General features: G+C 40.6%; 1 protein-coding gene and 1 non-coding gene across 5 annotated transcripts; both read left to right on the top strand.

The window, feature by feature from the left end:
* The first annotated feature begins 3,848 nt into the window (after window positions 1–3,848).
* Window positions 3,849–47,669, top strand: Kdr (kinase insert domain receptor). 4 transcript variants are annotated; one of them, XM_020183418.2, is made up of 30 exons: window positions 3,849–4,217; window positions 7,978–8,071; window positions 10,176–10,372; window positions 13,102–13,232; window positions 13,480–13,648; window positions 14,277–14,416; window positions 15,032–15,209; window positions 16,451–16,565; window positions 16,648–16,811; window positions 18,753–18,909; window positions 19,992–20,115; window positions 20,632–20,740; window positions 21,540–21,881; window positions 23,870–24,016; window positions 24,356–24,487; window positions 27,071–27,177; window positions 27,601–27,736; window positions 28,097–28,201; window positions 29,630–29,743; window positions 30,589–30,677; window positions 31,235–31,388; window positions 33,330–33,427; window positions 35,653–35,775; window positions 35,923–36,034; window positions 36,265–36,364; window positions 36,790–36,895; window positions 38,050–38,201; window positions 43,367–43,466; window positions 43,945–44,030; window positions 46,025–47,669. In XM_020183418.2, exons 1-30 carry the CDS (start codon window positions 4,151–4,153, stop codon window positions 46,245–46,247), a joined length of 4,071 nt encoding a protein of 1,356 aa, XP_020039007.1. In that variant the 5' UTR covers window positions 3,849–4,150; the 3' UTR covers window positions 46,248–47,669. The 4 variants fall into 4 exon arrangements, with proteins under 4 accessions (XP_020039007.1, XP_073898321.1, XP_073898322.1 ...); XM_074042219.1 differs by lacking the exon at window positions 3,849–4,217 and adding an exon at window positions 4,711–4,729; XM_074042220.1 differs by lacking the exon at window positions 43,945–44,030 and having other exon boundaries at window positions 46,025–46,184.
* An 18,375-nt stretch (window positions 47,670–66,044) lies between these two features.
* Window positions 66,045–66,146, top strand: LOC141411149 (U6 spliceosomal RNA). Its single transcript, XR_012435990.1, has one exon. It is a non-coding gene; the product is annotated as a U6 spliceosomal RNA (small nuclear RNA).
* Window positions 66,147–72,089: the final 5,943 nt, after the last annotated feature.

The following is a 72,089-nucleotide window of genomic DNA, read 5'->3' on the forward strand; positions in this document are numbered from 1 at the left end:
CTACCTGCCTCTATGCTTCACCCATTTCTCAGAGCTAGGTATTTATTTGTTGTTTTTCTTCTAGCTACTTTGCATAATTTTCTATTGTGCATATAGAAAATTACACATTTCTCTATCTTCATACCTATTTCTATGTCAAAAAAATAGGGGATACTGTTGAACAGTTGACATTCTTAATGTTCAAAACAGTTTCCAGGTGATGAGGTGTGTGTAGTTCATCTCAGCTAGTTAATACAAGATCTTCTAAGTACTTACCATATACTTCTAGGACAGAGACTTCTAGAACATCTACTGAGAAAATCTTTATCACTACCACCACCATGTGTATAAAACAATTTACCATTTATGGAGTACTTTCATGAGATTATCTCATTTGAGTCCTGCAATCCCTGTGGTAGACTAGGTAAGAATTATTATTCTTACTTGAAAATGACAAAACAGATGCCTGAAATGGTGAAAAGATATGTTTGGTTTCTCCAAATCCTTGTCACCGTGTCAAGACACTGACCTTGAGAAAGTCAGTGGTGTTTTACCGGACCAGGCACCACTTTGAGTATAGCTACTGAAAAGAGAAGTTTGTTTTTATCATGAAAAATTTCAGACATGTAAAAGTGGAGAAAATAGTGAAATGAATCTTTATGTGCTCATTATCCAACACAACTATTAACCTTTTGCCAATCTTCACATTTACTTGTTAAGATATGAAGTTCCACATTTGGAAAGAAGAAGGGGTCCAGCAAGGGGTGGATGGGATATCAAGGATGATGGGGTTGAAAATGATCAAAGTATATTATATACATGTATGAAATGTCACAATGCAACCCATTATTTTGTACAATTAATATACTCATTAATTTCTTTGTGGTTCTGGTGTTTGAACTCAGGGCCTTGTGGTTGCTAGGCAGATGGTCTACCACTTGAGGCACAATTCAGCCTTTTTTGCTTTAGTTATTATTATTATTATTATTTTTGATTAGGGTCTTCAATTTGTGGTCAGGCTGGCCCGTGCCTTAATCCTACTATTTACTCTTCCCATGTGGCTGGGATGATAGGAGCATGCCACCATACCTAGCTTTTATTGGTTGAGATAGGGGTCTGGTGAACTTTTTGCTTGGGCTGTCTTTGGAACTCAATCCTCCTGATCTCCACTTCCTGAGTAGCTAGCATTACAGGTATGAGCCACTGAGCCTGGCCTCTTAATAAAACTTAAAAAAAAAAAAAGATATGCAGTCCAAATTGGTGGTGATGGAGCCAAATTTGGGGATCATGGAGTATACTTTATGCAGTGCTTTTTGGATATGAACAATGTATATTCTATGTACATGGACTCAAAGAAATATCAAGGGACACACAGTATTCAGTGATTAAATTTTTTTCCTTGGATGGAACTGTTGTGATGACATCTGCTCAAATTGCCATCATTTTCACCACTGTAACCCCAGTGTGTGGTTCAGGGGTTGTGGAATGAATGAGCCTTCTCTGCAGTTTAATCTCTGCAATAGGGAGAAGCCCCATGCTTTGTAGTGTAACTAACCTTGGCATGTTTCTTAAGGTGTACTTTGTGCATCCCGTGCCCGGGATCCTGTGAGTGCTAGTGATCAAGTCCTATTCTGCATGTTTTACAGGCAGCAACTCATTTAATTCTTGTAAGAAGCCTGGAAGATACTAGAATCTTTTGCCTGTTGTATAGATAAGGAAGTAGCAAGTTGGTTAAGATCACACAGATAGTAAGTGATGGATCTGGGAGTCAAATCCAGGCAGTGTGTTTCCAGAGCCCTAAGCCAGTACTCTGTGGCTGCTCCAGGAAATGTGTCTGAATACCATCTATGGTATGGGGAATGCACTTGGGACACTTTGCTAGGCGATGGCCAGCCACTCTGAACCACTGGATCATTCATAAAAGTCACTCCTTTTGCATTGCCAGATAATGGGAGACCTTTGCACATGAAGCATGCTTTAAAAAAAAAACCAAAAAACAGACTTTGCCATTTTTCACAAACTCAAGGCACTTCTAAGTGCTGTGTAGGAGGGTATGGAGCAGACTGATTTCACTGAGCTCCTGCCAAATTCTGGTCCTGTGGCCATCAAAGACGCATCATTTCCTCCAAGACTTGTAAATGGGCTATTATCACAGGCTGGCACGTTCTGGTTTGCATTCAGAGAGACACTATCTTCTTAAGTAAGACATGGAAGAGGAAGTGTCATGACTTGTAAATAAGGCTGTGAGAGAATTGTTTGAAGATGGAGATGAAGAAATGCTGCCTTCTCTAAGCCAGGATCACTTTCCTTCCCTTGTATCCAACTCTCGTGGTTTATTTGCTGAGTTTCCTAGAGGGAAGAGAAGCCTATTTCAGAGTAAAAGAAGTAGAAGCACTAAACAGCATCTATATCAAGCTCGCATCCGTGGAAAGAAGAGGGGAACAGTCCTCAACCTATAGGTGCATGGAAGTTGCTTGAAGGAAACAAAGCATAGAAAGTCTCTGCACACTAAGTAGGATCATATTTTTTTTTCCAAAAAATCAATCGCATACATTTATTATGTTTTAGATAGTGTTAAAATATTTCAATTTTCAATCTGGTGAAGTATAAGAATAAATATAGTAAGTATTTTTAAATACCGCAAGAAAAGCAACATGCTACATTAATTAGTTAACCTAGTTTGGATTAGATGTCAAAATAATGTCCTTCATTGAAAGATGGTCCTTAAAGCTATCATTGTAAAACCATCTGGATATACCTGAGAAGTAAAAGACTAATGAAACTGGGGGACATTTGATGTCACCCTCCAGGTGTGGGAAGAAATGGAGAGTAAGCCAGGAGGGACAAATGTGGTCGAGAAGGAATCTGAGTTCCTTCTAAACACCTATATAAAACCCACTCAGAGAAAGTTGTGAGGTTTGGTCACTGAGTGTGTTGGGTGTCCAGAGCTTCATGGCTCCTGTAACAAAGCAGAGGGGTCGGGTGTGGTTGAGGGCTGAGGGTCTCTAATCTGAAGAGGGGTCTGGTCACAATGTCATACTAGGGGGTCCTTGCTCCTTGTCCCGGGAACATCGTAGACAAAAGCACTCTAACAGTCTCTCCTAAAGGACCAGTGATCTTCATGCCGCCTCTACGCTGGAGCCCCCTGAAGCCCGGCTGTGGTGTTTTGGTTTTTTTTTGCCAGAGTCAGGAGTCTGAAACTGAAATGCCTTCTAGGAATAGGAAGGTAACTTCAAAATATTTGAAACTGCCAGCTGGAAAGAAGAGGAAACAGTGGAAAAGATGGCCAACGAGACAAGTGTATTTTCCAATTAAAGGCATTCTGATAAGGATTATAAAATTACAACTGTGCTGGCCAAACAAGGCACTATAAAACAAAACGCAAAACTACTGGCCAAGTCACTGCTAGTGCGCAACCTCACATACAGGCTCGGTATTCGCGCCTCCCTGCTTGCTCCAACCTGCTGCGGGTCCTTGGTCTTTGGGACGCGCTCCATAGCGAAGAGGGTCCCACACTTTGACGCGCCTGGCGAGGGCGCAGCGTTCCGCGCTGCCCTTCTGATGCTGATGCTCTCCAGATCTCGGGGACCAGCAACACGCTGAACCTTGGAGGGGCTCAGAGACCGTTACGGGCTACATTTTTTTTCCACCAGGAACTCAGCGCTGCGCCGGTACACTCTCCCGGTACGACTCGCGGTCTGGCACAGCTGCCGGCAGGTGGGGAGATTCCGAGATGTAGTGGGCGTGGGAAGTAGAGGATCTCGGCCGGCTACCCGGGAGGGGCGTGGCTGCTCGCAGGGAAACCCCGCCCCCGCCCATATGGCCACGCCCCCGCGCTCTAGAGTTTGGCCCGTGCTCGCACCCGGCACTGAGTCCCGGACCGTGGGAGAGCAGTCCGTGTGTAGCTGCTGCGTTTCCTCTGCCTGCACGGGACACTACTTGCGTAGTACAGAAAGCCCAGTTCCTGCCCCTCAGCCACGACAAACTCTCCTACCCGCACCCATAGACGCCCCTGCAGCCGCGTCCCGAGCCCAGGGCGCCTTCGCTCTGCGCGCCCTGGAAACCTGCGCTGCGGTGCGCATTCCACGTCCGCGTTTTCTTTGCGGGACAGGCGCGGAGAGAAAGAGCCTGCGCCCGAGTTCTGGGCACTGTGCCCAGCGCGAGGTGCAGGATGGAGAGCAAGGCGCTGCTGGCTATTGCTGTGTGGCTCTGCGTGGAGACCCGGGCCGCCTCTGTGGGTAAGGAGTGCAGTTAGTGGGAGCAAGGAGGAGAGGTCGGGTGCGGGCGGCGAGGGCGTGGGGGCGGGGTGCGGGAGGATCTAACTCGGAACTCGGAGAGTTGGAAGAGACTTTGTGTTCTTTCACTTACGAATGGAGAAACTGAGGCTCAGAGACCGATCCCAGACTATTCAGCGAGTTGGTGGTCTCCTGAGCTCCAGCCCAGTTGTTTTGAGATCTCAGCTGGAGCGTGTCCTGCGGAGCCCCCACGGCCTCGGGCTCTGGGCAGGCGGGAGTGGGACGGCGCCCTGGGCTAGCGGGCAGGAGATGCTCCCGCAGGCAAGAACAGGCTGTGGAACGTTGTGTGTCTGCGCACCACATCCTACTCCTGCGCGGGGACGGCAACCTTGAAGGAGCGCAGCCTGGTCTCCTGGACCGCATCGTGCGCTGCGCTCTGGGCCTGCGGGATGGGAGTGGGGAACAGCTTGAGGCTTCTTTTTAGCTCCCACACAACCGCACGCCTACTCTGAGAGGTAGGATCTGGCTGGAGGGGGATCCCTGCTTTCCTTCCTTGGTGCAGGACACCGCTCTCCTCATAGAGAAAAGAGGGGGAACTTTGGAGATAGTGTTCAATTCAGTGACAGCTTCTCCAAGTAACTATCAACATTCTGTCCAAAACAACTTAACATTTTTCAAAACTTGACATGTTTTGGCTCTGGGGTGAATGCATAGTCAAAAATTCAAGCTCCATATACCTCTGCGGGCTTGCTATCTAACTCTAATGTTACTTTCCTTTGTCAACCAAAAATTTCCCTGTCTTTCAAGATTAGGAACACACATGCTGTTAATGCAAAAGCATAGTTTCTCTACTCTCCTCTTTCTCTTCCTTTTCTTCTCCCCCACTCCTCTCTTCCTTCCCTGATTCTCTGTTCTTCTCTCTCTCTCTCCCCATCCTCCCTTCTCCCTCTCCCTCCCCTTCTCATTTCTTGTCTGTAAGCTACAGTTTGCTGATTTCCAGAGTTCCATTCTTTGAAGGGTGAGAAGGGGGAAAAAGTCAATTCCACGAAAACATTCCTTGTATCAAAAGAAAAGAATCACGTGTCTTAAAAGACACTGACACTCACATACAGTACCAAGATCATCTGTCTGCAGTTATTGAATTTTCTTAATAATGACTTGGTTCATCAGGGTCAGCTCCATCAGGGACACTCATTTGTCCCTGACAAGACCTCCCACTCCCCCTCTCTGGAAGAGAATGAAAGTCTGGAACATGCAGTTGTTCTGTATTCCACAAAGAAGTGAGTTGCTTCTAAGCCTGAGTGTTTGGTAGTGAAGCAGTGTAACGGTAATCCGGCTGTCTGAATATAATGGTGAGGTTGCCCTTTTGGAGTGTGTGACTTGCTTAATTGGATTGGGCTGTAATTGGTGCCATCAAATTCTAGAGACAGAGCCACTGTTGTTTTTCCTTCTCGTCTTTGAGTTGGAAGGGTAACAGTGCACAAATTAATTAATGTTGGTTATGAGATTTGAACATAAAAAGGCTTTTTATTGAGTCATAGCATATGTACCTCTTACAGTCATTTTATTTAGAACTTTCTGAAGCATGGGACTCAAACTTGCCAATGAAAACGAATGAAGCTTAATGGAGCAAAAAAACAAACTTTAATGTTGGTCTCAAATCATTGGTAGCCTTATTGAATAGATTTTTGTTGTAGACATGTTTTTACAATACTGTGGTGTTGTCTTGGCTTCCTATGAATGGAGAATGTATCTTTAAAAAGCTTCCATAGCTAAAGTGTCTAGAGTGTGAGATGATGTGTGACAATACTTTATGAGAGACTTTAGAAAAGTCTCTTCCAGGCTGTAGGTGTAGCTCCGTGGTAGAGCCCTTGCTTAGCATCCATGAGGCCCTGAGTTTGATCCCCTCACTGAAAAAAAAAGAAAGAAGGAAAAAAAGAAAGAAAAAAGAAAAGTCTCCTATGTTGGTGGCAAGGTGGACATAGCTTATTGAACAGGTAGTCATTTTACTATCATTTTTCCTTACATAAATACACCCAACTAATGGTTTCTTTCTTATTTGCATAATTGCACAAATTGTATTAAGTTACTATTTTCATTGTTATGTTTCTCAGTCAAGTTTCAAGTCTGTTCATTCAAATGAACTCTTCTTAGACAAAGTGGGATTCCACTTTTGGAAGACTTGCCTGCTTTTAAACATTTTTGCTTTGTTGTTTGCTTATGTTGGGGAAAAATTCCTTCATGTTGAAAAGTGTTATAGACAAGTAGCTGTCTACAACATTAAAGTTTAAGAACCACTGGCCAAACACAAGTCACTACCAATGTCATTTAGTGTCTGAGATCTATTGATGCAATGTAATTTCCAGGGCTTTTAAAACTGTGCAATTGATCAGTGCATCTACAGTTATGTAAGCACCATATTTGCATATCTGTGTGATGTATGAGAATATGTGCAATCAGTGGCTGGTGTGCTTGCAGTCGTTCACCTTGGGAGACACAGATTCAGTGCACTGGATACTTGCCCTGGTTATTTGCTTATACTCTTCTTTATTCATACGGCCTCATATTTGCTTGTATTCATTCAAATTCACTTATTTGCCTAACAGTGTATATGCCAGCTTAGGCTAGGAAATCATTTGTTCTTAATTGATGTGCAGTAGAAAGTTTGGGTGCTTGCCCAGCATCAATCACTTGGTTATTATTTATTCTTTTGAGGTAGGTTCTCACTATGTAGCCTAGGCTGGCCTTGAACTCTCTATCTTCCTGCCTCAATCTCCTGAGAACTAGGATTACAGGGATGCATTACCACTTCTGGCTGGTCAATTACTTTTTAGGCCAGCTCTTGATAGCTGTTGAGGCCCCTAGGATAATGGATGGACAGCTTTTCTTTCTGTCATACTTTTTCAATACCTGGTAGCTCTCAGTTTAGTTGACAGATAACTCAGCTATCTTTCTGTGAACTGACCCAGGGTGAAGAATATATTCCATGGTATTTTTCTGCCTTTTAAGCCTTTAGGTAAAGACAGGTTTCTTGTGTTCCAAGCTTGGTGTCAGTATGAGCTCAGAGTTTGATTAATATGTTGAAACTTCCCGATTGTAGTTGATTAGCAATATACTATTTTTAGTACTGCTCTCTGAGGAAAAGCATGTTAATATGCATGTATGCATGAAATTGGGAAACGTTTTCTCTTCCTCAATTCTTTCCCCCACATTTTAATGTACTGTCTTTATGAGCCATTGTTTCTACCTTTGCAGCTCAGTTACCAGAGGAAATGCACTAGAAAATTGATAAAGGACAATGGGACAAGGTCATAGTTACTCTCCCCCTCTTCAGGGAACATAGATGAGCTATATAGAAATCTCTCTAAGCAGTATTCATTAATCAGCAATTTAGTCAGATGTGTACATCCTATGTTTTATAAGAAATGTCACTCGGTCCTTTCCCAAGGGACTGAGATCATCAGGTGAAGGTTCACTTGGATTCAATGTCCCATATCCTTTTGTAAGACCTTGAAGTTGGCAATGCAGGAAAACAGGAACTCCACCCTAGCGCCATGAATTGCAGAACTGTTGTGTTGGTTTCTGACCATCTGCCCATTCTTCCTGTTATGACACAGTTTGTGAACTTTTACTGGGAATGGAGAAAAGTAAATCCCAGTTTTATACAATGAATTGCTGAAGAGGCCTTTTAAAGATTGTAGTATGCATTTATGGAAGGTGTTTCCTACTGGGTCTAACTTGAACTTATTTAATTTGTTTCTAGGTTTGCCTAGTGATTCCCTCCATCCACCCTGGCTCAGCATACAAAAAGACATACTTACAATTATGGCTAATACAACTCTTCAAATTACTTGCAGGTAAGGATTCATTTTAGATTCAGATTTCCTGTGTTAAAGAACTCATTGTTTATTCAGGGAAAAATGATTTCCATTACAGAAGGATTATAAGAGTGTTGTAGTAACTGTTTATAAGTAGTGAGGTTTCTAAGAACTCATGTGATAACCAATCAGTGAGAAAGGTTTTGTCTCAAAAATTGCATACTATTTTGCTGATATTTTTCTACTACTCTTTCAATGTGTACACACCATATACACTTATGTGCACACACACACACACAGCACAACACCTAGCATATAATAGATAGTAAATATTAAATAAATAAATGAAACTGAGGCATACCCTTATAGAATAGAGTTGAGGAAGTTTTGAGCCATATTTATTTTACTCAGAATGTCTTTTGGGTATCTTTTTTAGCCCTTCATAAGAACTTTATTTCATGATGAAATTCTGAGTGTGGTAGCAATTTAATTTTTAGCCAGTAATATCACTGAGTGCATATCCTCTACAATCATGAAACCATGCTCTAGCCTAATGTTCTGGATGGCTCTTTTCCTTTCCCAGAAAGCGGCCATGCTGTTCATTTTTGATAACTGGGAAAGCAGGACCTCTTTGACAAGAGAGGTCTTTAAATTTTGCTTTCCATCCAGGAGGCAAGAAAGAATAGGTAGAAAACCTTGGAGTTGAACATGGTGGTCGTTCATGAAAGACCCAGAGACTTCTAAGGACCAGTGTGTTTTTGTCAGAGACTGTGATGGGTCAAGGCAATTTTGTCCTCTGGGAATTGTGCTGGGGGTCCCCAGAAAACTCTGGAAGCTTATTGCCATTGCTTCATACCTGAAGAATATCAAGTGACCAACTGAATGACACAGATCTATTTTAGACTGTGGAGTGTGAAGGGTATGCTGGTCACCAATTCTCAGCCCTTGTTGAAAACCAGAGTAGCTGTCTCTCTGGTTTTGCTAGTTCAAGATTATTTCCCAGTAGGTTTTCCTCTTACCCACAGAAACCAGAGTTGTTTAAAATCACAAAGATTTTATACTCTCTTTTGAGACTGTACAAATATTCCTTAGGTTCTGAACAAGCCATGAAATGTGTTCAAAGTAACTTTACTCTTACAGCTGCAACTTCATGAAGATTTCAAGCTCTTTGAAGGATGGGTCAATAGTGTTACAGTTTTCTTGGTGTTGATCATCTTTGGGGCCTTGTAGAAGAAGCTACAGTAAAAGTAATTCATGTCTTAATGTTTCCTTACAAAGTTCTGCCAGGCTTTTAGTTCCACCACTTTGCTTCCTAAGCTCCTCCTGACTTACTCCCTTGCCCACTTTGATTTGGCTTTTCTGGCTTCTTTGCTAGTCCCCCAATACTCCAACTGTGCACCTACCCTAGCCTTTGTCTTTGTGGTTCTCCCTTCCAGGAACACTGTTCCTACCAATATCCATATGCCCAACTTCACCAAGCCCCTCCTTCCATAGTAGAAATCTTTGTATCTTTTATACTTTTGCCCATAGCACAAATCGCCACTTTTTCTTTCTTTCTTTCTTTCTTTTTTCTATTTTTTCCTTTTTTTTTTTCCCGGTGCTGGGGACCGAACTCAGGGCCTTGCACTTGCCAGGCAAGCACTCTTCCACTGAGCTAAATCCCCAACCCCAAATCGCCACTTTTTATACAATAAACTTTACTTACTTTTTAATTTCATACCTTCTCCAGTTGCACTGAGATTCCATAAAGACATTGAATTTTTTTCCTCTCTTTTGGTGCTGGAGGTTGAACCCAGGGCCTGTGCATGATAGGTGTTTTACCACTGAGCTACACCCCCAGCACTTAAGGCATCAATTTTTACCTGATTCATTTGCTACTCTATCATTAGTTCTTGATAATGCTTGGTGCATAATAGATGCTTAATATTTGTTGAAGGAATGAATGTGTGAATTAACAGAAAACTCAGGACTGTGTAGGTGACTTCTGATGCTGATTCTATGGCTTTTTGTCATCTGTTGATATCAACCAGGGGTAGGAGCGTGAAGAGTTTATATAAGTTTGAGAACCAGACCTTCTGTTGTCTTAGAAGCAACCTCATGGCATGCAGTTCACTTTAATACCTTCCTGGAATTAATTTTTCAGGGGACAGAGGGACTTGGACTGGCTTTGGCCCAACACTCAGAGCGGTTCTGAGGAAAGGGTGGAGGTGACTGAGTGCAGTGACAGCGTCTTCTGTAAGACACTCACAATTCCAAAAGTGGTTGGAAATGATACTGGAGCCTACAAGTGCTTCTACCGGGACACTGACGTGGCAGCTGTCATTTATGTCTATGTTCAAGGTGAGTGAGGGAATAGACTTCATTTCCCATGTCCATTTACTGGTTATAAAACACAATAGGTACAAAGAGGAATTGAGTCCAACAAAGGGCTTGCTCAGAAGGCTGTTTGCCAAATGGAACATACAAAATTATTCTCCCTCCAGGCTTCCTCTGAGATATGACTCACTGCTGGATGATTTTGAGGTTTGGAGATGCCTCATTGCTCTTGCCCAATTAGTCGGCCCTGATCTTTTTTCTATGATAAATCTGTGATCCTCATTGGCTATGGAGACTCATAAAAACCTTCTGGAGTTTGAGAAAAAACCTGAAATCTTTGAAATCAAGGAAGATTGGGAAGTGAATTATAGAGAGGTTTCCGTGGTGAGATATGTTATCTACAACAGGGTGAGAGATTTTCACAAGAATGTATAGGGAAATAGCCAAGGACTCTGGAGTTACTTTGTATATCGTATCTTTCCTATTCCTACTTATGTTTTATAAAAAAGCATTTGCGTATTTGTGTGCAAAGACTTCCTCAAAGGGATCCTGGGAGGACAGCATTTTTTTCTTTGCTTGAGTGATCTGATAGGATTTACAATTTGGAGTTGAAACCAGGGGGACCAATGTAGTATTCATATCATGTAAATTATAATGCTACATGTATTCAGTATTTATAATATGAATTGTGCTTTTCTTTATGTTTTTAAAATCTTCCAACCCTTTTTCTTGTGACAAACCTGTCTTAACCAGTGAGCTACCTATATGCTCTATAGTTGTGAGGAATGTAAGGCTTGTGTCATATCTTATTTTGCTTTTAAGCCAAGGGAGAATTTTTAAACACATTTTATTAACCCACTTCTATGCAACTTTACATCCTTTGGCATTTGATACAGGTGAAAATGACATTTTTCAGAAGCAACATGACAGGGATTTTTGTCAGCTTTGGAAGTACACTTGCACATCTCTACTTAACGTTTCTGTGTTATGATATGCTCAGTGTCATGGAAAAGTGGAGAGCACATCGAAATAACCTATGTTGCTCTTGCATTGCACAATGAGAATGATTTTTGCTCAGGGCAAGCACAATCCAAGATAGAATTCCATGCCCTCCTCCTCCCCTCTGTGGGATTTGAAAGAGACAAGGCTCAGATCTTGGAGAATTTCTGGCTCCTTTTGATCTGGCAGTCTTGGGAGATGAGGCTGTCTCAGAAGATTGCAAGGATTTCCTGCTTTCAGCCTGTCTGGAAATACTACAAGATGAACCTCTCCCACAATATTTCCTTATTTCCTTCTCCCCAAGTCAGGAAACCTGAAGACATGTGAAAATTCATTTCAAGAGTTACAGTAAATATTTTATTTTGAGAGGATGGGTGGTTGTTTGGGTTTCTTTTGTTTACTTCCCTTTTTAGGGCTACTGAAGTAGAATTGATTTACTGTATAACTTTAGTATTATGTAAAGGGTTAATTTAGCTTCCAAAAGGCTTTCTCTGTAAACAAGTTATATAAAGCTTCCGAATATGTAGATGAAAGGTAGGCAGTGTTAAGAAATGATGGTCCTTAGCATAATTTATTTGAATATACCATTAAATTCTGCTTCCTATCTAAGCTTAGTATTCTAAGTTGAGCTATCCAAGATTTTGGTCATGAAGTTTAACAATGGGAAAAAAAAATTGGATGTAGTATTCCCTATGGGCAGGTCTTTAATGTCCCTTCAGGTCCCCACCTTAATTCCTTAGTCTTTTGACCCTGTTCTCTCCAGCAATGGATGGAGCTGGGAAGTGGGCCCTGGGCTCCTAAGGTAATGTGGAGGGCTGGATTGGCTGCTTTTCTGTGCTTTCCAGCTGGGAAGGAAATCAAACTTTTGCTGCTGCAGGGAATTAGCTGCTTTTCTCACCTTTGGTTTAATTAACTTTTTTACCTCTGAATATGCTTGATCAGATGTGTTGGGAAAATCAAGATGAAATGTTATCTCTGAGATTTCAAGCATGACTCCACACCACACCATCTCTTTTTCTGAGGAATTGAGTAGATTCCCTGCATTGTATGAATAATGTTAGAGTGACATTAAATCTCGTTTTTGTCTCAGTCTTTGGCATTGTGGCTTTTCAAATATTTGTTAATGGTGATAGTAATAACTTCCAAATATTAAACTAATGTAGTGACTTTTAAACATTACTTTCAACTTTATTTAAACTCTTATCTGTAAGCTTTACAGTCTTTCCATATAATGTATTTTTTTGGATAATTGAATTAAGAAATTGTTAGTTGTTTTCTTTTAATTGAAAGATCTTAATTTGTTTTCATGACATTTACATTATTTTCCCAAAGACAGAGAAAATAATTTTTTAACATTGTAGAACTCACAGGTTATTGTATAGACTTGACTTTAAAATTTAAAGTTAATATGTTTCTTCATTTTCAAAAAAATTATAATATCCTGTTAAAAAGGTAGAACTTACAAAAATATACTCTGCTTGCTGATGCTCCTTGTGAAAGAAGTCAGTCTCATTCTGGGAGTTTTCTTTCAAAGTTTCTTTCTCTCTCTGATACCCCCCCCCACACACACCCACACACACCCACCCACACATACACTGTGTTGGAGCAAATGCCCTGCAGACTAACCTGTGGATGCCTTTGCCCGTGCAAGGCATCCATTCCAATCATTTACTGCTTTGGTTTGAGTTTGTGAACCTGAAAAATGACTGACTTTTCTGTCAGTAGCTCATTGATGGAATTAACTCTTCTTCTAGATTATAGATCACCATTCATTGCTTCTGTCAGTGACCAACACGGAGTTGTATACATCACTGAGAACAAAAACAAAACCGTGGTGATTCCATGTCGTGGGTCTACTTCTAACCTCAATGTATCACTTTGTGCAGTAAGTAACATCTTTTTCAACCATCTCTAATTTGCATAATTTTGAGCTAATGTGAAGATGGGTAGCCTGTTTCCAATATCATACCCATAATGAATTGTAAAAGTCCTTTAGGAAGGGTCAGAATGACAATGAATAAAGCCAACTTGTATTGTTAAAAATAAGATGAGTCCTTTAGTGATCATCACCCATAGCTTTCACTTTTGAATAGCATTGGATTAAGCATTTGATATTTCTTTTTATTACCCAGAGATACCCAGAGAAGAGGTTTGTTCCTGATGGAAACAGAATTTTCTGGGATAGTGAAAAAGGCTTTACTATTCCCAGTTACATGATCAGCTATGCCGGCATGGTCTTCTGTGAAGCAAAAATCAATGATGGCAGTTACCAGTCTATTATGTACATAGTTGTGGTTGTAGGTAAGAGGGCATTTCCTTTCTGTATCATTAATACCAGGCAACACAGAGTAGTGGCTTTCCACAAGAAGATCCTGGAGATGAAGGAAGAAGGTGAAGATCTTCATATTGTGATATTTCAGTGTTCTCTAAAGCCCTTGATCTGTTTTCCTTGTAAGAGAATTTCTCTTTAAGAGATGGCTTGAGAAACATTTCTCCTTAAACAGTGAGCCATTCATTATATCTACTCTTTATCAAATAAACTAATGTGCAATTGAGTTTTTCTCCTTTCTTGTCAAGACCAAGGATGAAAAAGAATGCTATTACAGGTGCTCATTTAATGAAAAATCGAATATTCAGAGCATTGCTTGGCATTAGTTCTTTTAAATTTTGTGCCTGGAAAGTTTAGCAGTTTACTAAATCTGTCCCTGTTGGCCTAGGCTTTTCTGTTCACTGGGTTATAACATCTTTGAGAACCCTGAAGGTAGTGGTAATGTAAATCTTTGTAAGTCATGTTCCTGAAAGCTACCAAGTATTGGTGTGGTTCTCAGACACAAATACATCACTTTCAAAAAATAAATTGTGCCAAGTTATAGGTTTTTTTTCTCCTCTAACTTTCTTCTTTTTTTTAAAAAAAATTTACTTTCTCTAGGGTACAGGATTTATGATGTGGTTCTGAGCCCCCCTCATAAAGTTGAGCTATCTGTTGGAGAGAAGCTTGTCTTAAATTGTACAGCAAGAACTGAGCTAAATGTGGGGCTTGACTTCAACTGGGAATGTCCTTCTTTGAAGGTAACACTAACAATTCAAAGCCAGACCTCTAAATGCTTTGATAGTAAGCCCCAACAAAGTTTGCTTAAGAGATAGGGCTGTCTCTGGCCAGATAAAATATAAAGGCTTTTACACATACACACACCTGATTCTGATATATTTTAAAGGTACACATTTAGAAGAACTGTAGAACACTCTGTAACCTGCCCTCTCTGTCCCACTGTGTTGCAGTAGGGCTGTGAATATTGGTTTTCTCTAGGTGACTACATCTTTTCATATTGTGTTATTTCAGTGTTCTCTAAAGCCCTTGATCTGTTCTTCTTGTAAGAGAATTTCTCTTTAAGAGATGGCTTGAGACACATTTCTCCTTAAACAGTGGTCATACTTGCTTGTGTTCCTGCAGTCCTTATCTACCTTATTCTCACTGAAGTTTTTAAAATCCTATCTCAGTTGTTTCTACTTTTTCCTGAATCCAAATATATTTACTGTTTACATGAGGTTAAAATAAAAGTTCCTATTTTTAAGATTAGTGCTCACCAAGGGACAAGACTTGATTTTTTGTGGTTATCTAGAAATGATTGGATGTTCTGGCAGGCTCTGGAAAGAAGTTCAGTAAACATTTTTTTTTTTTTTTAGCATCAGCATAAGAGAGTTGTAAATCGCGACCTGAAGCCCCCACCTGGGACTGTAATGAAGAAGTTTTTGAGCACCTTGACTATAGATGCTGTAACCCGGAGTGACCAAGGGTTGTACACTTGTGTAGCGTCCAGTGGGCTGATGACCAAGAAGAACAGCACATTTGTCCAAGTCCACGGTAAGCTATAGTCTCCTTGGGAACTATGCTCTTCCTAGATGAGTGACATGATGTAAATAACTTAGGTCACCTTGTTCATTCAGAAGATAGTTTTGAGCTCTTGCTAGGGAGGACACATGACCTAGAGCTTAAGAGCATAGGTTTGGAGTCATGGACTTAGGTTAACATTCTATCTTTAATATACTCAGTACTTACTAAACATTAGTTGTAGCTGTTTCTGCAATTGCAATTAAGACTATATTAAGCAGAGTGTTAGTATCTAAGGTGGTTTTGAAAATTTCATTACATTGTAAGGCTGAGAGGCCTACTTGAATAAGCACAAGCTTTGTAAATTGGGGAAACTCAAATTCAGTTACTTCCTTTGGGGTTTTAGACAAATCACCTTAATTTTTCACTCATTCTCTTTCATTCACATAAATGTCTCAGTTAAGTAATTTGTATGGATCACTTCTTATAAGCTTTGGTAAAGATTTTGGATTTCACGTACGAGAATGAGTCAGAGAGATATGGGCTTTTGCTTACGTTTTTATAGAATCACTCTGTAGATTGTATGGTTTACTTTAAAGAAGTAAGGACAGAAGAAGGGAGACCAGTTAGAAGGCTAATTGCAAGAATTCAGGGGAGACATGTTGAACAATTCAGAGCAGGATAGTCAAGGTGGATGTGGTGAGGCGTGATCAGGTCTGAATGTATTTTGAAGGGGTGGTCAGCAGGACCTTCTGATTTACTCTTTGGCTGTGGGGAGTCAGAGAAAAATTGTAGAAAACAACTTGAGCTTTAGGTGGTGTTGTTGACTGAGGTAGAGAAGATTGAGGAGGGCACGGGATTTTAGAAGAGTGTTGTGTATGTCCATTTGGAGGAACTTAGGAGGTATAGAAACAGAACTTTACTCCTGCAGCTAGAGGAGAGTAGCAATAAGCAGAGGGTGTCTGAGGACTGAGGACTGGGCACATCAGCGTATGGAAGATATTGTGGGAAGGAGCAACCACATATCCCAGAGGATCTTAGAGGAAGCTGGCTAGAAGTGCTTTAGGCTTGTGGGAGCACATGTTGGGGACAGATATGCCAGCCCAAAGGCTAGAAAAAGGCTGGAATGTGGCCTATAGACAAATAGTACAGGGTCTCTCAGAGCTGCAGTACTCAGAACCCCATGGTCTATGACTTTTCATTTGAAACTAAACTAAAAAATCATTTAAGATAACTTGACATTTACAAGTGTCCTTGCTTTTATTTTCTTCTAGAAAAACCTTTTGTTGCTTTTGATAGCAGTATGGAATCTTTGGTGGAAGCCACAGTGGGAGATCGTGTCAGAATCCCTGTGAAGTACCTCAGCTACCCGACCCCAGAAATCAAATGGTAACTATGACAAGTAAAAAGAAAGCGTTGTCACATGAGAACAAGTCCTTTGGTTACATTGATTCTTGGGATTTTCCCCTAGGTATAAAAATGGAAGACCTATTGAGTCCAATTACACAATTAAAGTGGGCCATGTACTGACAATTATGGAAGTGAGTGAAAAAGACACAGGAAATTACACTATCATCCTTACCAATCCCATCTCAAAGGAGAAGCAGAGCCACGTGGTATCTCTGGTTGTGAATGGTGAGTCCATTCATTTTTCCCCTCTGCCCTAGATTTATTAAGAATAGTATGATTAAGTCTTCTTAATCTGCCAGGCTATCATTCCTTTGCCTCCTGCTGCCTCACCCACATAGTGACTGGACCAACTCATAAAAACGAAAAAATGATGCAAGGAGGCGGAGTTGAAATGAGATGTGGGCAGTGTTGTGGCCATGTTTCCTTAAGAAGGCTTGTAAATGAATTGTTTGATGGTCAAATGTCACAAAGTAGATGGCACTTGATGACTAATACCTGGCAGGAATAATGCCTGCTGGATTAGTTGCCAAGCCTAGGGTGCTATCCCTTTGCTTCTGTTGCATGGAATTGCACACCTGCTATGCAGATGTGGGAGACTCTTCTTGCATGTGTGAGAAGCTTTAATTCGATGTTGTGGTATCAACAGCTAGGGATTCCTAGGTAGATCCCAACTCAGAAGGCCTTTGCAGGTTGACACTGTTGTGTTGCTTGGAGTCTAGGAACTGCCTCTGAATCTGTAAAGGAAAGACAGTAATTTTTGATTTAAGGATCAGTTGAACCTTGTTTTCCCAAAGTGAAAGATATAAGTATTTGGCATGGGGGAAGAAGAGTTCCATGGTCAAGGGAGTTTCTTTATTGCAGGACTTCTCAAGGCCTTTACTCTAATGAATATTGTCATTCTCCAGGAAAGACAGAGTATTCAGAGTTTTAGCAAATTTATCTGATCAGAGAACCTTTTCTTCTGAGTAAATCCATTAATATCTTGCTACAAACACAGTTTGAAAAATGCTTCTCTGTTTAAATTCTTTGTGCTCCCTACTGGCAGGGACATTAAAACTTCAAGATATTGTCTTATGACATTTAGCTGTTCCCCACATGTCCTGATACTCCTCTGTACGTCTGCTGGGCTTGGCTTCATTTCTTTCTTCAGGGAGTTTTTTAAAGATAACAGGTTCTGGAAGGGTTGCTTAAAAGCAGCGTGGGTGTAGGAGTTGGGGAAGAAAATGGAAATCTAATAAGTAGGATGGAAGAAGGAAATGATGAAGCAACAAAGACAGAAAAACGGACTGCGAGTAACCCCATTTCATCAATTCATAAAGCCACCAAACATCTAATTCACCCTAGCGTTTGCCCTGCTGTATGAAATAAGAGCAAGGGAGAAGTCGAGTTTTGAAAGTATAAAGGAATGTAGATCTTTGTAGAATATGTCCGTGTGGCCATCAGCCTTGGTATTCATAGTTTTTCTCTCTCTCTCTTTCTGAGAAAGGCTTTAGGTTGACAGTGGTAAGGTAGTAGTTTTGTGTTAATGACTTTGGGACCAAAAGAGAAAAGAGAGAAAGGAAAGAGGGAGGAAAGAAAGAGGAAAGGAAGGAGGGAGCAAGGAGTAAAGGAGGAGACAGAGAGAGGGAGAGGAAGACAGTGAGCGAGAGCATTCTGTAAGGACTCACACCTTCCTTTACAATGCAGTGGTTAAGTAGTGCTTGGGTTCAGAAGTTAGAGTATCTGGGGTTGTCCTAGGTTATGCCACATATTAGGTGCCCTTTAACTTTTCTGTTTTATTTTTCTCACGTGTAAAATGGGAGACAGTAACAATGGTTATGAGGATTAAATGGATTAATCCATATAAACCACTTAGAACAATGCTTGGCATACAATAAATGTATTTACTATGTTGTTCCAACTCTTTTCGTTCTGTAGCTTCACCCCTTTCTTGTGAGGTTGGAGGACAGGGAGAATGACCTCTGTGATGCAGATCAGAAAGATTGAGGCGGGGAGGGGGAGGGGTGTGAGGCTTGCATAAAGTCACCCAGCTTAAATTTTTTTTAATTACTGTTAGCTTGTTGTTATTATGAGTACCACTAGGACTCATCTCTCCAAAAGTCAGCTGTGGTTGCAGAAATCCACAAGGATGATGGACAATTCAGAAGTTGTGTTTCCTCTTTCCAGTGCCACCCCAGATTGGCGAGAAAGCTCTGATTTCCCCCATGGATTCTTATCAGTATGGTACCACACAAACTCTGACATGCACGGTCTATGCCAGCCCTCCTCCACATCACATCTACTGGTATTGGCAGCTAGAGAAAGAGTGCTCCTACAAGGCCAGGTGAGGAAGCCCACATGCTCTTTTGTCCTGCTGCCATTTTGCTATACCATAACTCCACTCTAAACCAAAAAGGCCATAGAAAGTTAGTTTCAAGTGTTGTTCGGAATCCTCTTCTGTTTTCAGTTTTACCAGATGTCTTTACTTGGGGCATCCCAGTGTGTCATCTTCTAGCTCTCTTTTCTTGGGTTAGCCCTAGCCTGTCCTTCTCCAGAGACAAGCTATTCACTTAGTTTGCTAATTGCCAATCTTTGGGTTTTCTTCTTTTACCACTCAGCTAGAGACTACCACATTGCTCCTTATCAGTTAGAGGTCCATCTCTCAGAGGAAGTGCTGATGGATGGGAGGCAGTGATAAACCTAGCCCAGCACTCAAGAGTCTCAGGCCTGGCTTATCAAGTTCTAACACGAGTCCAGACATCCTTAGGGAAAACAACAACAACCACCACCAACCCACCACCACCCCAAGCAGTCCACTTCCTGTTGTTGTTTTTGAAATGGTCATTACTAGCTTCTTCCTCAGCTGCTGGCCATTTCCCACACAAAGGCCACAGTTCCCAAGAAATTACTTTAAGAAGCCCAGTGGCTTCTAAGTTTCCTTACCTTCCTTTGAACTAAATTAACTTGAATTGTCTTGTCGATCCAATTTATGAATGGAGGTTTGTTCCCAAAATAACTGCTTCCCTCCGGTATCCTGAATGAATCTACCTAGGACCTTTTCCCTCATTGCTGAGACCTATTTTTAATTGGCGCCAAGTCTTCTAAAATGGTAGGCAGCATTGGAAGTTATTTCTAAGAATGTAACAAACAAAGTCTGATCCTTTCCTTACTATTGATTTGAATTAAAGAAAAGTTAAGCTGGGTGCCGGTGGCTCACGCCTGTAATCCTAGCTACTCAGGAGGCAGAGATCAGGAGGATTGCAGTTCGAAGCCAGCCCAGGCAGATAGATTCTATCTCAAAAAAAACCCATCACAAAAAGGGGCTGGTAGAGTGGCTCAATGTGTAGGCCCTGGGTTTAAACTCCAGTACTGAAAAAGAAAAAAAAAGTTAAATCATAACATGATCTGTTATCTTCTCTCTTGAAGCCAAGCTGTCTTGACAACAAACTCATATACTTGTAAAGAATGGAGAAATGTGGAAGATTACCAGGGAGGAAATAAAGTTGAAGTTAACAAAAATCAATATGCCCTAATTGAAGGAAAAAACAAAGTGAGTGTGAAGTTCTTTCATTTGAATGTCTTTCCCAGTATTTTTGTCTTTAATGGAAGGATAGCACAGTAATATGTGAGGCATACTAGAGATTAATAATCAAATATACTAGATGATAAAATATTTGCACTTGAGTCAGTTTGAAAACACCATTGACTTTTAGCAGTACTGTTAGCTTATCAGTAGCCTATTGAAGAAAAATGAAAAATGTATGCATTTAATCTGTGCATTTGTTGTAAGGTGACTATAATTTTACAAGCATGAGAATGAGAAAATGTGTATAATGTTATATTAAATCACATCGTTAATCACGATTTCCAAAGCACTTCTTGTATGCAATGTGAGATACACACCAGCTCAATTATAACTGTAAATGTGAGGGGGTCCCTGTGGTAGTGTGAATGGAGTAGGCAGGGCATAGCAATTGGGGGACTGTTTGATTTTAATTTTGACTGAGTACCAATACCCAAACACAGTCTGCTTCTTTTTATGGCCTGGGATTTTTTTTTTTTTCAGACTGTAAGTACTCTTGTTATCCAAGCTGCAAATGTGTCAGCTTTGTACAAATGTGAAGCCATCAACAAAGCTGGGAGAAGAGAGTGGGTGATCCCCTTCCATGTGACCAGTGAGTACTCTTCTCTGGAGGGTTGACTGGATCCCTGACAAGTGGATACTAAGCTGTGAAGTTCTCTGCTGGCCTTGCCATTCATGCAAGTGGCAGGGCATGTAAGAAAAGGACTTGGATCGATCACTGATGATTTCGTTCATGAATTAAAACTGCTCATGTAGCTCTTGGGCTTACATGCAGTCAGTTCATGTGCCTTTGCTGGTGAGGGAATGGATAAGGTCTGAGTCATACTTATCTCTGTCCTGTTCTTCTGAGTCTAGCACAATGTGTGGCTTGCTGAGGTTCAATAAATGTCAGTCGGCTTGCTGAACAGTCGACTTGATGAGGTGGAGGTTTCTGGAAGCAATCAGAATGACATAGGAACAATGCCTTCCAATGTTGCTGATTTTACCTATGTGTCTTAGTTTTATGAATAAATTTTACCTGACTGTATTGGGTAAAATATTTGGTTCTGGGTTAATTCACTGTAATAAATATAGTGTTAATACCATTGAGTGTTATATGTTAATGAGAAATTGATTTTTAAAAAATTCCTTTATGATTAAGACCCTGATTTGGATTTTTCTGTTTTAATCTCAAATTAGAGATGTGGTAGATATCTGGCAATTAATTTATATTTTCAGATGATATGCTTGGGGATCTGAATCATTCAATTTGGCTGTCTCCTTGTAGTGAATGATTTGGGGCTGTTAGAATTTCTCTTTCTACTTCTTAGCACTCTGAAGGCAAAAAGAAGATGATCGTTTCCTGAACCATGTGAAATTGCCATCCTCTAACTGTGGGCTTTACATTTCAGCGGGTCATGAAATTACTTTGCAACCTGCCACACAGCCAACCGAGCAGGAAAGTGTGTCTCTGAGGTGCATGGCAGATAGAAGTACATTTGAGAACCTTACGTGGTACAAGCTGGACCCACAAGCTCCATCAAGCCACAGGGGAGAGCTGCTCGCACCTGTTTGCAAGAACTTGAATGCTCTTTGGAGACTGAATGCCACCATGTTGTCCAATGGCACAAATGATATTTTGATCATGGAGTTCCAGAATGCATCCTTGCAGGATCAAGGAGACTATGTCTGCTCTGCTCAATACAGGAAAACCAAGAAAAGACATTGTGTGGTCAGGCAGCTCACCATCCTAGGTAAGGAGGCAGCTCTGGATCATGCAGGTGGAATACCATAAGTGTAGCATGTTCAGGTGCTGTAAGCTCATGAAGTAGGCTGGCAGAATGAGGCCAATACTGGTGAAGTGATATATTCAAAACAGAAACTAACATGGTTCTTTCCAACCTGTATGATGAGGTTACTCACTGGTATCTGTAAGGGGCTTAGCTTGAATCAGGGAACTTTCTGTCTTATTCTTGGACATTCATTGATTTGAATCTACACATTTGTGGAATACCTACTACGAGCAAAGAGAGTTCCGGAAGTTCACAGTGGTGACACAGTTGGACAAGATATCATAAGTACTTATTGACAGTGAGGTCTGTATGTCCATGAGGACAGGGAATGGTCTCTGTTTTGCTTCCTGCTATAGCTCTAAGTCATGGAACGTAGTGGCATTTGCTAGGTGCTCAGTGAGATACCTTCTAAATGAAAAGTGTGATTAAGGACTGAGCTTAGGGCATAGGATCACAGCTTGTGCCTGTGTGGTCCAGAGTAGCTCAAGGTCAATGGGATGATAACTTTGTGATCAGAAAACTGACGCATTGCTGTCTATGTCTTATCTGAATTTATGCCTTGCACCAAATCTGGGTAGCCACTGCTCTGTGGGGAAGTCAAATGAATTTGGGGAGTTTCTCTTTGTACCACTTTATTCCATTTTCCTTTCCTTTTAGTGTTCCTTCCAGGTGCCTATTATGCATGCATCCTCTACTTTGTCCTCTTAGGAGGGGAAACTGCCCAGGTGAACTTACCCATACCAAAGTTTTAGATGAATAGCGTTTCACTCAGGGCTTTGGCATATTTTAGGAAGCACCTGCAGATAAACACTTGCATAAGGTTTGATGCTTTAGAGACTCAGGTGACAGAAGAAGAGATATTTGGGGACCATGCCATCCCCAGGACCCTCGAGATCACATCACCTACATAACCACGTGTGATACTTGACATTGTCTGATTTCAAGCTAATGGAAGAATTTAGAAAGGGATATGAAGGAGGCTCTTGACTTTGCCATGTCCAGGAAATACGTGTCCACAGTTTGCTGGTTTGCTTCTCTAAGGACACCTAAGCTGTTTTCCTAAAATCTGTTCTTAGAAATAGACTAAGACTAGTACATCTGTTCAAATCCCTAAGTAGTACACTGTGGAGAAACTCTCACTTTGCTAAGTGTTGAAGTGGATTCTTTCAACATGAGTCCTTTTGATGTTCATTTGGTCTGGACATGATATTTCCATAGAATTTTGATGATTTACAGGAAAGGGTAAATCTAGTGTTTTGCTGTACATTTAAACAAATACCCACAGACTTCACGCTCTTTAAATCTTTGACATTCCTTAGGAGATTGTTGTTTTGTTGCCTTTGTGTTAGTGGAGATAGCACTGGACTTTTAGGCTTACCAGATTCTATTATTAGTTCAACTGTTTACTTAGTTATAAGGACTTTTGCACAAGTTGCTTAATCTCCATGAACTGCACTTACTTCATCTAAAAATAAGGTCAGTAGCCTTACCCACTCATTACATACAATTGATAGTAGCAGAAATAGTATAAGTGAGTTTTGTAGAAGGTACCACATAAATAGAAGGCATTCTTTACAGAATTACACTGATGTTTGGTCCTTCCCAAGAGAAAACATGGCAGACGAGTCTTATTGGCTAGGACTTTTAGATAGGATAGTTTCTTCTTGGGGAAAGCCATGTCTGGTTAGAAGAAAAATCCATAAAGGTGACCCTGAGCCGTTCCTTTGCAGTTTTTCAGCTAGGATCACTAATGTGAATGCTCAAAGATGTGTGACTGTCCTTGTTTAGTGGCCAGTGCTGCTGTAATCAGCTTCTGAGCATTTTCAGCGTAGTGAATCAATCCACAGGTTGCTGTTTAGTACGTTTAAACTGTTTCACAGTTTACTGATACTAAAGCCATTCTAATAATTATAACTGTCATTTCTGTGATTTTCTTTTTACCTGCATAGAACGCATGGCACCCGTGATCACAGGAAACCTAGAGAATAAGACAACGAGCATCGGAGAGACCATTGAAGTTGCCTGCACGGCGTCTGGGAACCCCCCTCCACAGATAACATGGTTTAAAGACAATGAAACGCTGGTAGAAGATTCAGGTGACTAGAACTTGCCCATCTCTTTGGTTGTAGAATTTTCTCAGGGGTGTTGTGCAAAACCCACATTATTTCTGGATTTGATTTTAAGGTAGACCAAAAGCACTGTGGGTGTACTTGCTCTTCTGGCTCTTTTCATAGAAGTACAAGTGGAGTACTTCGAGCTTTCTGAACTCTTATGGAGGCCTCATGGGAGATCAGTAAATAGTTGATCATACATGCTCTTCAGAGTTACGTAATAGCCCAAGGTGAAGAGCAGTGTTTATATTTTAAATTTTTTTCCTGAAAAACTCCACAGACCACATATTGGAAATAAGAATAACCACTTTCTCCCTCTTTTAGGCATTGTATTGAAAGATGGGAACCAAAACCTGACTATCCGCAGAGTGAGGAAGGAGGATGAAGGCCTCTATACCTGCCAGGCCTGCAATGTTCTGGGGTGTGTGAGAGTGGAGACATTTTTCATAATAGAAGGTCAGTATGACATCATAGACACCCTGGATGGTTTCTAAAGACTAGCTTGTGTCTTACACATACTCATACACTTTGGGTGGGATGACTAGTGGGTGATTTTTAAAGTTTTTTGTACAGCTGAGTATCTTTTTTCCAAAATGTTTGGAATCAGAAGTGTTTCAGATTTTGCATTTTTGTAAATTTTTGAATATTTGCACATGTATAGTAGGTATCTACTAGGGTGTTAAATCTAAACAAAAATTCATTTATATCTCATGTGAGCCTCATACACATAGCCTAAAAGTAATTTTATTTTTAGTGTGCCTACATTTGCCTGCAAGCCATTACATGAGGTCAGGTGTGGAATTTTCCACTTGTGGCATTGTGTCAATGCTCAAAAAGTTTCAGATTTTGATCATTTTGGATTTTGGATTTTTGGATTTGGGATGTTCTATCTGTACTTTGTAAATTTTCTCTAATAAGTATAAAGTCTTTTAACCAGACAGTATAACATGTTGTTTTAATTCTGCTTGTATCTCATTTCCTACATGTGCAATTTGCATTGTGGAAAAATTCTTAGCCAGGCAGGACAAATACCCTCCTGTCTTAGATTCTGTCTTGGTTTGAATGGCCTGATTAACCTGTAGAGATGATGTTTCAGTATTTATTTGGAATTGCTGCCTAATCATGAAGGTCAGTGATACCCAGTTAGTCACAAAGGTTCAGAATTTTCACTGGACTAGAGATAATTAATATTCACTTGTAAACAATACCCCATTGCTTTTCTGTAATGGAAAACTTTAGGTTTCTATATAAATATGAAAGGACGTGTGTGTGTGTGTGTGTGTGTGTGTGTGTGTATGTGCACGCAGGAATGATGTGGCATTTTCTTGGATAGAAGTAATTTGTGACAGACCATTTTACCTGAAGAAGTATATTTCTGTGTCTTTTTTTGTAACCCATCAGGAGAACAATGACACTGAATCTTGTGGGTGATGGGATGAATGCAAGGGGAAGAAAGAGGAAGGTGATATAAAGGGTGGAGTTGATGGAGTTCTATGAACTCTTCTTAACTTACCTCTCAAACACTAGAAGTTGGTCTCTTCAATGTGTCAAATCTATGTTGTTGAGTATTACATGTAGACACATTGACATGTTTTTAATCTATAGGTTTGTTATTATTATTTCATATACTGCAGTTGCAGTTTATCAAAGAACATGGTGGTTTTATCATTTACAAAGGGATTCATGTCCTAGGTGAAGCCTAGGGAGGATTTTTGGATCCTCTCTGCTGCTGTGCCTCCCTCCCTCAGCTGTCTGCAGCTAGTTATGCCAGTGCCTAACAGGGCCATTGGCACAGAGATTACAGGGACTTCTTACCTGCAAAAGGTAGCAAGAAAGGGAGATGTAGACATTTACATATTCCAGGCTCCCAAATGTTCATATGGGAATATTAATGTACAAAATTGTATAGACAATTGAATCTTAGTACAATGGATTTTTAAATTCCGACTTATAGATAGAGAATTACTTCCCGTGACCCAGCAGAGAAATAAAATCTACTTTAGACATGACTTGGAGCTTGTCTTCCAACTGTTAGCTCTAATTTTGCCAACTAATTAATTGCTTGTCTTCTGCCTTCTTAAAGTTACTGTGGCTATTCTCACAGCTTGTGGCCTGAGTTGATTCATGCTGCACAGTGTGATGGAGAGATGCGAGACACTAAGTGATAATTGCTTCCTCATCACCCCTGTGCTAATTAGTAATCACTCGGGGTTGAAAGCTTTTCGTTTCCCCACCTGGAGGTGTCCACTGGAGCCTTGAGAGTCTTCAACTTTCCTTGCCCACCTTGAGTTTTTCCTTTTCTCTTTCATATGTGATTTTCAACTCCCGGTACTGGGCCATGTATGAAGTACTCCTCTCATTTTTCACTGTTGCTCACTCAGGTTCCTGCCACACACAGGCAGTGTGTGTTAGACACACCTTATGTCTAACCCTTGTTGGGTACATTGACTGTCTGGGTGCCCCAGTCCAGTAGCTTAACCTCTCTGATCTATTTCTTTACCTGAAATCTGAAGGTTGTTGAGAAGGTAAGTCAGATGACATATTTAAAGCAATGAGTATCTAATAGGTATGTGATCAAAAGTAGCTCTCTGGACAGTGGGCTTCCATTTTATTTCCTTTTGTAGTTTCTCAACCAATCCTTTTTCAAACCCCACACAGATCAAGACATTGACTATCAGCATAAGTATAGCCAGGCTTTATTTATCGCAAATAGGAATACTTTTCTTCCCTATAGAACATCGTGTTTTCTTTCCATGCTTTCTTTCCAAACACGTTCTATGTGTGTCTTTTAAGACATTCATGTATCTGTTCTAATTACTTCAGAATTTTATTGCTGGTAGTTTGTCTGAGCAATGTTTTGCAAGCTTTAAGTTTTCCATGAAGGATGCTGTGAACGCCATTCACCTTAAGGGTGTGGCCTATCAGTCTTTAAGGTTCTTCACAGTAGGTAAAAGCCTTGCCTTTTACGTGCTCTTTGTCATCTTATATCAAAGGCTATGAGATTCCACCTCTCCATGCACTCTCACTTGTGTCCTCCAGGTGCCCAGGAAAAGACCAACTTGGAAGTCATTATTCTGGTAGGCACTGCAGTGATTGCCATGTTCTTCTGGCTGCTGCTTGTCATCGTTCTACGGACCGTTAAGCGGGTAACAAAATAATGTTCCTTCTGTCTCTTGCATGTTGGTTTTCATGATTAATGAAAGATGACTGAGGTCCTTTGAGTTGTTTCTTCTAATTGTTATTGGCTGAATGGGCACATTTTTATTTCAACACAATAACATTCTTGCCCATTTTCTTTGGCTGGACCGTGGGGCATTAATTGGTAGAAGCCACTAGAGGGGAAAAAGGGTTAGACTGTTTAGTGTAATTAAGATTTTTTAAATTCTGTACTTACTTGGGGGCAAGGGGACACTGGGAGCTGGATTATAATAGGATCACTCTCAAACTCTGTGAGCTTTATTAGAAAATGAGATGTCAGGAATGAGGTTTTTATGAACAACATTAATAAATACACAAAACAACAGCCAAACAACAGGGTGTGTGTGACTGGAAGGATTGATGCTTTCCAGGCCAATGGAGGGGAGCTGAAGACAGGCTACTTGTCCATTGTCATGGATCCAGATGAACTGCCCTTGGACGAGCATTGTGAACGCTTGCCGTATGATGCCAGCAAATGGGAATTCCCCAGAGACCGGCTGAAACTAGGTGTGTTTTCAATTGATATGAATTCCATGTTGGGTTTACCAGGCCAACTCTTCCTCCTCTAGGATGATGATAAGTGTGGTCCAGTCAGATGTTGTATTCTGGTTCAGAAGTAGTAATTCTGTCTCTTCAATCTGGGTAATCACCCACTTAGCCTCTTAGAAGTAGGATTCTTGAATGATCACCCAGAACAGGACATTTGAAGAGTGAAGGGGAGTTGTTAAATTATGAAAGCAGGACAAGGGGGTGGATTATCATGTTAAACTGAGATATAAGGTTGCCCTAGCCAGTTGGAATCATTGCATATCACTTTGGTGGTGTGATAATCCATGTCCATTTTGTTGTCATTATTGTCAATTCTAGGTAAACCTCTTGGCCGGGGTGCCTTTGGCCAAGTGATAGAGGCAGATGCCTTTGGAATTGACAAGACAGCAACTTGCAAGACAGTGGCCGTCAAAATGTTGAAAGGTATATTCAAAATTATACAGTGGTGTCTCTTCCTTTGTTTCCTCTGACCATTAAACATGGTGTAAAGCTTGTATCAGTGGCTCTGTGCTTAGGAGGGCCAGCCAGTCAAGCATGCAGCTCACCTATATTTGCCTCTTTGCAAATCAGTGAAAGATTTCCTCCTTTGCAGCCTCATGCCACTGTGCATGGTCTGGCCAGCAAAGTTGGGGATGAATCTCACCTACCTTGCGTAGGAGTCCTGTGCAGGGTTCAGCTTGTGCAATTATATTTAGTGGTCCTGGTTATAGGAAAAAAAGTATCTGGTTATACTAAAATTGTGTCTTAATATATTATGTGTAAGAAAATTATAGACCTTATAGAAGCATGGAAAGGAATCAGATATAAGTACTGTATAATAGAACTAAAAAATATCATGTTATCTACAATTGGAATATGTAGAAGAACTTCACATACAAAAAATATTTTGGAAGAAAAGATTGGGTACACTAAGAATAAGGGATTATAAGTTATTCTTTTAAAAATTAAAAGCTTCATAGTAATTGTAATCCTAATAGTAAAGGAATCTGGTCTTCCATTTCAATATGGAGAGGTGATGCACATAAAGTCTTGGCTCCAGTCATGATGTGCTTTCATTGGTGGAGACAATGGGACTTGCCCTTTGCCAATAGGTCTTGTGTATTTCACAGCCATTGCTCTCCTTTTGCCGTTTCTTTCTAGTGACCAAGGGGGTATATAATTTTGAGGTGGCTCATCAGACCCCAAGGTGGGGACTGAGCCTGTGAGGTAGAGGGAAATGCAGCAGTCCACCCAGGACCAGGTGCATTCTCAGCTCCCTAGCCTTTCATGCCAGCTGATCTTGCTGATAGCTGTTAAGTTGCCTGCGTGGCACACATTGTTTGTAATGTCAATATACTCATGAGGATATTTAATACATGGCATTGCTAAAATGATCAGGCCCTATGAAGCATAGTAAACCTGAAATATAAAACTCCAGGTTTGTACAAGAAGAGAATCTGGGGATGATTCATTGCAGATATGGTCTCTACTTTGTAGAAGACTTGACAGTGAGCTGAGTGTGGTGGTGCATGCCTGTAATCCCAGAACTTGGGAGAGTGAGGCAGGACCATCACTAGTTAGTAGCCAGCCTGGCTATAGGGAGACCTTGTCTTAAAAAACTGAAAAATAAAAGAATTCACAATGAATGTATTCAAATGTCAAACATTCTAGGTTCATTAATGAGTTTGATGTAGAATTTGAAAATAGATTTTGCACTTGATTTTTCAGAAAATGCACCTGACCTGCAAATTAGGTGACATTTATATTGCAGTGGAAGATTAGTTGTGCAGTTGCACACAGTGGCTAGAGGGGCCTCAGTTGTACTAAGGTCATACCCATATTTATGATTTTCCTCTGTACCCTGAATTTTAGAAGGCGCAACACACAGTGAACACCGAGCCCTCATGTCTGAACTCAAGATCCTCATTCATATTGGTCACCATCTCAATGTGGTCAACCTTCTAGGTGCTTGTACCAAGCCAGGAGGTGAGTACCTGTGGGTGGTTCTGATGGCCTGATTTTGATGCATGCTTCTCTGCTAGCATCTGTGGGAAACAGTGCAGCTCCCATGGCTGTGACTTCCTTAGCTTAGACTACTTTGCAGATTCCTAGATATACAGCTATTTCATGTTTTAATATCATTTATTTAATAGGCACTATAATTAAGTTATTTTAAAGTTCCCTGTGAATTAAGGAATGTCACATCACTATGGTACAACTTGTTACTTATGTAATAAATGTTCACATGAGAAAAATAAACTTTCCTACAAACTTGAAAGCAAAAGTCCTTAAGAGTTTCACTTGGGTAGGGCATAGTGGTTCATGTCTGTAATCCTAGCTACTCAGGAGGCAGAGGTAGGAGAATCACATTCTAAAGCCCATGAGCCTAAGTGCAATATTATATCTAAAAACAAATTAAAATAAAAAGGATGGGGAAATAGCTGAAGTGCTAAACTGCTTGTCTAGCAAGCATGAGGCCCTGAGTTTAAACTCCATTACCACCAGAACAGAGAGAGAGAAGAAAGAAAGAAAGACAGACAGAAAGAAAGAAAGAAAAGAGAAAGAAAAAGACTATCCTTAGGTGATTGCATTGAAATGCAAGTGGCTAGGTTTTCTTCTGACATTTTGGTTAATCTCATGGAATTGCCTTTTGGAAAAAGAACAGCTACAATATAAAAGGTTTGAGATCAACTGATTTTTACAATCCTATTCCAACAGGTTACAGGTAGCTGTCTTCTCAGAGACTTAGGAGTTTATCAGTATATTAAGCACTTAGTGAGAAACACAAAGGATACATGTTTTCTGTTCTTGACATGCTGTGCTGTCTGCAGGACCTCTCATGGTGATTGTGGAGTTCTGCAAGTTCGGAAACCTGTCAACTTACTTACGGGGCAAAAGGAATGAATTTATTCCCTACAAGGTATGCCCTTCCTAACTCAGCTTTGTCTGTGTTGTGAAGTGGAGGAAAATGCAAAGTGGTCTGCATTCGTGTTTTACTTGCAATGCTGTGAGGAATGTTCTCACATCAGCTCTTGTTGTTTTACCTTCTGGGTTTTATTCTTGTGATTCTAATCTCTTGCCCTATTATAAACGGTGCCAGAGTTGGAAAGAAGGTAGAAAAGACAAGGGAAAGAGTAAGGGCAGGGAAAGAATAGCCAGGATTATACTTGCTCCTCTGGCTGTATTTGTCTCCATGGTGGGAGTGTGTGTTCCTCTGTACAGGACACGTTAATGGAAGAATATCTGAGTGCATCATAAAATGAGGCATTTATCACTTTAAGCTAAAGAAGGAGCTTGGATTTATGGTAAAAATATTATTACATATTAATCTTGCTCCCAACTTCAGCCCAGAGACTGTAAAAATCCTGAAATGGCTATCTTTCTTGTCTGCTTTCTAATAGTCTAATGGTCTCTGCAGTCTACTACATTTTGGAGACCTTTTGTGTGCGACAGATTTGTTCATTTGCTTCTTTATAGACCAAAGGGGCACGGTTCCGTCAAGGGAAAGACTATGTTGGGGAAATCTCTGTGGACCTCAAACGCCGCTTGGACAGTATCACCAGCAGCCAGAGCTCAGCCAGCTCTGGGTTTGTGGAGGAGAAATCCCTAAGCGATGTGGAGGAAGAAGAAGGTACCTGCCATTTCTGCCTCTGTGCCTAGTGAATGCATTCATAGGAATGGGAAAGGTGGCAAGTGCAACAAGGATTTGATCATGGGAAAAACTTATGGTTGAAGGAGATCAGAATTCCTGGGCAGCTACTAGTCAGTCTCCCCAGAAGTGAAGTGTGACAGCCCTAAGTAATAGCGGGCTAGGATGGGAAGCAAGGCAGGGCTGTCCTGAGAAATCTAGGTAGTCCAGTGGGCAGAGCAGTGGTTAATAGTCAAGCCAATATTCTTCAAATACTGGCCCAGCATTTATGGGCAGGGGAAGGTCAAGTCTGTGTTCTGGAAAGGAACAGGGCTGCCTGGTGCTTGGTTAGCCTCCCTTTGTCCTAACTGGTTTATTCTTGCGCTGAGTACTTCACCAGCATAACAGGACTCATACAGTTCCTTCGCCAACTTCCACTGAAGCAGATTAGGGGCCATCTATTGTCTCTACTCCACACCACGTGGCCTTTCCCATCTTCCCTCCAGTCATCCTTCCTCACTGGAATCTTGGTGAATATATTTGTCTTATTCAGTTGTATTTTAGTGCTATTTTAGTGCTCTTTAGGGTAGGGCTATGCCCTGAGCCTGACTCCTAGGACTTCATTCAGCTCCAGGATGCCCTGTACGTCTGCCTTCCTCAGAATGAGCAGAAACAGCTCCATGGATATAATGATGGGGCTTCCTGACATCTGGAGGTGTGAGTTTAGAAGAATCCAATCATGAAACAGTGGAAGAAACCCAATTCCTATTTCCCTCATGCGAGTGTACAGGTAGAACTTAAATCTGACTTCTTTCCCTTAGAAGCTGAGATAGCAGTGTGAGGGTGAAACCAGGTCTATAAGAGCATGGGGAGGTTGTCTCAGCCTCATGTAATAGGGCTCATAACCCAGGGGAGCTGTCCTGCCCAGCTCCTTCTCTCACATAAAATGGTGACCAGTGAGTTGGAAACCCAAGGGATTGAGATGCTATATTAGAGTAGAAATGGATTGGAATCATTAGACTGGAATTTTGTCTCCATTTTTCATTTGTAAAATGATGAAGATTTCACTAATTATTCCCAAAGAGCCTTGTAGCCCTAAGTATAAGAAATCATTGAGTAAAAGTCTTGTGGACTTTTTAATGCTCATAGCGTTATTATTATAACTAAGTTTGTGTTTATTCTGGTATTTGTGTCCAGAAAAGAGGCCATGTATCTTACCTTATCTGACCAAAGTAAGGAGACCATTTTTGAAACACCCATGAATATCTTAGCGTTTGTTTGAAACAGTTGCACTGAAATAAATACTACTCATTTACATAAATTCATCTTTCTCTCATGTTCCTGTTATCTCTCATTCATATTGTTGGAGAAAAAAAGCATCCTCACAGGCCGGATTTAATGTATTTAGAGCATTGTTTAAGTCTGAAAGTGAGAGAAATAAATCCCTTTCTGGTATTTTTAGTTATCTGTTTGACCTTTGGTCTTTGTCCCAGGACAAAGCCTGGAGAGAGAAGATTTGATGACCCTGAATATTGTTTTATTTTTAGAGTTCTTGATATGAAACTATTGTTTATCCCTCTGGGTACATGACAAAAAAAAAAAAAAAAAACAAACAAACCCGCAGCAACAGCTTAAAACAGCAAATTTGGAAAAGTCCTCTTTCTCTCTCTGCTGTCAATTGCTAATTTTACCTCTATTCTCTCTCCTGACTTACTGGTTCAATTTGACTAAAATGGAAGAGCCAGTGTTTCTCCTAAGAGGTCTGGTGAAGGCTAATAATACTGGGGGTCAGCAAGTCAACAGAAGATTGAGGCATCTTCTCTCTGCTTCTCGTTCCTGAAATTCACCTTCCATGTCTTAAGATCATTAACTCTAGCAGACTTAGAAGCAAAGTGTACCGACTGGAGGGAATGCTCATTCCTGTCCTCCTACCTCTTCTGACAGCTTCTGAAGACCTGTACAAGGACTTCCTGACCTTGGAGCATCTCATCTGTTACAGCTTCCAGGTGGCTAAGGGCATGGAGTTCTTGGCCTCACGGAAGGTAAGACAGATCAAGAGGAAGTAAGTGCTCTTTTGAGATCACAGGTGTGCTAATACGATGTCTAGCAACAGCCTTTGGTAGTTGTTTGAGATGGAAATCCCCCCATCACTTCTAGGATTCTTGAAAGAGCTCTACTGGGAAGGCTCTGTTTCTGCTGATGAAGGGTGGTTAGGGATTTCATGAAATTAATTTTTATAATAAATACTTACCTAGCAGTTCCTAAGTCCTAGTACTTTTCTAAGCACTACTGTGGTGAACCAACAAGCAAAGCTGTCTACTTTGTGGAGTTTACATTCTGATGGATGACACAGATGATAAACAATATAAACCAAGTAACATACATAGCAGATTAGATGGGAGTATATGTTGGTGGGATAATAAAGCAGGAAGGGCTTGTAGTGTATACGGAAGGGTATGTTTGTTCGTGTACTCCTCCGTGTGTGTGCGCTTCAGTTTTAAACAAGGTGAACAAGGAAAGCTTTACGAAGAATGTGACATTTGAGCAATGACCTACAAGAGGTGAGGGACTGGACTTTGTAGACATCTTGGTGCAGGAGAGTCTATTTTTAACTTATTTTACATTCATCACCATCCATCAAAAAGTATTTATTAGTAGTATAATTAGAAACCAGGAAGGACAGGCTTCAGATGAGAGTGATTAAAAGAGCTAAAAGTAGAAAGTAGGCCAAACAAAGGCTGAGGTGGGGACGTGACAAGTTACAAATATTTCAAAGGTTGTAAACACCACAAGATGGGGAGGGAGGATGGTGGAAGCCACCACCAATTCTGGAAAGGGTAAGATACATAATTTTATATTAAACAAGAAAATCAAATTGATGTTTAGGAAAAGCTGTCTGTTGACAAAATGTTTTTGGAGCAGCCTACTAGGAAAAGAAAGACTTAAGTGTTTTTTTCCTAAATAAATTACAGTGAAATCTCTAAATTATCTCCCTCCCATTGAAGTTTAAAGCTTCTCATGCCATTCAGAGTCTTGGGATCTTAGGTGTTTCTATTGGATAGCTCTAGTGTTCACTCAAGAGGAAAGGCTTTTCCTCAAAAAGAAAGGCCTTTTGCATTTTCATAGATTACGATTTGTTATTAGTTTAAGGCCAGAATTCACCATCAAGTCAGGGTTCCTTTTGGTAACTAGGAAAGGAATGGTGTGGTGGGTGGAAGGTGAGAATTGAGAATCCTGTAATTTTACTTGTGTCTACCAGGTGATTTCTCAACTGTCACCCACCGTTAGGCTAAAAAAGGAGTCCCTTTGGTTGGGAGAAAGTAGGAAGTAATGTATGTTTTTGGAATCCTCAGTTTGAGTCAGTCATTCTCCCCCTTTGGGGGAGAGTGCTCTGCAGACCTCTGGTTCTGGAAGTGGTGGAGTCAGTAAGGTCATTCCCCATGATCACTCCTACACTGACTCAAGGTTGTCACCCAAACCTTTCATTAATTTTTAATGTTCCTAGGGACTCTTAGTCTCTCACAAATTTATCCTGTGATGCTTAGCTGGGCCTCGTTACAGTAATTATGATAGCTGCTGAGTAGAAGGAAGTCAGATGAAGTTAGAGGATAGGGAGAAAGGAGAACTTAGGGAGCTGGAGAGAGCAGAAGGTTTAAAGCCAGGGTGAGTTCCACTTTATTTTTCAGTGCACTAGAGAATGAACTTGACATGTGCCAGGCTGACATTGGCGTCATAGCCTTGATGGCAATATCTAACATTTTGAAAACAGGGTGAGCAGCATTGGGAATTGCCTGTTAGAGCCAGTTCATCTGTAGTTCCAAATGGACTAGACAAATCAACAAAGAGCACCAAACCAATGAGAGCCCCTTGTTTCTGATTTCCATGCATTCATTCAAAATAAATTTATTTAAGGATCTCCTTAAAAGAACACGTTTTTAACCATATATGGCACCAGGCAAAAGGGATGTGTATATGTGACCAGAAACACATTTTTAATTGTGTCCTAGGGAAGTCTATTTATGACTCCATCATCATACTATAACCCACTTATTTAACTCGAAATGCTGAGCTCTTTATGGAATAAGCAGATGTGTGTCTCTGCAAAGCTCGCAGGCTTTTTTCCTGAAGTGTTGATAAAAGATACTAACCCAGTCCTTGTTGATCAGTTGGTTTTCTGATGTGGGAGTTTTTTGAAGCATGAGGTCACAACAGATGGAAAAGAGATCAGCTGTGCAGAGGCCTAATGTACATTCGGTTCTTTCTGCAGTGCATCCACAGGGACCTGGCAGCAAGAAATATCCTCTTGGCGGAGAAGAACGTGGTTAAAATCTGTGACTTTGGCTTGGCCCGGGATATTTATAAAGACCCGGATTATGTCAGGAAAGGAGATGTAAGTTTTCAAGATGAACACTGTGAGCTCTTAAGTTGCAGAATTCAGACCTCTCATAGCAAGCTTTCATACCTGTGTTCAGGAACAAATGACTTTTTTTTTCCTTTGCTAATCTGGGTTCTCATTCCTTGTCTCTCACCATCGTAGGCCCGCCTGCCTTTGAAATGGATGGCCCCAGAGACAATTTTTGACAGAGTGTACACAATTCAGAGTGATGTGTGGTCTTTTGGTGTTTTGCTCTGGGAAATATTCTCCTTAGGTAAGTCACTTCTCTTTGTCTCTCTATCCAGACTCCAAATAGGATGACAAAAGTTGTTGACCCTAGTGTGTCTTTTCCTCTCCTGTCTTACACCTGAAACAAGTGGAATTGTAAAATGTAGAAGAAAACCAAAAAGATATATAGGTGATGAGGGTATGCAAGAATAAGGCTCAGGGCTTTTTATAAGGGAAAATCAAATCATATAATGTTCCTTTCTTATTTTATTCTAGGTGCTTCTCCATATCCTGGGGTAAAAATAGATGAAGAATTTTGTAGGCGACTGAAAGAAGGAACTAGAATGAGGGCCCCTGACTATACCACACCTGAAATGTAAGTCTTAAAAAGTTCTCTCTGTACTCTTTCTTTGCTCCCAAATTCTTTCTACCAAGAGAGCTTTCCATTATGTACACATCCTTCATGTTCTAGTTTGTGTCCTGCTTTTCCCTTGAAGTTCTTTGGTAACCTCAAGCCGCTGAGATCTTGAAACAGTCATTGATTCTTTAAACAATAGCACTTTGTCATCCATGTCTAATAGTTAGTTTTTATTAGATGCTCGCGTGTGTATGATATTTTCCTTTCTTTATGCACTTGGACCTCCGAGAGCAGGGCTCTGTGTCTTACATGGTTTTGTTTTTCTATTTAGCATCTGGATTCATGGTGGGTTCTTTACAAATGTCATCATTCAAGTGCCTCTTTTGAGCCTCAGACCTGGGGGGAAGGAGGTAGTTAATGACAACAGTGTTTTGCTTCTCTAGGTATCAGACCATGCTTGACTGCTGGCATGAGGATCCCAATCAGAGACCCATGTTTTCAGAGTTGGTGGAACATTTGGGAAATCTTCTACAAGCTAATGCTCAGCAGGTTTGTAAAACCCTGTCTGAGAAACTTCTGCAGAGAGTATTTAGTTGTTACTCTGAACCTCCTCACAGCTGCTGTGCTATCTTCTCAGTACCCGAGGAAGGAGCTGTGGTCTTCCAGATCTGAGCAATAATGCTTCCTAAAAGCTGTAGTCACCCTTTTAGATGGTGAGATCCTAATAAATAACATGGGAGCAGACTACACTTATTCCTGCCTACTGATCTTGTTTTAATATCTTCAAGTGTTCTAAAGTTAAAAAAAAATTGTAGTGATCAACAGAATATCAACAAAGTAAGGAGTTTTTAATAAATTCTGCAGGCAAAAATAAATAAATAAATCCAAACTATGCAGAATTGATTTCTTTTTTCCCCTCTTGATGGAATCCCAGGCCCTGATAACTTTCACTGGAGGATGTTAGAGTTGCTGGCTTTTACTGTTAGAAAAGTAGTTCAGAGGTTGACACCTCTTTTTATAATGGAAGCCAGTTTCCTCTTTCTTTCCTTTTGAACAGCTGGGGGACAATGGGCCAAATTTGTTTTCATCAATAAAACCTTCCCACATTTCCTTTCTCTCTTTCTCTTGAGAAATAATGTTAAACTGTGCAGCCTTTTCTCAGAAGACCCTTTCTCCTTCCCATTTATTGCTTTTCTTTAGACTGTTGTCTGTTTTTCCATTCTTGGAATGTCGAGGCTAAAACTAGGAAGCATGAAGTCCTGAGTTCAAGCTCCAGTACTGCCCCCCAAACAAAAAATATATACTTAAAAATAAATAAATAAATAAATAAATAAATAAGTAAATAAAATAGACTCCAGGCTCTTCAAATGGCCTGACTCATGCAGAAAGGGCTTATTGGAGAAATGACCTCTCAACTCTGAGTTCCATCCTTACCTCTGTGACCACAGCCCTGCTTTGTCTTCATGTGACCACAGTTCCCTGTGTCCTTTTTTTTGCTTAGCTCCTTTAACATGCCTTCGTACTCATATGCCTTCCATATGCCCTTTTGCCTCTGATAGAGCATTTCATCAGTGACTTGACCCACACTGAGCTAGGAAAGCAACACACTGGTAGCCAAGAAGCCCCCACAGCCTTTGTTTTCCATGGAAAGGCCCTTGAAGGACTGAAGCCATAACAATAGCACTCTGTGTTTATTGTTTCAGGATGGCAAAGACTACATTGTTCTTCCAATATCAGAGACTTTGAGCATGGAAGAGGATTCTGGACTCTCTCTGCCTACCTCACCTGTTTCCTGTATGGAGGAAGAGGAAGTGTGTGACCCCAAATTCCATTATGACAACACAGCAGGAATCAGGTACTGTATATGGCCAACATCCCCTTAAGGGGGCTTCAAGGTCAACTGGGGGGAAGGGGTGGAAGGAAGACATGTGGTGAGGCTGCTGTATTCCACTTCTGCATAACTCACTGAGCCTTGGCACTCATGAAAGGGGAGTGCACCCTGAAGAAGGTCAGGTAGGTGAGCTGCCTCCCATCTGTGACCCATGTTGCTGCCATACTCTGACTTTAAGAATTCTAAGCCCTGCAGCTGCAAATAACTGGAATGCCACAGTTAGTTAATCTCTAGAAAAAGAGAGCAATTTTACCAAGACATCTGTGTTAAAATGATCCTCATGTCCACTTTTATTAATGTGAATTAAATGGCTGAGGAGAGATTTAGGAAGAAGGTGCTGTGCTGACACTGCGGCTCTCTGGCAAGGACACAGAGGCCACGGGACAGTGTCCTGAATTAGACTGACACTGAATCTCAGAAGTGCCCCCAGTTTGATTTTCAGCATTTTCTTTGCATAATGGGACACGTGCAGCACAGTCCGGTCCTGATTTGTAAAGGGGTTCTACAGGAGGCTTTTTTTTTTTTCCCTCTCCCAGCACTGGGCATAAGGAAAAAGTTAATATGGTCTTCTACAATAGGATATTAAAATTGCCTTTCCTAAACCTCGGACTGTTTCACTTTGCTTTGGGTGTTGTCCTGGGCCCTGCAGTGTGGGCCCAGCCTGGCTTCCTGTTCTGGGTCCTGATAGTGAACCGGAAGTAAAGAGAGACTGGTTGTCACAACACAAGGGAGATGAGGAGGCATGGGGACAGTCTGCCCCATGAAATGGTGCAGATATGAGAGAGAAGAAAGCCAGCCAGGAGTGGTTAGGCACCAGTAATGAGCTGCTCATGCCATTTGTATCAAGAGCACTTTGGCATCTGTGGAAGAACTTTTCCATGGATTATCAGGTTCTGCCCACACGAGAACTCTAATGTTAAGGCAGAAGCTGTCATCTACTTTGTACATATGTATTGAATACCAGGCTCAGTTACCTGGGAGCCTTACAATATCGTGGTTAAGGGTGTAGCCACCAGAGTGAGATAGATGTGGGTGGGGACTCGCAGGTCTGCCTTTTAGCACCTGTGTGATGTGTTGCAAATCATCTAACCTCTCCCTCAGTTTCTGTAAAATGAGGCAAGGTCACTGGTGCTGTTTGCAAAGAGCTGTTTGGAGAACTGCATGAAGTGATGTATTTCTAAGTGCCTGGAGCTTCAAAGCACTTAATAAGGATAGTTACTAAGTGAGTTGCTTACAGTCACATCGCTGAGACGAACCTCACTCCTCTGATACCTAACACAGTGCTGTGTTCTCCTGTTCTAAGGAGTGGCCTTCAGGTAGAAAGAGTCATCAAATCCCACTTGTGCAGATTCCTAGTTCAAGATCATTGTTCCTACCACACTATATTGTGTCTTCTTAATCAGAAAGCCATTTGATGGTGAACTGTACTCCTTGTGTTCTGTGACCAAGTAGTCTTAGGACTCCAGTTGGAACCTTTTGGGGCACTGGGTCTTTTTCATATGGTGCAGAGAAGGAGATGAAGCCATGTTTGTGTAATGAAGGGTCTATGTGATGCTGGATCTAAGAAAGGACTGCAAACCTTTCTCCCAAGAAGCATGGTCAATGTGACACCATGCTCTCAGCACAGGTCTGGCTCTGATTTCCATCTGTGAGTTTGAATTGGTCTTTACAGTCTAGTTTCTCTTTTAGCCATTTATACATCAGAAAATAACATGGAAATTGGAATCTTTTGTCTGGATCCCCTCCCAACTATCTCAACCTTTTTTTCTTTTATAAAAATGAAACTCTTGATCATCTTGCAGTCATCTGGGTTTCAGAAAATGTAGCAATGCCTCGCTACTGTACTCGATACAGTGCCTGCTCCATGGTGGGGCCCTTGTGTGGTTCACCTTCTCTGGGAGAAAGCAAGGAGGCTGGGGTCCCTGTAAAAACTTTGTTCTAGCCTCTCTCACATTTCCAGCCAACTAGAAAAGCTGAGTCTCTCTCACTTGCTTCCTCCTTATAATTTTCAACTCCATTGCATTCTAAATAGACAGAGACAGTGCTCTGGGAGCCAACCTCATGATTTATTGCCCCTTTAAACTATTTTAAAAATATTTATTCAGAGAAGAGGCTGAGAAGTGTGGGGGGAAAAGGACCACTTGTGTCTAGACCTAGCGTTGCCTTTAATTTCCCCTGTGGGTCAGCTCTGGCCCCAAGTTTGCCTGCTTCCTGCAAGAAAACACATATTATGGGACATTTCTCTTCAAGGGCAGCTTGGGGGACCATCTGTGGTTGCTCTGTCTTTTCCTCTGGGAGTTTTGCCTCCCATACTAAACAGTTTATCAAGATTCCTTTGTAATTCTCTCCCAGAGAAAGGCTTTGGTACACACGGTTTTCTGCATCTTGGTTAGTTACTAGTGGTGGTTAATGCCCATGGTGGATGATGCCTAGTACAGCCCACTGGCTAGATGTTCCTGGACTTGGCTCTGATGTTACAGTGCTTGAAATAAGGCTGTCATTCCTCCATCTTTTGTCCTTTCCATACTCCACATTTTCCCCAGTCCCTGTCCACTACATGGTCAGTGCATACATGGGCTGGGAACAGTGCTATGCATGCAGTAGGTGAAAGTCTGCTGCTCCCTTCTTCCTTTTCCTTCTTGCCACTCTTCCAAAGGAGTCATTATGGGAAAAAGAAGCCCTAAATGAGCTTTGGAGTTTGCAAACCTAAACTTGAGTCCAGTTCTCCCTTTTATTAGCCAACCTCCCTCAAACTTGGCTTCCTCATCTCCAAATGGGAAATAATCAACAGGGCTATGTTGTAGTCTCGAGAGGAATAGAAGCAGCAATGTCAGTGGAAATGCTTTATCAACTGCGAAGGCCTATGCCACTTTCTAAGTTACTGGGCTCAAAATTCATTGTAGTCCCATTTAAGGTAGCTGCATTATTGCCCAAGCCCACTGACTCTGCTGGAATCTATATCCACATATCTCTGGAATCCACCCACTTCTCTAAACCCCATGATCTTTCTTTCATAAGTGTAGTATCTTACAAGTGATCTCACTGCCTCTGGTCTTAGCCTTCTCAATTCTGAATCTTCTCTTCTTTCTTTTCTTTCCCTCCCTCCCTTCCTCCCTCCCTCCCTTCTCTCTCTCTCACTTTCTCTCTCTCTCTCTCTCTTTCTTCTTTCCTTTTTAGTACTAGGGTTCAAGCTTGGGACCCTTGTGGTTTCTAGATAGGTGCCTCTACCACTTAAGCTGTACCCACAGCTCTTTTTTCTTTAGTTTGTTATTCAGATAGGGTCTTGTGTTTTTGTCAGGGGTCCACTTAAGACTTTGATCCTCCTACCTCTGTCTCCAGAGTAGCTCTGGGATTACAGATGTGTACCACTATGTCCAGATTGTTTTTTTGCAATAGGTCTTGCTAACTTTTTGCCTAGGCTGGCCTCAAACCACAATCCTCCTATCTCCATCTCTCTGGAAGCTGGGACTACAGACATGAGACACTGTGCTTGGCCCCAGAATCAATTTTCAAAAGGGCGTATCTGACCTTGTCAATCTCATGTCTAAAACTTCTATTCCTGAATTGTCTCATCTGAAAGTTGGCGTGATAATACTGTCCCCCTGTGCCACACACAGAAGGGCCATTGTGAAGGTGTCATGAGATGAGGGTTGAAGAGCCTCAGCACAGTGCCTGGCACACAGTAGATTGTCAAGAAGGCTTCCTGAATGACTGAAGGAGCGTGTGACTATGACATGGGTGATTTATGACAACCACTACTTTTAGGGACTGGATTTAGAAGAAAATGGGCTTTGCTTGCTCCCTGAATTTCATTTGCACCCTCTTTTTTTGTGGAGTTTCCCGAGCGAGGATGTCACAGATAAACCTCATTCTCACCTCTGTACAGGGAGGAACTAGCCCTTTGGGGAAGGGAAGAGACACTCAGGTTTCATTCTTCTCCTTTGGCCTGGAATCTGTGCAACATGTTTCAGAAGGCTGCTTGTGATAGAAAGTAGACTGGAATAAGAGGGAAGAATGTGTTTGTTCTCCCTGTCCCTTATCTCTGCTTGGGCTGTGAGAGGTTTTGATAGGGTTGCTGGGTCTCATTCAAAGCCAGGTAGCAGGGAAGGAAGAGGTGACCAGTTATCCAGTTGTCTGACAAGTCTCATTATTTGGATCCCTGAAGGAAATTGGCACTCTTTGCAATTCAGAAGAGGAAAACAAGCTTTGATGGATAGAGCCTTAAACTTCCTAAGAACACCAAGCTCAGCATTTGCCATGTTACTCGTCCTCCCCAAAGCCTCACAAGATAAGAGGGATAGCTGTTCCAGTACCTTTTTAAATTTTATATTAATATTTATTAATTGTACAAAGTGAAGGGTTTGTTGTGATATTTCCATTTATGCATATAATGTAATTTGATCATAGAAGCCAGTACATTTCTTAAAGGGGGCATCAGAGGTTCAGAAGCATTCATGACTTTCTCAAGTTTGGGTAGTCTATGATAGACGCAGGAATACACAAACTATTTTGAGACTCTCAAGCCACTGCCTTTTCATGATAGACAGCTATATGGGCTAAAAGATAGGGGCTAGTGAGACTCACTTCACCTTGCCTTCTGTGCACTAGACCTGTATGACATGTTGAAGGAAGAGGCTGTCCTCACATCACTGCTTGCTCTGTGTTCTTTTGGGAGACCTACAGGTGTTTCTTCTGCCCAGGATGTTCTGTGAGCATTATCCAGACCAGACCAACTTTCTTTGAAGATGGCTGAAAGCTGTGAATGCCTTAGTGATGTATCCAGAGCTCCATGTAGGAATTGCACACAGTCAGGAGGCCAAGCAGAAGGCAGTGGATTGCCCAGCCTGCTGTTATTGTCCTTAGTCCAGCCCTGGCCCTCAGATGCATGATTCAAAGGAATAGGGCCTCCTTAGTTATATTATACTTTTAAATGGACTTTCACAGGAAATTAAGCCTTCAGTGTGTGCTAGCGAAGGAAGATTTTTTTCAATTTTGTTTTTCTTTTTCCAAAGGATGTTTTGAAGGTTGCTATTAAACTTGTGGTTGAAAGATAATGAACTTAGGTATCACTTGTGGTATCTGCCGCCAAATATACCACCACTCAAATATAAATATTTGTTCTTTTGCAGTCAGTATCTGCAGAACAGTAAGCGAAAGAGCCGGCCAGTGAGTGTAAAAACATTTGACGATATCCCATTGGAAGAACCAGAAGTCAAAGTAATCCCAGATGTAAGTACATCTTTTAAAAATAGTCTTAGAAATAATACCAAGGATGAAACACTAGCTGGATAAATATTAGCCTAAGCATTGGAGTCTTGGGGCCTCGTTATAAGACTGTCGTGGGAGGGTGTGTCATGGAGACATTATGGAGACACAACTTCGGGTTTTCCACAAGAAAAGTGCCAGTTCCAGAATCATGGCTTTATGCCCGGTTTCACTGAAGTGCAGATGGTATCATTGTGAAGAGGGATGGATGCTGGTAATTCCAGCTGCTTGCTACACTTTCTCTTCTTCTTGACCTAGGTCTGCTTCTAAGAACCACTGGCTTCCTTTTGTGGTGTAGGCAATCTCTGGCTATAATACCTTTCCCTTCCTTGGCAGGACATTGGCCCATATTTTCTGCTACATGGGTTAAGAAATCAGTTTAGTTAAACAGTTGATCAGTTTATACTCAACTGTGCCATCTCCTTGTCTCTTTATTAAAAAGGACAACCAGACGGACAGTGGTATGGTTCTTGCATCAGAAGAGCTGAAAACTTTGGAAGACAGAACCAAATTAGCTCCATCTTTTAGGTAAGACTCAGCCAAATAAAAAAAGACAATTTTTTAAATAGGGATTTTTGGAAGGAACTTAGGATTTTAATGTAAGTGCAGGTTCTTTTAGTGTTTTTGATGGTTAGCAAAGATAGAATCCTAAATCAGCAACCTAACAAAGCACTGAAACAAACCAAACAGTGAAATTTAGTGACAAGTCTAATAAATTAGAGGATTTGGTCAATTTCTATGACAAAAGTCATAAATACTAGGGAACTTCTCAGTGTGTGGTCAGTAGTGTCTATGTTACTGGCCAAAAAGGAAAGAAGTCATTGGCTATGACTGCTAAGATTATTGATATGGTAAAAATCTTTGTGAACTCTAAAGAATTTTCAAACTAGTATATGTATGGGTGCATCTGTACTTAAGATTTTTGAAAGGAACTTAAGACTTTTAATGTAAGTGCAATTTTACTTTTAGTGTCTTTGGTAGTATGGTATATAAATAGGTGCATATTTATTTAAATATTTAAATCTTATTGTTTGAATCATTAAGTATTTAATTGTGGGAAAGGTATTAAATTTGGGTCTGAATAGACTCTCCCCCATATGGTTCAATAGGAATTTGTTGTGTTGAATATATATACCTTCTTTTAACACACAAAAACATCATGAAAACCTGTATTTACGTAAGTAAAAGGTAAAAATTGTTATATATTTGCTAGAGGGCTCATTCTAGGTAAGAAAGAGGAAAGATTTTGTCTACATATAATGTAACTATTACATGAAGTAGGAATGGCCATGGGCTTTTGAATGATACCATGTAATAATAATAATAACAATAAATGTGCCATTGTGTGATTTTATTGTTTTTTTTAAAGCCCAATAAGAAATTGTGAGAGCCAATCAATTGTTTCACTCATTGATTCAAATATTTATTCAGGCCAGGCACCAGTGGCTCATGCCTGTATTCCTGTCTACTCAGGAGGCAGAGAACAGGAGGATTGTGATTCAAAGCCAGCCCAGGCAAATAGTTTGCAAGACTCTATCTCAGAAATACCCAACACTGTAAAGGGCTGGTGGAGTGGCTCAAGTGGTAGAGTGCCTGCCTAGCAAGCATGAGGCCCCGAGTTCAAACTCCATACTGCCAAAAACAACAACAACAAAACGAACTGAGTTATATAATAGAAAAATTAAATTTGTTCTAAGTTGTAGATTAGCATTAAAGAATGAAAGCTTCTATTTTTTCAAAAAGGTTGAAACATCTCAAATTGCTAGTTTTCCACCATTTTAAACCATACGTGAACACAGTTAATAAAAACCTTTTTTTCTAGCTTTTAACATGAGTAATTTTGGGTAAAACATCTAGTAAGGGGGAAAGACAACTTAGAATGGCTTGAAATAGCCCAAATCCTGAAGTTTTCAGTCAACACAGCCTACATTCATAAGCTTTGACATGATTACTATGCTATTGAAAACATTCTTCAGTTGCTGCCGAGTGATTGGGTCCTCAGCCTGTCCAAGGAATGTGGTTTTGATGAGCAAAAAGCAGTGTTTGACATGTCTGACTTGATTGCACATAGGCTTCCAGTTTTTCGAGTTTAAAGTTGCTCAAGAGCTTTATCCACGCCCTACATGTGCTTGTAGTCCCCTCACTGACACAATGGCGAAGGCACCAGTGAACATTCAGAGCATCCTCAGTCCCTTCAATGTCATAAAAGAGGCCTTCTGCCATAAAAATATTCCATTGGAAGGTGCCTCTACATAACGCAACAGAACTGCCTTCCAGCTCATCCAGGCCTGAAAGACTTGAACCTGAATAAGACGACTTATTTGCAACTACTGATTCATGCTGGTATCTGAAAATAGACATTGTCTGAGCAAACCTGATATGGTGATTAAGAACCAAGAGAGAGACCGACTGGTGTCTCCAGGGAGATTACAGCCCTCATAGATCTGGGAATGAGGTTAGGGTGAAAAGCCACATGACTGTCTTCCCCTGTCCAACTCATTTGGTTGTTATTTCTTCCACAGTGGACTGATGCCCAGTAAAAGCAGGGAGTCCGTGGCATCTGAAGGCTCCAACCAGACAAGTGGCTACCAGTCTGGGTACCACTCGGATGACACAGACACCACCGTGTGCTCCAGTGAGGAGGCAGAACTTTTAAAGCTGGTGGAGGCTGCAGTGCAAGCTGGCAGCTCAACCCAGATGCTCCAGCCTGACTTGGGGACCTTGTTGAGCTCGCCTCCTGTTTAAATGGAGGCACCCATGCCCCCCATTCCTGGAAATCACATTGAGAGGTGCTGCTCAGATTTTCAAGTGTTGTTCTTTCCACCACCAGGAAGTAGCCACATTTGATTTTCATCTCAGAAAAAAAAAAAAAAAAGGACTGGGGACTGCAGGGAGCTATATTCCTCTAGGCATTTCCTGAGAAGATGCTGTGACTCAAGAATGTGTTTCTGTCTCCTCCCAGTGTTGGCCTTATTCTCTTTTTCATTTCAAAAGCATGTGGAATGCACCCTGCGGTGGTGGGTCTCACCATGGGTTAGAACAAAAGATGTTCAAGAATTGACTCTGTCCTCTAAGAAATAGCCATCCTTGGGGAGTGGACAGCTCTGTAAAACTAGATCAACCAAGCAGTGTAAGTGCTTTGGGTGTGAAGATGGGAAAGACTCATAGGGCTCAGCCCACCTGAGAGGCTCTGTTGAGGATGAGAGCTGCAAGCCAAGTCTTAAGTGTGGGATTTGGACTGATGGAATGGAAGATGTAAGCCTGCTTAGAGGGAGCGTTGGGAGCCTGCAGATGTGTTGTCTTGGCTCTGGCAGAGGTGGGCAAGTGGCCTGTGAGGCAATGCAGAAGCTGTGGACCAGGATTCTGGTTTTAGAAGGTTGCGTGCCCATCCCAGTTGTGCTAAAGGCGAGTTCCTTGTGCCGTTTCCGCCTCCTAATGAGAGTTCCTTCCGGACCCTGATGTGTCTCCTGGCCCGGCCTCAGGAAGGAAATGATGCAGCTCTGGCTCCTTGTCTCCCAGGCCGATCCCTTTATTCAGAATGCCACAAAGAAAGGACATTCGCTGCACAGCTCCCTGGCAAGTTAAAGAGTTTGGACAGTGCAAACCAGCTTCTGTTTTCTTCTGGATGAATACCCACATATCTGTCCTGATGGGATGTGCCCCAGACTGAATGCAGTAGACCCAGAGTCAAGCTGTGGTGGCAAAGTTTCAGGAAGGATTGCAACCTTTTGTTCCTCCCCCACCCCAACCCACTCTCACCCCCAACCCATCAATCAGTATTTTAGTTTTTGGACTCTACGCTCCAGAAAATTAGCCAGATTTCAAAACCACTTTATAGCCAAAGTTATAACATCTATTTTATTATTTAGACTTTTAACATATAAAGCTATTTCTACTCGTTTTTGTTCTTCCTTTTTAAAAAAAAAGTGTATTTTTCCTTTGGTACCATAGTGTGAGACGCTGGGAACAATGACTATAAAACATTCTATGGCACACATATTTATAGTCAGTTATGTAGAACAAATGTAATATATTAAAGCCTCATATTATATATGATGAACTTTGTACTATTCACATTTTTGTATCAGTATTATGTAGCATAACAAAGATTGCAATGCTTTCAGCAGCTGATGTGATTTTATTAAAAAACGGAAATCCTTGAAGGAATTCTTTTCTAAAGTTGCCTATCATTTCTTTCATTACTAAAATGGAATAGGAGGAAATAGATGTAATGTACTTATTTTTCAATTTTACTTGTCCCTTTTCTCTTATAAAGAATATTTTCATAAACTTGATATATTTTATGAACCAATAAATGGATTTACAGTAAGATGAAACAGTATAATAGCATCACAGCTATTCTGAGGATAAGAACTTCGGGTTTGAGATATAATTGTTTCTTCAGCCTTCTTCACTATGTAACTAATTCTTGCACAAACATGTTCTTGTCATAGCCTGAGCACTTTTGAGATTGTTAACACATAGACTGAGACCTAAGAGACTCTGCGGCCCCGCAGTGAGCCTCATGTCTGTTAAAAGAGCCAGTCTTGAAACTCGGGGTGAGAGATCCTGAGGCAGGTGGTCAGAGCTCAGGGAAGCATGGGGCAGATGTAATATTCCCCTCTCTACTTAGAGAATCGGAGCACCAGTTCCATTACTGACATTTTCAGCTATTACTTTCCCCTCAATACAGAAAGCAGGATTATGTAACAAATCATGGCATCAATAAGTCGCTCTAATTTTTTGTTTTAATACAGGACTCTGAAATGTTTATCTAGTCAAATATGCCTATCTTATTTTTTAAAAATAACTTCTTATTTTTTTAATCCTGGAGAATTTCCCCCCAATCTAAAATAATCCCAAATTCTAAATTTTCTTCTTTTATTCAGTCCACATCCACTTGGGATTTATTTTCACACATGGGATGAGACAGGGTCTGACTTTCTTTTTCTTCCAATCGATTGTCAATCATGGTGGCTCCATTCATGAATTCTACCTCTCTCCCTGTTGTTGGAGAAATCTCTATCTTGTATCATTTTTCAATTCCTATCATCAAGCTGAGATGGTCTGATGGCTGTGCCTGTGTGTGGTTTCTGAGGACAGTCTGGGTGATGAGCTGGGATTAGTGGATTAGGATCTTCTGCCAGACTTCCATTAATCAGGGTGGTGTCAACCCTGCAGAGTTGCTCACCTCTTGCAGTCATTACAACCACTTCCAGTAAATGAATGGATGAAGAGCCCAGGTCATTCAGGATGGAAAGGCCTTGTAGAAAACAGGATTTTTTTCCTTGGGGAAAAAGAAAAGGTTTTGTTTCTCTTCCAAGTAGTTCTGGCATTGTTTCCAATGTCAGGAATTTGGATTCTGCTGAAACTTCACACTTTATTAAGAAGTGCTTTTTGCACCTTGGGCAGAACGATTAGAAGTTTGGCCTTGTCTCACCTCTGTCTTCCATACATCTCACTCTTAGCTCTTTTTTCTCCCCTCATTTGCACTTGGAATGAAGAAAAATTGTGACTTTTTAAAGTGCTTCCTGCATGAACTTATTTCCAGAGCTTTAATTGGAGGCATTTGGTGTGCCTGAGATGAGGCTGCAGCTCCCTGGGCTCCCTCCTCTCTCCTCCTCGGCTCGCTTTACTTCTGCCTCCTCTCAAAGCCCTCTGTCTCCTCACCTTCCTTTTTTCTGCAGGGCACCCTGTGGCCTTTCTCCTCCATGGCATCACAGGAGAGTGGAGTGTGGTGGGGAGGGTCAAGTTCATTACCCCTGAACTAGGTTTTTCTATCAATGCACATTTCCTTTGTCCTTTTCAATAAAAGGAAAGAAGAAAAGTCAAAACTAGATGCTCACAACTTTGTAGTTTCTAACTTAACACAGTTTTCCTGACTCTCGTTAGGGACAATCTACCTCTGACTCAGATATTTATCACCAGAGGATAAAAATGTTGGGAAACCAGAAAGTTAAAGTCTTTAGGGGAAAAAAAGAAGCGCTTCTTCTACACATCTTTGCACATATGCAAGGCCTTTCCCTCTTAGGGGCAGCTGGCATGTGCGTGCATTCTTGGGAAGGCAGTAAGCACATATCAAAAGGGGTTATAACTAGTTTTTATAAAATTGCATTTTTTCTCTTTTTTGTGCTACTGAGGCTTGAACTCAGGGCCTGAACTTGCTAGAAAGCTCTTTACTACTTGGGTCACATCCCAGGTCCTAAATTTGCACTTTTAAATTCATCTCTTCCATGTTAAGAGTGTACACATAAGTTTCAAAATCTGCGTCATTTTCTTTTTTCTTTTCTCTCTCTCTCTCTCTCTCTTTCTCCTCTCTTTCCCTCTCTTTCTCTCTCTCTTTTTGGCACTACTGGTTTAAACTCAGGGCTTCAAGCTTCTGATGTAGGTACTCTTACCCCTTAAGGCATGCCTCCAGCCTTTTTGCCTTTATGGTCTTATGGTTTTGCTAGAGAAAACCTTAGACCATAATCCTCCCACCACGGGCCTCCTGAATAGCTGAGGTGACAAATGCAAGCCCCCACACGCAGCATGTTTTGTTGGGGGTCTCACTGACTTTTTGCCTGAGCTGGCCTTGAACGGTCATCCTCCTGATCTCAGTAGGTGGAATTGCAGAGATGAACCACTGCACTCAGCCCTGTATAGTTTCATTCTTTTTTTTTTTTTTTTTTAAGGAATGTTAAGTCCAATTCTTGGACTTGCAGAAAGCTCCTAAGAGATAAGAAATTGAAATGAAGAAATTGTTTAATCTGTGTTTGAGTGGAATGAAGTGGAGTGGTGGAATCCGGGAGGGGCAACCCAGAGAGAACTTCCATAGCCAGGTAGGCCTGCAGTTCTGGAGCTCATGTGGTAGAACATACCAGCCCAGGAGAGGCCTAACTCAAAGATAAGGGGTCTGAGTTAGGAAGACATATTCTAGTAAAAAGGACTGATAAGAGTTACAGTAAACTGTGGTGGACACAATGACATGTCAGTGAGAGGACACCAAAAAGTATCTGAGATTCTCCTTTATAGCATATGATTTTAGTGTTACTCTAAAACTTCAAATTTAGTGTTTTCACTATTTTTTTAAGGATTAGACATAAAAGAGTGAAGAGAATATATATAATTTTTTTTAAATTTTAGCTTCACCTATTGTTTATATCAGGTACTATAGAACATATAATCAGTGCACTTACCAAAACTGGTGTCTGCATAACCACATGCCTTAATTGTTAGAAGTTTTTAACATTTAGATACATTCAATAGAAAAAGGGTAGGAAATAAAAATGGCTTTTGCTCTAGTTTTGTTCCAACTTTTGCTCTGTTTGTCTTTTCCTTTTTTTCAGGAAGTAATACTTTGGGGATGTCAGTCCATTTTCTGTTACTATAACTGAACACCATAGACAGGGACATTTACAAAGAAGAAGTGATCTACTTAGCTCATGCTTCTAGCTGTTGTGAAGTCTATTATCAAGGTGCTGACTTCTGTTGGAGCCTCCTTCCTGCATCATAGCATGGTGGAGGGCCTCAGATGGTGAGACAGCAAGTGTGCTAGCCAGCACCTCTCTTCCTCTTCCTGTAATGCCATCCTGGGCCCCCTAACTACCTCTCCAAATCCCAAATATCATTAACATATGGTTTGGGGGATTAATTTTTTTAGCTCAGTTAAAGGTACTCTCACAGTGACTGACTTTGGGAACATGTGCAGCTCATAGGGCATAGGACATGGATGGACTCATCAGGGGTCCTCCGAACTAGTGTGTGGCCAGGAGAGGTTGAATGGAATTCTGGTGCTCTGTGTGGGGAATCTCTTTAAGTCAAATGATTTATCCTGACAAAAGGGATGGAAAACATTCCACGTTCTACTCATTGGCACTGAGAGTATATGTCTGGGAATGAAAACCCAGACAAGGCAGAGAAGTCAAGCTAGAGGTACGGTAAGCAGCACCTATAGGCACTTCCCGGGTTAGCTGGCATACAACATCCTGCTGCTCACATTGGGGAAAAGCAAGGTCTCCCACAGAATTCAAGTGCCAAAGACTTGGCCTTTACTACTGAACTTTAAATAAGAGTATTTGTTTATATTTTACTGCATCAATAAAGTGCTTGCAGTGTGCTAGCTATTCTTTGTAGAAGTTTATCAGTGTTAATTCACTTAAGTAACGGGGACTGTAAAGCAAGGTGTAAGCACCACAGTGTAGCTCAGGGAGGTAAAGTGAGGGCAGGGTTCTCAAAGGTACCCTCATGAATGGTTTCCACAGGTGTTTGTTAAGGACTCACTGTGTGCCAGACATCCTGCAGGTGGTGGTCAAAGTGATTTCCTCAGCTGCCTGGACTAACAGAGGAGAAACTCTGCTCTTACTCCGGAACGCTCTGTGTATCTGTCTGGCCTCCCCTTAGTCAACTGGGCATAGTCTCCTCATTGGGTCAGTCATTCTAAACAGAGTTCAGGAACTGCTTTAGGTCCTCTCATACGTAGATTCACCATGGAGTCACCTAACCCAGTGTTAGAGTCAGGAAACACAGGGAACAATCAGGTGAGAGCCTTCTTACCGAAAGCTGAGAAAATTTGTCATGTTCACCTCATGTCGCAAATTTGTGTTGCACTTGTAAAGCAAGATGAGATTCTGCCCATGCTCCAGAAGAATTGTATGTTGGCAAGAATTGACTGACAATGCGAAAGGAATCTTTGGTGTTACCATAGGTGATGCCATGTTGTCTTTTACACTACTGTTCTGCATTTTAAACTCTTCCAGTAGATGAAAATCCACAATACAGAAAGAATAAATTCTACTATTGTTATTTGTTTTGCTAGGAATTCTTCAATAAGAATAGGAATTCTTCAATAAGAATTATTGAATTACTATTGAAGAATTATTGAATAAGAATTATTGAATTAAGAATATTATATAGTGATTTCTCCCTGAGCATTTCAAAATATTATCAGTTAACATGCACCATTTCCCAAATACATCTATTTCACAACATGAAGGATGCGTCTGTATAAATCACCGTGAGAATCTTTTAAGCATCTTGTACTTAAAGCCAATGGAAATGAATTTTGCCTCATTTCAATCATCATAGGTAGATCATGATATATTGCTGTGCCCTTCTGCTGTCCTGTCCTGTTTAAGTTGGTTGGCAAATTACTTTGAAGAGCTGTCATGAAGCAAGAAAAAAGGACTCTCCTTCTCTTATTACCCAATTCATTAGTGGATTTCAGAGCTCTGCCCAGCTTTAAGTTCCTGCAGTCATTTGTACAAGTGGTGAGCTCACTGCTGCCTAGGTGGAGCAGCAAGACAAGATGTGTCAGGCTAGAGTCCACTCCTGAATTAGATCTTACAGAATTTGTTACTAATGCTTACTTTAAAAAGTTCCACTGAGTAGTAATTTTGAGTGGTTTATGTGTTCAAGGAAGTTTTACCCTGGCAAGTTTAGTCATGCTGCAATAGCATTTTTACTTAAGTATATGTTGCAGATTTAACTTTATGTTTCTTTATTTCATGGTGATGGACGTGAAGTAGCTCTGCCGTCAGTTAGACCTGAGCAGTCTGAAGGGCTGAGTGCTAACATCGATCATCTACCATATGCCAGGCATTGAGCCTCATAGATGGTTTCATTAAATCCTTGCAATGATCCTTCACATTAGGTGCTATCACCAGATGACAAGTGAAGATTGGCAGTTGAGGTTTGGCACCTCCATATGCAAGATCATGTTTAAGATCAAATCCTATCTACTGAAGACCTTGGAGACATATTAAAAATCAGAATTGGATCTTCTGTCTTGATAGAAGGCAGCAAGCTGATTCATCCCATAATAAATCAACCAACCACATGAAAGGTACATGTTAGGGTGACCTGGTACCATTCACCATCTTAGTATATGTATTGGCATCAACATTCTCATCTTTAAGATAAATACACTGGGCAGTGACTAAGCATAAAAGCTCTGTGTGATAATAAACATCTAACTTCCAAAGAAAGTATGTCACTCACTAGTTCTATGCTGTTGGCCAAGTTACTTAACCTCTTTGAGCCTTTTGTACTTATCTGGTTGATGATCTAGTGGCAATGTGTAAACGATGTACTCACCATGTGACAGGTGGAAGATGTTCAGTCACGGCTAGCTACTGTTATATTCTTGTGAGGATGTTAGGATAGTGAAGCTATATACGTTTACCCTGTTGAATAACAGTTTTCAGGGATTGCTAGTAAACTTACCATGACAGCCTGGATGGAGGTTTCTAGTAGAACATGCTACTCTCTCTGGTCACCTGGTTTTCAGATGTACAAAGACTCTCATAACATGAAGAAGAGTCTACTGGAAGACGTGTCTGGGAAGGCGATAGAGTGATAAGTATCTCCAGGATTCAGAAAGAGCACACTGGTCAGAATTACACAGCTGTATCAAAACAGTTAATATGTTTTTTCCCCCCCTGGGTAAATTTTCAGATGAAAATAGCTTATCAACAGTCTTAAATTGGATAACAAATATCAGTTTGCTGAAAATCAATTAGTCAGTGATCAGTTTACTAAAAATCAGTTTTCAAATGGTCAATTTGCCTAAGAAGTAACTCATCAAATTAAAAATCATTAATAAACCAACATCCTTAAGAATTATTTATAAAGTTTATAGTAATTTGTAATGGTGATTTTTGTGAAGTGGTTTTTACTCTGTCTCCATAGCATAACTTCATGAAAGTCTCAGTTTTTCAAAAGTTGAGGCATATGACCTTAAACCTCCCATAATTTATTGATAATTTTCAATGGTTCATTCAAATTCATAAATTTCAGGATAGGATTTTATCACATATTTGCCATTAATATAAAATTCTGTGTAAGGATCCAAACTAATCACATCTACATGAGATGCTGATTTTTTTCACCAATTTCTAGAAGTACAAAATTAAGACTTACATGAGACATGAGGCATCATTGAAAGAATGCTAAAATGCCCAAATGTTGAAAAACTTCAAATGACATCAAAAAGGAATGAGAAGAGCTTGATAGTGGCTGAAACACTTCCATTATCCTAGAATGCTTTTGCCTTTTCTGTTCATGGCTTTATCCCTAGCACCTAGAACTGTGACTGACAATAATAGGCACTCAGTATGCATCTATGGATGGGATACAATGATAAAATCATTCAGTGAATAGAATCTTTGCTGACTGGCCCTCACGTAAGTTGCTTTTCATCATTTCAACCTGCTCTTCTTAGCATCAGCAAGTGCAACAAATCTTCAGAGGTTTTCATTGAGTATGTTTTGGAGTATGTTTGGTTTTCCAAAGAAGTGAGGAAATTTTATACTTACAAGTAGTTAGACATGAGGAGACAAGCCAACCTGGTCAGACCCACTTGGACTCTGACACTCAGTGTTTGTTACCACACTGAAGAGTTAATAGGAGCAGCAGCAAACCCAGACGAGGTTTTACCAATGAATGGCTGGGAACCTGGACATAGAGTATGCAAGATCTCTCTTTCAATATATGAAAAAGTTTCCACGGAAAGTACTCTGGCTGCCTTTTGTCATCTCAAAAGTCAGAGTCTGATCAGTGGATAGAAACCATGAGAGTGGAGGCCCCTGTGTCATCTGATACCCCAGTACCTACCCTTTCCTTTATGCCCCTCGCTGTCTCCTCCCCTCCCTGGAGAGAGTGGTGACCCTTCTGTAAGGTTGTTGGAAAAGAGTCAAGGCACTGTAAGGAGTTAAGAATCAGAGTTGGACAAGGAGGCCTCCAAATGCCCTTTCATCACAGCATATCAGAGACCAAGAATCTAGGTTCTCCAGTGACACTAGGTCTGGATCCTGGCTGTACTGTTTACCAGTTTGTGACCATGTGCAACCTCTCTTAGCTTTAGCTTCCTCCTGCATAAAGTGGAGATGATTACAGTACGTGCCTCACAGTGTTATTGTAAGAATTAAATAATAGATGTAAAGCACTTAGTACAGCACCTGGCACAGAATAAGCACATGATTTATGCAATCAATGAAAAGAGATGCAACAGTCCACCTCTCATTCTTCAAGAACTGATAATCAAGGTTTCTGTCTCAAGTGGTTAAAGGACACACTTCCAAGAGCTCACCAACTTCTTCTGACGGCAGGGAAGTTATTTTTTGTTTTCAAAATAGCTGCTTCCAGAGATGACGCCCTAGTACATACACAGCACTTCAGTCTCTGCCGTGGACTCCAGACTTTCTGCTTTGTTCAGGGTTCTGGGCGGAATGGAGACAGGAAGAGGAGCTGAGACAGCGGGGCTGAGGGGCTGGAGCCCAGGCTGGGGTAAGCAGAGAAGTGGGCCTGTGAGTCACAAGCTGGAAAGCTCTCGCAGTGTCCCTCTGGCTCCTGGGCTCTTCACATGGGGGACATTTCCGGATCTTCCCCCTTCTTAAGAGTTTTTTAAGACAAGGTCTTTGACTGAATTGTTATAACTCAAGGGAAGGAGTGCTTTTAGCATCTGTCAAGGCCAGGAAACTCCCAAGCCTTGAGAAAATTGTGTGAGGTGAGCTGGCCTCCCTTGCCATCATGGTCAAATACTGGGGCCTCCCTCTCCATCATGGATACCAAAAGGAGGCTTTTTCCATCCATGTTATTGACTCATTTCTTCCAGGGTTGGAAAGGCTTTAACTAACTTGAGAGTTAAAAAGCCAGACACATCTTTTGAACACAGGGTTACTGTTAAAATAGTTCTCCCACAGTGCCCCTGGAAGGGCAAGACCTTTGACTTGGCTAAAGGTGCCCCACATCCCCTGGGATTTGCGGGCTCGAGCTCTACATTGCGTGGAGGTTGACATAGGAAGTTCTGGTGAAGCTGATGTGTGGTCGTCTTGGTCCAGACCTTCAGCCTTTGACAGGTTTATGGAGGACAGAAGGCAGGGATGAGTCGTCATAACCCCTCCCCCTTGGCTGTGACCTCTTCCCCCCACTCCAGGTTGGGACCCTGTTCAGTCCCTTCTCCAGCCTGCAGACTGATTAGGCCCCAGGAGGCTTTCCTGGGGTCATTTGGAAACTGCCCAGGCCTTGGAACATATGGCACTGATAAAGATCTCACTCTCCAAGATAAGGAGCTGTGTCAGGGAATCTGAGGAAGCCCGGGTTTTGTTTCCATAAAGCTGGACAATGTAAAGTATAATCCCTACACAGATGTAATTAGCTGTTAAGCATATTAAGTCGTTGAAGAAGGGGTGCTCTGCTGACTCGTTAATTACTGTGAGCCCGCCCCAGCGGAACCAAGTGGAGGGTAGGCATCTTTTCCTGCTAGATTGTTAGAATGGCACCTGATGATAGATTAAGAGACTGACCTTACAGTAATTTCAGCAGCCATGAAAGACCAAGAGCCCTTGGGCCTTTTGTTTCCACAACGAGGGAGGCTTTGACAAAAATCATATTAAGATTCAATATGGTGGTCTGCTCACTTAGTACTCTATTAACTTGAGGTTTGGCATTGTGGTGTTTGGTTGCCTGGGAGGACCAGACAATCTTGGTGAAGGCCACTTCACCTCCAGAACTGCCAAGTGGAAGCAGACCAGACCAACAAAGCTCTAGTGTCACATGGGGTTAACAGTCTGTCCCAAGGAAGGAGACTCTTAAGCACAATTTCTGGCTGAGTAGCTACCAGATGGCCCTTACTTTATTTGTTAATGGCTCTTAGATATTATAAAATAACATAAAAAATAACAATGATAAGTAATCAGTAATTATTAAGAACTCCCTCTGTGCTAGACAGAATACTAAGCAATTATACATCTGTTCTCCATTGTATTCCTCACAATAACCTCCTGCTACATACTAATATTATTTCCAGTTTATAGATGAAGAAATTATAGTTTAGACAAGTTAATTTGACTAACGTTTAGCTCTCAAAACTGATTCTAGATCTTATGCTCATAACAAATAATTGAGGGCTCATTGGTAGCATCTCTCAAAAGATCTTGTGGAGAATTCTGTCATTCCTTAGACTCCAGTTGGTATCAAGATCAACCAAGAATTAATTAGAAAAACTGTACTTGGCAGAGCCTTCACCCCTGTACTCTTTTACTTATCTTCTTGCTGCCTGGTCTAGCCCAATCTTTTGAAATTTATTGGGGCTTTGTGTCATAGTCAATGCCAGGTTACTTGGGAAACTTTTTGAGATGCTAAAAGAACAGAACAGGCGGTGAAAAACACTTTCAATCTTATCTTGAGATCTCTTCAGTTTTGATTGGAATGGGGCTTTTCTTTCTTTTTTCTTTTTCTTTCTTTATTGATTACTGATATATCAGTTGTTCAAAATAACCAGTTCCATTGTGAATTTTTAAACCTGCCTATAATATACTTTGATTATATATCCACTCCCCCTACCCCCATTGTCCTCCTTTTCTCTTGCCCACCTTTCCCATTCCCTCCTCTTATCAACTGTTAGAATGGGATAATTGGGAGATTGTTACTTGGGATTTTAAAGTCAAATTTTGAGGAAGGCTCTTCCCTTGGAACTGGTCAGCTAGCATGGCAGTTACAAAGACGGAGAGTTCACAAGTTTGGGCAGGACAATCCATTTCAGGATGGCTGGCTGGCATTCCTTTCTTAGAGTTGATATTTTCTTTTTCTTCTGGTCTCTTCCAGGCATCTTTCAATCAGAAATATGTGAACACTAAAAATGTCTTCTCTGCAAATCCAATTTGCAGTCACTATAGAGGCAAATTGTGAAATCACAGCTCTCTTTTTTAAGAGAGACTTGTTGGATCTCCCATCCATTGACATGTGATGAGAAATTTCTAGAAATTGAATCACTCTAAGTGGCAGCCATAATGACTTCCTTTAAATGACAAGAGATCCTCCCACCAGGCACTTAATTAAAAGTTAGACTCAGACTGCTGCTGTCTCTGCAACCTACTGGGGTTGTCAGCCATGAGAATTAGGTCCTGTATTGTACAGGGGACAGTAAGACGGTCTTAAGCATTTAACACACCAGATGACAGAGTTTGTGTACTAGGTCTAGGATGGCAGAAAAACTCATGGCTTTGTGGCCAACACGGACCAGGTAGAAGTAGGGGACAGTGAGTGCCCAGGTCAACCAGGCCATGCTGAAAGAAAACACAGCTCACTCCATATCTTATCAATTGCCATTTTGTGTGATTTAAGACAGTCCAGCATTAAATTTTTAAAAAGTGTGTGTGAGAGTGGTGTGTGGCAGTCATGGACAGAAATCTAACTGCCAGAGCCTTCAGCAGATAATGCCCCACCAGGAGCTGTGTGGGGCACTTAAGGGTAGCTCTGTCCTGAGGCATACTAACAATCCCCAAAAAGCCATTTTTACATTTTCTGATAAAGCCTCCCTCTTGCCTACTGGCAGCAGCTGATGAACATTATTTGAGTTAAGCACTAAAAGCAGCAGGGAGGGTTGAGATAAACCACTGCAGTTATTAACTTACTTGCTGTTTAATGGCATGAAAACCGTCAGTAGTGTGGCAGGCCTGCCCGGGTTCCCACAGAGAGCCTGCATCTTTTGGGTCTGGCTTATTAATGTTTTACTGGCTGCCCAGAGCTTGTGTTAATTGTCACAGCTGTGCCTGGGAAGGGTTAGTGCCTGGAAGATGCGTGGTTGGCTCTTCAGTCCAGTGTGCTCCTAGGGCCTGGGTAGATAGAGCGGTGGGTCAGTTTGAAACTTGTCATTCTTATTTGGGGCTCTGACTTTCTTCACTTTTTATACCAAGAGATAGCTGTGTTATCCTCATTGTGCGCTCCAACTGTTCCGATATGGCACTTCCCATGTGTACCAGATAGATATCCAAACTGGCATCTGAGAGATTACTAAAGCCTCTTTTAAGCAGGTGCTATTTTTAGCCTTTTTGCTAAGAGTGACTTAAAGAATACATTTGCATCCAAAGCATTCTTTGGAGCAGGTTGACAATTTATAAAAAGTTGTCTTATTAAGGTTTTTGGAACCCTGTATCTTCTTCAAGCTACCAACCCCAAACTCAAGATATATAAATATTGTATTCAGTTGACAGCCAAACCTAAACTCAGTGTTTACTGAAATATAGTGAGACTGTTGTGTAAATGTAAGTCTTTACAAAGTATTTTCTAAAACATAAAATGAACATTTTTATGAAATAATAGAACGGATTCATCTGCATCTTAGATGCATTTTTGTTTTGCATTTTTGGAAGTAGAGTCTTGCTATGGTAGCCCAGACTGTTTTTAAACTCACAATATTCCTGCCTCAGCCTCCTGAGAGCTGAGATTATAGGCATGTACCACCATGCTGGCTCATATCTTTCATTCTTACTTACAGGGCTGGGTGCATGGCTCAAGTGGTAGAGCACCTGCCTAGCAAGCACAAGGCCTTGAGTTCAATCCCCAGTAACACACACACACACGAAGGTAAATCAGTGCTTTTCTTAACTCATTACAAATATCCAAAGTCAACTGAACGAGGCTTGTAGACAGCCTCCTTCTCTTTCGTGGGCACATCCAATGGGGGGGATTACATCTGATGGAGAGGCAGAGTGTGAGGGCCATATGGAATCTTCTGGGACACTAGCTATATTCTATTTCTTGAATTAGTAACTGTTCTAAGATGTGAACCTCTTTGGGGATTTGGGTGTTAAGATGGGTATTAACTTCGCAATTATTATTTGAACTGTACATCAAAGTATTATGCACTATTTATATTATAACATATCTCACAGTAGAATGAATGTATATGGGTATTTTACTTTATTGATCAGTTTTCATACCTAGTGGTATAACGTGTTTGTGGGGTGCCATTGTGGTTTGTAATACTGAGTCTATGGCATGAAAGTCTACTTGTAACAGCTTGGCATTTTGACTATGGTCCAGTCACCACTCGTCCTAATTCAGAACTATGTATTAACAGGTATTCTTCTCTAAACAAGGATCAAGTTAGATAAAAGATTTTCAATATGGAGAAGCAGGACATTAATGAGACAGTGCTGGGGGGTGTTGCACTAAAGACAAATTTTAGGTACCACTTGATTCTGAGCAATATAAGCTTCTTCCCCTGGCCTGTGGCCCCTATGTCCTCATCTGGGTTCTATTCTTGTGCTGTTGTTTAGGAACGGTCGTGTCCAGGACGTGCACAAAGCTTCCTTGGGGTGAGGAACAGGGTCTGGAGTGTCTATTGAGGAAGAGCATGGAGAATCAACAAACCCCTGGAGTGGTCCGCTCATTGTACAAACACCTAAACAAAACAAAATGAAAACCCAAACACTCACAAAACTCTGTTGAGAATAGTAATGCTGGGTAACTGTTGCTACTAGAAGTAGAAAGAGCTTTCTGGTTTGGATGGGCTTGTGTTGACCAGAGAGTGAGGAAGGGAGAGGCCAAAGGCCAGAGAGGATGTGCTTCCTTCCTCCTTGTAATTGTTTGGGCAGTTACCAAACACGCACACACACACACACACACACACACACACACACACACACACACACACGAATCTACAGTAGGTGTTTACCAAGAGTAGATTCTTAGGGAAAAGCAACCTAACTACATAATAGCTTATCTAAATTTATTTGTGTTATATTGTACAGCACACATGCACCTTCTGCTGTGCTAAGCATTTGAAGCAAATAAACTTTGGAGCCAGTCAGCTTTGTAGTTGAGTGCTTTGGGTCTTACTAGTAGTACATCCTCCAGTAAGTTCTCTTGACTGAGTACTGGTTTTCTTTCCTTGTCATTACCTTTCGGGGTTATTTCTGAGATTAGGAACAAGGTAAGGTGCTGGACAAAATTCCTCACCTTATGTACTCACTTGATAAATGATAGTAGCAGCAATAGTAGTTGTTTTGGTTGTTCCCCTCTTAGGAAGACACAGTAACCATTTAGACAAAGATTTAAAAATTGTATAGGCTTTTCTGGGAGTTGTTTCCATTGGTCCAGAGTAGAGGGGTGGTGGAAATACGTAGGTCATTTATTTTGAAAGTTACCCAAAGATTTCCAATAGGAGGAATTATTATGTGTTAATTTATTTGTTCAACAGATATTAAATAGAAGTTTGATTTGTGATAGACACAAAGAACTGAGAATGAAATGACAACCAAGATAGATACGGCTGCCTTTGCTGAGTTTATAGTGCAGGGGATTTCCCACTTGTGTCCTTTCCAGGTTATCTAAGAAACATTCCTTTGGCTACGTTAGAATAAGATCCTTTGAGAAGTCCATTTGCAGACCTTATCCTCTCAATAGGTCTCCCAGCTGTTTTGGAAAGCAAAAACATTCTGCTTTTTGGGATCCCAAATTCAATTCCAAAAAGGCCACCAATCATGAACAGGCTATAGCAAATTCAGGCAAGGAAATCTCCTACAACTTCAGGAACCTGGACATTTCCGACATACTCTAGAAGGATTTGAATCACTTAATATAGATATCCTGTAAAATTCCACTGTACCGGGATCTTTGTTTACTCAGTTTTTATAGAAGCATTTTCTTCTATCTATAAAGCAAGAAACTCAGCAATGAAAAAGGAGCTACTCCCTGACCACTTGCTCCCCTTGGGCCCTCCTTTCCTAAGTAATTGGCTTGAAAAAAATTACTATTTTAATGTGAAAAAATTTAAGCTCCAGCTTAGTTTAAAAAATTTTACAGTGAACACTTTGTACCCTCCCCTGGGGTTTATGCATATAACTATATGTGCTTTATCATAGATTATCCATCTATTTAGTCCTCCGTCCGTCCATCAATTCATCTTTTCTTTTATATATATATTTCATTTTATTAGCATATATTCATTGTATAGGGGGATTCATTGTGCCAACTCCCTCTAGCCTTACATCATACATTGGTTAGATCACTCCACCATCACCCCCTTGCAGCCCATTTCCCGTCTCACTTAAAGCAATTGCAAGAGTCTCATCGTTCTTTTTCATGTATGTGTATGAAGCCCCTCAACCATATTCCCTCACCTCCATCTCCTCCACTCCCCCTCCCCCCCACACACATATCCCCTGCCACACACACATTGTACCTATTTTAAGGTCTTGTCTTTCATTATGAATTCCAAAGTCGATGTTCAAAGGGGTTTCTTGAAGTATTCCCTCTGTGAGTACACTTCACTTTGGTCTGTTCTTCCACTACTCTCCCTTATCCCTTCCCTCCCATCCCCCATTATTCAACAGCTTTCAGTGCATATCATTATGTCTCCTGCCTGCACAGATGTAGTGCATTTTGATATTGCTGATGCTCTATCTTTCTCTATTCCTTTCCCTCCTCCCCTGCCATAGAGTAGTTCCACTGTTACAATCATGTTCTACATATGAGTTTGTGTATGAAGAAGCTTGGTTTTGTGTATATGTTATCTTTTGGATTTATCTTCCACATATGAGAGGAAAACATGGACCCTTTGTCTTTCTGAAGCTGACTTATTTCACTTAACATGATGCCCCCCAATTCCATTCGTTTACCTTCAAACCACATAGTTTTGTCCTTCCTTATGGCTGAATAAAACCCCATTGTGTACATATAACACATTTTCTTAATTTATTTATCAGTTGTAGGGCATCTCGGCTGTTTCCATGGCTTGGCTGTCATGAACAGTGCTGCGATAAATATCAGTATGCAAGTGTCTCTGTTGTACCTCATATTTTCTTTATTGTATAGTTAAGTAAGTTGCAGATGTCACCATGCTTCTTTTTAAATATTTCAGCTTCCATAATGTTAAGTAGACTGTAGTATTTGGTGTAGATTTTCTTTTGATGCAAAATTTACCAACAAGAAAAGACATGCATCTTAAATGTGAATTTGCTGACTTTGACAATTCATGCACCCAAATATCCCAAAACATTTTTTGGATATAAGACTGCTCCATCAGACCAGCACGGTCTTATGCCCTTCGAGTCTCCTACCCCACCAAAGGCAACCACGATTCTGATGTTTTTCCACCATAGATTAGTTGTACTGGTTCTAGAATTTTGAATAAGTGAAATCATAGAGTAAAAACTCAGCATTAGGTTTTTAAGATTCATCTATATTGTTGAGTACATTAGTAGCTCATTTTTAGTGCTGAATAGCATTCCACATTATGACTATGTCAGAGTTTGTGTCTCTGTTTTTCTATTGATGAACACCTGTGCTGTTTCCCATTTGCAGCTATTATAAATAAAGCCACTATGAACATTCTTGTGCAAGTTCTCTGTGAACATGTGCTTTTACTTCTTTGGGGTAAATGGTTAAGGTTGGAACTGCTGAGTCAAAGATAGGAGTTTGCTTAACTTTATAAAATATTGCCAAATTGTTTTCCAGAGTTAAGTGTACCATTTTATACTCCTTTAATACATACATGAGAGCCGTGGTTGATCTCTATCAGGGTTGATAAAGGCCAGAGATTAAATTTTTTGGGCTATTTTAGAATAGCCCAGTCATGCAAATGGTAACTTTTCAAATTTATTAAATGTCCATGAAGAACCAACTTGTGGCTTCTGTGGGCTATTTCCTATTTTGTTGATTTTCATACCTGTTTTTATTCTTTTCTTCTTGTTTTGGTTTTTTTGCTCTTCTACATTCTTCAACTTTGTAAGATGGAGGATTAGCTCACTTATTTTACTTTTCTCATTTTCTAAAAATGCATCTTCAGCAGCCGGGAACCAGTGGCTTATGCCTATAATCTTAGCTACTCAGAAGGCAGAGATCAGGAGGATCATGGTTTGAAGCCAGCCCGGACAAATAGTTCACAAGACTCTATTTTGAAAAACCCTTCACAAAAATAGGGCTGGTGGAGTGGCTCAAGGTGAAAGTCCTGAGTTCAAACCCCAGTACCACAAACAACAACAACAACAAAAAAACATGTTAAGCTATAAAAAATTTCTCTAAGAATTACTTTAGACATACTCCATAAATTTTGATGTACTATATTTTATTACTATTAGTTGAAATATTTTCTAACTCTGTGATTTAGAAGCAAGTTGCCTAGTTCCCCAATATATAGGAAAATTTCTAGGTATATTTTTTGTACTAATTGCTAATTAAAATCCATTGTGACTGATAACATACTTTATAATTTTCAGTCATTTGATTTTATTAAAATTTGTCTGATGACCCAGATATGGTCTATATTGGAAATATTCTATAGGCACTTGAAAAACGTGTATTTAAAATTTTTGGGTTTAGTGTTTTGTATTTGTGCTTGATTATTTGCTTTTTATTGAAAAAACTAATAGTTTAACTTAATGGTTTTACGCTACCATTTTGTCTATATTTTTTCTAAATTACAATGGGTTTATGCATTTAAATTATTAACCAAGTAAAGTTATTCATTATATTTTCTGGGTCACCATTACATGTTACTTATTAAAAAGTAGAAGAGCTCATGGGCTGAATAAATAGAGAAATTTTACAAAACAAAAATAGATGCATGTCATTCTCATACATAATGCATACAGTCCCACTGACCGTACCGAGGAGGAAGTGAGGGAGAGTGAAAGGATGGTTTTAGAGGAGATATAGCTGTGTGATTTTAACACATTCAACATGTCTTCTCTGGTGTGTCAGAACAGGAATGACTTCATTCTAGAATTAATCCACATTACAAGACGGAATCATTAATTGCTTCATAGTGCACCTGGAGTGTTAGTGACACACATTTGTTTAGTGAATGAGTGAAACCAACAATCGCCAGCAAACCCAGGTTGAACTCTGAGGTCATTATACTTGACTGCACTTGACTTTCCTGGAGAACCCTGAGGATTGAGTGGGCCACCTTATCTATAGGAGAAACTTTCACGGACTATATCACAAAATATCTATGGTCTTTTCCATGGTGACTTTCTAAACTGAACTCAAGTCTGCAGGCTGTGAGGGGTTGCAATCTTGAAAAAGCATCCTAAGTCTGAGCATTTGAAAAGCAGGGGGTTGGTTACACAGTCATACTAACAGCATAAGACAGTATAACTGTGAATCAAAAACGCACTTATGTTAATACAGTTATCTTTGGTGATTGGCTACCTTCATGAAGTGCTACTGGTGAGGAAAATATGTAAGTGTGGGGAGGTAAAGTGGCATACTGTCCCTGTTAATAAAACATGACTGCTTTAAAGCACATATTAGTTGTACAAAGGAGTCTCATTGTGGTATTTCCACACATGGATACAATATACCTTGATCAAATTCACGCCCTCGATCCCTTCTTCTCATTGATTCTACCCCCTTCTTAAAACAATTTCAACAGGTTTCATCATTCTGTTTTCATATTTGGGTATAAAGCACTTTGACCATATTCACCCCACCCCATGCCACTGATACCCACCCCCAAACAAGACCTGTTTTACATTTCTGTTTTCCTGTTATTTATTTTTAAAGCCTAGATTCCACATGTGAAAGAGAACATGTGATAGCTATCTTTCTCTGTCTGGCTTATTTCACTTAACACGATGATCTCTAGTTCCATCCAGTTTGCGTAATTTCATTCTTTATGGCTGAGTAATACCCTATTGCGTATATACATTGTGTAATTTTTTTGTGTGTAATCTTTTTTTGAGAAAGAGTCTTACTGTGTAGCTGGTCTGAACTTGTGATCCTCCTGCCTCTGCCTCCCAAATGTTGGGATTACAGGTGTATGCCACCACACCTGACATCAGATTAAATGTTATATAAATATCAATTAGACAGAGAAGATTAGCATGGCCCCTGTGCAAGGATGACACGCAAATTCGCAAAGTGTTCCATATTTTAAAAAATAAATAAATAAATATCAACTAGCTTAAGTTGGTCTGAAATGCTAATCAAACATATCTATACTGATTTTTATCTACTTATTCTGTCAATTGTTAAGGATTGTTAAAATTTCCACTTATAATAGCAAGCTTTAAAATTTCTTCCATTATGAGTTTCATCAATTTTTGTTTTATAATTATAAAACACATTTTACCTTCTTTATGAACTGACCATTTTATCATTGTCAAATATCTTTCTTTAGATAATAATACTTTCTTTTGAAAATCTCCTTTGCCTGATATTAATACATTCAGATCAACTTTCTTATATTTGATGTTTACACATTTTTTCCATTCTTCACTGTTTCCCTGGTTATATCTTTTTATTGAAAGAGTTTTCCTCCTGTAAATATTTAGAAACTCTGTTATAATCCACTTTGTAATCTATGTCATTATTTGAAATGTTTAGTTAATTTATGTCTAATATCATTATTGATGTGATTAGTGTTCTGTTATCTACTGTCAAAAATCAAACCATTAAAAAAGCTAACAGTCTAAATGCCCACAGGTTATGTGGGTGAGGAATCGGAAAATGGACAGTGGTAATGGCTGTTCTGTGCCCCATGCTGTCGTGGGCTCAGATGGATAACTCAGATGACTGAGTTGGAATATCCAGTGTGAGAGGATCACTTTAAAGGAACTTCTTCACTCCCATAGTTGATACCAGGACTGCAGTGGCTGAAAGACAGGCTCATCAGGGACCTATATCCACCTCTGTAGCATCATACAGAACAATCTCACTGTCCTAAAAAATCTCTGTGCCTTTTCTACTCGTCTTTCTCTCTTTCCTGGCCTCTGGCAAGCACTAATCTTTTTCCTTTATAATTTTTCCTTTCCCAAAATGTCATAGTTAAAATTGGATAGCATGTATCCTTCTCAGGTTGGCTTTTTTCACATAACACTATGCCCTTGGTTTTGCTGTGGTTATATGTGGGTTGAGTATGTTCTCCAAGGCCTCAGGTGTTGGGAGCTTGGTCCCCAGTGTGGCAGCGTTGGGAGCTGGCATGGAACCTTTAAAGAGATGGGGCCTAGGGGGAAGTAATTAGATAATTCCTCAATTATGTAATTGTCCTCAGAAGGAACTGATGTAGTTCTTGTGGGACCCTGGATAGTTCTCATGAGAGCATTGTTACAAAATCCAAGCATTGCCTGTCCTCAGTCTCTCTCTGACTTCCTGCTCACCATGACAGGAAGTAACCACAGAGGCCCTCATCAGAGCTGGGTATATGCCAGCACTATGCTTTTGAATCTTAGCTGTGAACTAAATAAACCTCTTTTCTTTATAAATATAGCTTCAAGTATTTTGTTGTAGAAATGGAAAATTAACAAATACAAGTTTCCTTCATATCTTTGCATGGCTTGATAACTTACATTTTAGTGTTGTATAATATTTCATCATCTAGATGTACCATAGTTTATTTATCACTCACCTACTGAAAGACATCATGGTTATTTACATGTTTAGGTAATTACAAAAAAGTATAGGTTTTATATAAAAATTGTGAGTTTTCATGTAGCCATAAATTTCCAGTGCGTTTGGGTAAACACAAAGGAGTGTAATGAATAGATTATGGCAAGAGTCTGTTTAGTTTTGTGAGGCAACTGACAAGCTGTCTTTCAAATGTCTGTACCATTTTCCATTCCTACCAATAGTGAATGAGAATCCTGGTGGTCTACAGCCTTACCAACACCTGGCATTGCCAGTGGATTTGGGCCAATGATTAGCCCACTGTTGCTCCAACTTGAAACTCCTCTGACGACACAGAATGTTAAATATCGTTTTAGTAATTGCCACCCATGTATCTTCTTTGGTAGGGTGTCCACTCAGGTCTTTTGCTTATTTTTTAATTGTGTTAATTTTCTTATTGTTGAATTTTAAGAGTTCTTTATATATTTTTGGATAATAATATTTATTTATTTATGTTCTGGTGGTACTGAGATTTTAACTCAGGTACTGCTCTTGCCAGGCAAGTGCTCTACCACTTGAACTATGCCCCCAGCCTTTTAGGCTTTAGTTTGTTTTTCAGATAGGGTCTCACACTTTTTGTCTGTGACTGGCCTTGGATTGTGATCCTCCTACCTGCCTAGCTGGGATTACAGCTGTGCACCAAACCCAGCCAATAATCCTTTATGATATGTGTCTTTAGTAAATATTTTCCTCTAGTCTATGGCTTGTCTGTTCATTCTCTGTAACTGTCTCCACAAGCAAAAGTTGTTAATTGTATCGGAATCCAACTTACTGATTATTTTTTTCATAGATCATGCCATTTGTGTTGTGACTAAAAACTTCATTGCAATATCCAAGGTCATATATATTTTCTTCTTTATTGTAGGAGTTTTATAGTTTTGTGTTTTCCCATTTAGGTTTTTAAGTTTTTAAAAACCTAAATTTTTAAAAATTAGTTTTTAAGTTTTATGGAAAAAATCCTGTCATGATCAAAGATCAGTTGACTGTATTTATGTGAAGGTATCTATAAGTTCTCCATTCTGCTCTATAGGTCTTTGTCTATTCTGTTACCAATACCACACTGCCTTGATTATGTAGCTTTATAGTAAGTGTTGAAGTTTGGTATTGTCAGTCTTCAAACTCTGTTTTCTCCTTCAATAGTAAGTTGACTATTCTGGATGTTTTGCCTCTCCATATAACCTTTCAACTCTGTTTATTGAAAGTAACAGATTAGATTTTGACTGAGATTGCATTGAATCTATACATTAAGTTGGAAAGAATTAACATCTTGATAATATTGAGTTTTCTTATCCATGAACATGAAGTATCTCTTCTTTTATGCAACACATTTTGTTACATTTATACTGTATTTCATTTTTTGGACCCAATGTAAATGGCAACATTTTTAATTTCAAATTCTACTTGTTCATTGCTGATATATAAGAAAGTGATTGCTTTTTAGGTACAGTAAGCCCATCTTATTTGCAGATTTATTATACAGTTTTGACTAAGTGTGGTAAAATAATAATAATAATACAATCAAAAGAATTTCTAAAACAAACATTTTTGAAGAACTTGCCCAGAGAGATTCCAAGATGGTGACTAGAGGGAGGAAGCAGAAAGCTTGCTTCCTAAAGTAAAATCTTGGAGAGACGCTGGAGAAACACATTGCAGGAAAAACCACCAAGAAGAGGCAAAACTCCGACACCTCCACACCCCCAGCCTGCGAATAGCATCCCACTCCACGTTAAACGGAGAAACCAGGAGGGCTCCTGTGCCACCAGACACCAGCTCCTACTGGCTCGAAAGAAGCAGACCACCAGGTGAGCTAAGAGGCACATGGTACTCCCACAAACAACACTGGGCCAGATCAGCATAGCCCCCTGGACAGACTGATGCCCATGCAGGGAAAAAAGAGAAAAAACCAAACTGAATAAACAACAACAACAACAAAAAGACACGTAGCAAAGAGGGGGTGGGCGCCCTGAGTGCCGAAGGTGGGAGAGGAGCAATCCCTCAGGGAACTTTAAATAAACAAGCCGGCTGGAGAAGGCAGGAGTGGCAGCCCCCGCCCAGCAATCTTGGAGCAGGAAAGCTTGTAACAGTGGCTGTGTGAGGAAAGCTCCACTGGAGAGAGGGTAAGGGACACTTTCCATGTGAGATGTAAATAAACAAGCTGGCCAGAGAAGGAGGGTGTAGCACCACCTCCCCCAGTGTGCTTGGAGAGGGGAAGGCTTGTAGCAATGGCTGTCGCACCCAGGAGAACTCTAAATAAACAAAGCCTGAGGGGCCAGGTGAGTGTTAAGCTCATTCCTGAGATCTGCAATCAATAAAGCCTGCAGCAACAGCTGGCTGACAACAGTGGGCAGGTGAGTTGCAGACTCAGATAGACATTCACAGAACTGTCTACAGACTCTTTTTTTTTTTCTCTTCCTTTGATGAGACAACAACTGAACTACACCTGCATGCTGAAGGTCTAACTGAAACTGTATTGCATTTGAACTTGGGACACTTTGTGGTGTTTTGTTTTGTTTTTTGTTTTTTTCCCCTTTGATGAGACAACAACAGAACTACTTCTGAGACACCATCTCCAGGATTGGAGGCTGAGGGACTAACACCAAAATTATTAAGACTGAAACTTTATTACATTTGAACTTGGGGATTTTTTTTTATCCTCTCTCTGTCTCTCTAATGCCTATTTAGCTTACTGTTGATTAGTACACTACCGCTCCCTGTTTATTTCTTTGGCACTGTTTTTTTGTTTGTTTGCTTGCTTGTTTTTTCAATTGTTTGTTTGTTTTTCCCTTTTTCTTTACCTTCTTTGCTTTCCCTCTACTCTTACCCTTCCATTCTAGATATCACCATTGTTATTATTACAAGCTAGAAAATACTTACTTGCACACAGTACAGGGACAGTAACAATAGCAAGGGCAATGATGGGAAGATGGTAAAAAGAGGGAAACCGGTTCCCCCCCCAGTAATAAATTAATACAGGAACCAGAGGGAAATGAAGAAAACAGATACTCAGATCCAGACTCCAACAAAATGAAAATAAACTATGCCAAAGAACACAATGAAGCCCATAAGAACACTCTGAAAGAAGAAATCCTGCAAGTAATCAATGAGAATTTTATGGCGATGATATTGGATATGGTCAACCAAAATGTACAGGAGACACTCAAGACATTCCTAGACAACAAAAATAGAGAATTTGAGAAAGCACAAGAAAAAATAAAAGAAACTATAGAAGCACTGTATAAACACAAAAGTGAAACAAAGAACATGATAAATAAAGAGATGAATGAACTCAGGATGAAAATAGACAATATTAAAGAGGAAGAAACTCAGGATATGGAAAACCTCAGAAAAAAGAATGAAACAGAAATGCAAAACAAAATGGAAGGCCAATCGAGCAGAATAGAACAAGCCAAAGAGAGAATCTCAGAACTCAAAGATGAAATGGTAATTAAAGGAAAAACCAATGAGCTATTAGTTAAACAACTCAAGACCGGTGAAAAGAAAATGCAAGAACTTACTGACTCCATCAAAAGACCAAACCTGAGAATCATGGGCATTGAAGAAGGAGAAGAGGTACAAGCAAAGGGAATGTGTAATATATTCAACAAAATAATTACAGAAAATTTCCCAAATCTAGAGAAATCTATGCCCATACAGGTGCAAGAGGCCTCCAGAACACCAAACACACCAGACCAAAATAGAACTACCCCATGGCATATTATCATAAAAACAACAAGTACAGAGACTTGAGAAAGAACAATGAAGACTGTAAGAGAGAAAAAACGAATAACATACAAACGTAAACCCATCAAAATCACAGCAGACTTCTCAACAGAAACATTAAAAGCAAGAAGAGCTTGGGGTGAAGTCTTCCGGGCATTGAATGAAAATAACTTCAACCCTAGGATACTCTGCCCAGCAAAACTATCATTGAAAATAGATGGAGCAATAAAAGTCTTACATGATAAGCAGAAACTAAAACAATATATGACCACAAAGCCACCACTACAAAAGATTCTTCAGGGGATTCTGCCCACAGAAAGTGAAACCCAACATAACCATGAAAGGGCAGGCAGTACCAAACTACAGGAAAAGAAAAAGCAAGAAAGCAGAGAGTAACCTCAACTTAGGTACACACAATCAAACCTTCAAACAACTAAGACAACTAAATGACAGGAATCACCACATACCTATCAGTACTAACACTTAATGTTAACGGACTTAATTCCCCCATCAAAAGGCACCATTTGACAAACTGGATTAAAAAGGAAGACCCAACAATTTGTTGCTTACAGGAGACCCATCTCACCGACAGAAATAAGCATAGGCTTAGGATGAAAGGCTGGAAGAAGATTTACCAAGCCAATGGCCCCCGAAAACAGGCAGGAGTAGCAATACTTAACTCTGACAAAGTAGACTTCAAACCTACATTGATCG

This window comes from Castor canadensis, chromosome 9, assembly GCF_047511655.1.
Source record: "Castor canadensis chromosome 9, mCasCan1.hap1v2, whole genome shotgun sequence".
Taxonomy (NCBI): Eukaryota; Metazoa; Chordata; class Mammalia; order Rodentia; family Castoridae; genus Castor; species Castor canadensis.

Excerpts from the sequence above, each read along its gene's own strand:
- Kdr (XM_020183418.2), top strand. The coding sequence starts at position 4,151 with ATGGAGAGCAAGGCGCTGCTGGCTATTGCTGTGTGGCTCTGCGTGGAG. Across the intron at positions 8,072-10,175 it reads ACTCTTCAAATTACTTGCAG|GGGACAGAGGGACTTGGACT; the intron begins GTAAGGATTCAT and ends TTAATTTTTCAG. Across the intron at positions 28,202-29,629 it reads GGCCGTCAAAATGTTGAAAG|AAGGCGCAACACACAGTGAA; the intron begins GTATATTCAAAA and ends CCTGAATTTTAG.